At 41.8% G+C, this 72,089-nt stretch overlaps 1 protein-coding gene across 2 annotated transcripts; it reads left to right on the plus strand.

Moving 5' to 3' along the window:
• Positions 1–17,855: 17,855 nt before the first annotated feature.
• On the plus strand, positions 17,856–55,895 carry SRP72 (signal recognition particle 72). Of its 2 annotated transcripts, XM_083180104.1 has the most exons (19): positions 17,861–18,064; positions 22,981–23,101; positions 26,057–26,180; positions 30,002–30,145; positions 31,421–31,532; positions 33,382–33,413; positions 34,538–34,662; positions 34,740–34,797; positions 34,908–35,039; positions 35,487–35,615; positions 36,603–36,675; positions 36,779–36,843; positions 48,351–48,446; positions 50,733–50,836; positions 50,923–51,000; positions 51,464–51,598; positions 52,679–52,716; positions 53,534–53,693; positions 55,317–55,895. In XM_083180104.1, the coding sequence occupies exons 1-19, from the start codon at positions 17,950–17,952 to the stop codon at positions 55,498–55,500; spliced, it is 2,025 nt and encodes a 674-aa protein (XP_083036230.1). In that variant the 5' UTR covers positions 17,861–17,949; the 3' UTR covers positions 55,501–55,895. The 2 variants fall into 2 exon arrangements, with proteins under 2 accessions (XP_083036235.1, XP_083036230.1); XM_083180109.1 differs by lacking the exon at positions 55,317–55,895 and having other exon boundaries at positions 17,856–18,064; positions 52,679–52,715; positions 53,532–53,687.
• The last annotated feature ends 16,194 nt before the right edge of the window (positions 55,896–72,089 follow it).

Genomic DNA, 72,089 nt, shown 5'->3' on the forward strand with positions numbered 1-72,089 from the left:
ACATCCCGACATCTACAGATTATCTTTGACATGGTGGCTATTGAGAAATCAGTCTTGAAAACAAGGGGGTTTTCAGATACAGTGATCAAGACTATGTTGGCAGCACAAAAACTGTCATCAGCAAGAGTCTATCATCACATTTGGCACAAATACTTTCTGTGGTGTGAACCTAAGGGATTTAATCCTCTAAAATATCGGCTAGCCAGAATCTTGGTTTTCTTACAATCAGGCCTTGAACTAGAGGCCTTAGCCACGCTTCCATGAAGGCTCAAGTGTCTGCTCTTTCCATGTTATTCCAATGAAGGATTGCAACTTCTTTGACCATTCATACCTTCTTGCAGGGAGTCCGACATCTACAACCTCCAATTAGGCCTCCAGATAATACTTGGGATCTGGTTTTGGTTTTAAAAGCCTCCTTTCGAGCCTCTGGATTCAGTGGGCCTCCCTTGACTGACACAAAAAAAAAAGCCTTGTTCCTATTGGCTATATCATATGCTCTTAGGGTGTCAGACCTCAGTGCTTTTGTGTAGATCCCCGTTCTTGGTTATTCACAAAGTCCTTCGTACCAGACTTGGTTCCACATTAACCAGGAGATTGTGGTCCCGGTTTATTCTCTGCATCCTTCTCTTCACAAAGTGGTATCTAGGTTATTCTCTGCATCCTTCTCTTCCCAAAGTGGTATCTAAGTTTCACATTAACCAGGAGATTGCCCGGTTTATTCTCTGCATCTTTCTTTTGGATGGAGACAAAGTGTCATCAGTGGATGAGTCCTTGGACGTTGTTAGGGCCTTACGCCTCTACGTCTCTAGGACAGCATGCATCAGAAAAACGGATTCTGTTTGTCCTGTACAATGCACAGAAACCTGGTTACGCTACACCATACTTGTCAGCTGGTGTACCGGTCCCTCATTCAGTGCGGGCACACTCCACAAGGTCCGTGGGGACATCATGGGCCGTGCGGGCTGGGGTCTCAGCTGAAAGCAATTGCAGAGCGGCCACGTGGTCTTCTGCTCACACCGTCATAAAATTTTATCGTTTCGACACCTTCGCCTCGGCTGATGCGGCCTTTGGCAGGGGTGTCTTCAGTGCAGCTCGGGAGCATTCCCATCATTAGGGGACAACAGCTTTAGGATGTCCTAATTTCCCAGCATCCACCTGGGCTTTTAGAAAAAAGGGGGTTTTTGGTTTTTACCTGTAAAATCCTTTTTTCGTAGGCCAAGGTGGATCAGCAGTTAAGTTATTGGCAGTAGTTGAATGCTTTGTTTCTATGTTCTGTTGAATGGTTCTTCTCTCCTATCCCTATTCCTCGGCTTGTTAAGTTAAAACTGGTCTCTGAGCACAGGAAGTGGTATTAGGGGGGAGTAGCTACGGGCTGCACTGCCTTAAAGACATAGTGCTCCTTGGTACCTGGTCCTCCCAGACCTGGAATACCCAATTTACCAGCATCCACCTTGGCCTACGAAAAAAGGATTTTATGGGTAAGAACCAAAAATCCCCTTTTAGACAATGAGGTACAAGCAATAGTGGGGAAAACAAAATGACTAATTTACATATAATAGGCAACAAAATCCTAAACACACACAAAAGAGATGCAGAGGAACCATGACACCTCTCTGATCATTTGATGTTAGAACAGTAAGTTTAAATAAACAAATGAATCAAATATAGTAGCTTTTATCTAAAAAGCACAAACAAATCAATCATAAGAAAACATAATTTCAGACAGTGAACCAATTGAACAGACACAATTTTGTAGGTAATGCAGATACATTGTATAGAGAGAAAAGACTAATCAGGAGTGAACAGAGATACTTGGAGGGACATTTAAACTAAAGTCCGGGCAGAAGCCAGACACACATCTCCCAAGAACAGGGGTGGGGAACCTCAGGCCCGTAGCCTGTCTGAGTGGCCCGCCTGCCCACCCGCCTGGTGGCTTTGCTGGAAGTATAGGGGAATGCTCGCAAGAGGTCGGTAGATCTCGCGAGATTCCTCTTATTCAACAGCAGACAGAGACTGTCAGTTCTCTTCAGCGGCAGCCACCGGTGTGTGGGACGGCTGCAGCAGGACAATTTGTAAGATACATTTTTGCATATGGCCCCAAAGGATTTATTTCCCCATACAAACGGCCCTTGGCACAAAAAAGGTTCCCCACCCCTGCCCTAGAAGGCTAACCAAGCCAAAACGCGTTGGTGGACAGACAGACTCACGCTCCACCACATACGAAGAAATCACTCTATAGCAACTGACAATCGCGGAGGAAGGAAGACCCGAAGTGACCAGACCAGGCAGCTGCGAAGATAGCGAGGATCACCAAAGGCAAAGACCAGAAGTGCGGGTGAGAACGGAAAGAAGGGGACGAGGCCAAGTGACCTGTAGGGGGTGAACAGAAGCTGCAACGGGTCATTCCAACACCATAAGGGATGTAAGGAACACCTCCATCAAATGGGGGAGCCGCACGGAACAGTAACCACAGCAAAGGGATTTCTGAACCTATCCTGAGGCTCCAAAATCCAACACACTTGACTTAGGAGGATCGTGCTTACCCTCCCTGGAAAACCACCCTAATTATACACCTGTGGACCACCAGTAAAGATGAAGGGGTATCTGAAGTATCATCAAGGATTGCATTCACATAAGGACAGATTGTTCGTAACCCAGTAACGGGCATCAACAAAGTGACGTTTACAAACATTGTGCCACAAGCACATCCATTAGATATTCTCTTTGATTTTTAAGTGTTTATTTCATGAACGGCAAGTTTAGCTAGTATTGTTTTTGTTCTGTGCATGTAGAAATTTCCGCTGCATGCATGACAATTATTGTCTAATTTATTATGTACATGGACCAATGTTTAACTTTATTTTATTTGATTAGCTTTGAAATTTATATACATTGTTACATAGTTCATATTGGGCGGGATTCTCTAACAACCCCCGCAGCACATCACCAAACTCGCATTGTTAATAATCGCATATGCAGTAACATATGCGATTATTAACGCCAAGGCAATGACCGGCGATGTGATGCGGGTCCCCCCTCCCTCACTGCACCCTCAGCCGGCTGTGTGACAGCTCCTCTTCTTCCTCCCTGCACCCGGAAGCGGTGAAGGCAGAAGGAGATCACTGGTCCGGGCAGCACAGCTGGAGGCTGCCCGGACACCGGATCGGCGGGGGGCTCGAAGGGAAGCCCATAGGCTTCCATGGGGTTAAGCCATATAAAACTGGCGTAACCCCCCGCAGTGAAGCCCCGGCGGTGGGGCTTTGCTGCATATGGAAATGCGGTAAAAAACCCGAAAACTGGGTTTTTACGGCATTTTTGTGTTTGGTGAATCTCGCCCATTATCTGTACAAAACACAATATTGAAACAACTTGGCTACACACATCTAAACACCATAAGGGCAGAGCATAGCACTGCATAAACCTTTTATATCCAGATACCATTAACCGTTAAATGCTGCAGCTAGCCAGACCATTCAGTGCGCAAAAGCAAAAAGTCTCCTCTTTCATGGTAATACGTTTAGTTGTGGGATTAGATGTAAAATCTTGATATGCTGCAGTCGTATTGGATTGTAGCTCTAAATATTGAGAATGAATCTGTTTGTCAAGCGATCTGCAGTAAGAAAACACCACACCTATTATATATAGTTACATAGTAGGTAAGGCTGAAAAAAGACTTGCGTCCATCTAGTTCAACCTGGTATAGATATCCATTGCTGATTTGGTAGGGTCTGGTATTTTACAGACAAATTATATTTCTTATTTGTACCCATGGATGTTTTTCTCCAGTAAATGTTTGTCCAACTTTGCCTTGAACGCAATTAATGAGCCAGCCGTTACCACCTCTCTGGGAAGAGAGTTCCAGAGTTTGACTGTTCTGACCGTAAAGAAATTCTTTCTACTAGCTGAATGAATTTTTTTTTAGATTCCTTTCTAGTAGAAAAGAGGGTGTGTGACAGTTCCTTACAGTATATTGGCCCTTGATATACTTGTACATGTTGAGCATGTCCCCCCTTAAACGTCTCTTTTCTAATGTAAATAGTCCCAAATTGCTTAATCTCTCCCCGTAGCTTAAATTCTCCATTCCCCTAATAAGCTTTGTTGCTCGCCTTTGGACTTTTTCTAATTCTATGATGTCCTTTTTATAGTGTGGGGCCCAGAACTGCACTCCGTACTCGAGGTGAGGTCTCACCAATGCTTTATACAGTGGCATAATTACCCTTGAGTCCCTAGTTTCCATTCCCCTCTTAATACATGCCAGCATTTTGTTGGCCTTTTTTGTAGCTACATTACAATGTGCACTACATCCCAGTTTGCTGTCTATTTGGACTCCTAGATCCGTTTCAAGTATGGAATTACCCAGTTCCTCTCCACTAAAATTGTAACTTGCACACTGGTTGTGTCTCCCAAGGTGCATAACCTTACATTTATCTACATTGAACCTCATCTTCCATTTTTTTGCCCACTCATCTAGAATTGCAAGATCATTTTGAAGCATGGTGACATCTTCTGATGATTTGATGACTTTGCTAAGTTTTGTATCGTCTGGATACATTACTGAGTAACCCTATCCCAATATTGTTAATAAAAATGTTAAACAAAATGGGCCCCATACCGGTATCATATCTGATACGGCACCATTCACAACCACTCTTTGTTCTCTATTACATAGCCAATTCCCTACCCATCTGCAGATATTTTCACTCAATCCTAGGTTCTCCATTTTATTAATCAATATCTTGTGTGGGACAGTATCAAATGCTTTAGCGAAATCTAGGAAAATCACATCTACAGCATTTCCATTATCAAGGTTTTTGCTAACCTCTTCATAGAACCCTAGTAGATTAGTTTGGCATGAACGATTTTTCACAAACCCATGTTGGTTAATACTGAGTAGACGGTGATGATCTAAATATTCCTGGATACCATCCCTTAAAAATCCTTCAAATAGTTTACCCACAATTGATGTTAAACTAACGGGTCTGTAATTAGCGGGATCTTCCTTTTTTGAATATTGGCACTACCTCTGCTATTCTCCAATCTTTTGGTACTATACCTGACGATAGTGACTTGCTAAAGATATAATGTAGGGGGGTAGCTAGATCATCCCTTAATTCCATTAATACCCTCGGATGAATCCCATCTGGCCCTGGTGATTTATTTGTTTTGAGTTTGCTTAGCCTCAGTATTATTTCCTTCGGCGTGAAATCCACAATGAGATCTGGCTTATTTGTCCTGTTTGTGGTAAATGTTCGTTCCACAGTCTGCTCTCCCTTAGTAAATACTGATGAGAAGAACTCATTTAACCCCTTACCGCCGCAGCCTGTTTTTGCCTTCCTGACAGAGCCCTTTTTTTCAAATCTGACATGTATCACTTTATGTGGGGATAACTTTTTTTTGCTTTTACTTATCCCAGTGATTTTGAGATTGTTTTCTCGTGACACATTGTACTTCAAGTTAGTGGTAAATTTTGGTCGATACAGTCTGTTTTTTTGTGAAAAATACCAAAATGTCGTAAAAAAATTGAAAATTTTGCAATTTGCAAAATGTTAAATTTTCTGCTTGTGAGACAAATAATCATACCACTCAAAATAGTTAATAACTAACAAAGACCATATGTCTACTTTATGTTGCCATCATTATTTCAACCTCCTTTTAATTTTTTTGGACACTAAGAGGCTTAAAATATGAATAGCAAATTCTCAAATTTTCAAGAAAATGTCAAACACTGATTTTTTTAGGGACCAGTTCAGTTCTGATGTGACTTTGAGGGACTTGTATGTGAGACACCCCCATAAATGATGCCATTTCAAAAACTGCACCCCTCACAGTATTCAAAACAGCTGTTTGGAAGTTTGTTAACCCTTTAGGTGTTTCACAGGAATTAAAACAAAGTGTAGGTGAAATTTCAAAATTTCAATTTTTTTGCAGATTTCCAATTTTAATAGATTTTTCTAAGGAACACAGTAGATTTTACTAGAGAAATGTGACTAAAAATTGATTCCCCCAATTCTTTTGTTTTCATAAATATCCTATATGTGGCCCTAGTGTGCACGTTGACCAAACCACAGGCTTCATAATAGAAGGAGCACCTACTTGATTTTGGAGCCTCCTTTTTATGAGATTATTTTTTAGGCACCATGTAGGTTTCTAGGCACCATAAGATGCTAAAAGTTAGGAACCCCCACACAAGTGACCCCATTTTGCAAACTACACCCCTCAGGGAATTCATCTAGGGGTATAGTGTACATTTCAAACCCCCAGGGGTTTCATCAATTTTGGTACAACTGGGCTGTGAAAATGAAAAATTACATTTTTTTACACAAAAATGCAGTTCTGGCTCAAAATTTTTCATTTTCACAAGGAATGAAGGAGACAAAGCACCCCAAAATCTGTGCCGCAATTTCTCCCGAGTACGGCAATGCCTCATATGTGACCAAAAAATACCATTTGGGTGCATGGCAGGACTCAGAAGGGAAGGAGTGATATTTGGATTTTGCAGCACAGATTCTGGTGGAATGAATGGTGGGTGCTATGTCGCATTAGCAAGACCCCCGAAGCACCAATACAGTGGAACCCCCCCACAAGTGACCCCATTTTGCAAACTACACCCCTCAGGGCATTCATCTAGGGGTATAGTGTACATTTCAAACCCCCAAGGGTTTCACCAATTTTGGTATAACTGGGCTGTGAAAATAAAAATTTCATTTTTTTACACAAAAATGCAGTTCTGGCTCAAAATTTTTCATTTTCACAAGGAATGAAGGAGACAAAGCACCCCAAAATCTGTGCCGCAATTTCTCCCGAGTACGGCTATGCCTCATATGTGACCAAAAAATACCATTTGGGTGCATGGCAGGACTCAGAAGGGAAGGAGTGATATTTGGATTTTGCAGCACAGATTCTGGTGGAATGAATGGTGGGTGCTATGTCGCATTAGCAAGACCCCCAAAGCACCAATACAGTGGAACCCTCCCACAAGTGACCCCATTTTGCAAACTACACCCCTCAGGGAATTCATCTAGGGGTATAGTGTACATTTCAAACAACCAGGGGTTTCACCAATTTTGGTACAACTGGGCTGTGAAAATGAAAAATTACATTTTTTTACACAAAAATGCAGTTCTGGCTCAAAATTTTTCATTTTCACAAGGAATGAAGGAGACAAAGCACCCCAAAATCTGTGCCGCAATTTCTCCCGAGTACGGCAATGCCTCATATGTGACCAAAAAATACCATTTGGGTGCATGGCAGGACTCAGAAGGGAAGGAGTGATATTTGGATTTTGCAGCACAGATTCTGGTGGAATGAATGGTGGGTGCTATGTCGCATTAGCAAGACCCCCGAAGCACCAATACAGTGGAACCCCCCCACAAGTGACCCCATTTTGCAAACTACACCCCTCAGGGCATTCATCTAGGGGTATAGTGTACATTTCAAACCCCCAGGGGTTTCACCAATTTTGGTACAACTGGGCTGTGAAAATGAAAAATTACATTTTTTTACACAAAAATGCAGTTCTGGCTCAAAATTTTTCATTTTCACAAGGAATGAAGGAGACAAAGCACCCCAAAATCTGTGCTGCAATTTCTCCCAAGTACGGCAATGCCTCATATGTGACCAAAAAATACCATTTGGGTGCATGGCAGGACTCAGAAGGGAAGGAGTGATATTTGGATTTTGCAGCACAGATTCTGGTGGAATGAATGGTGGGTGCTATGTCGCATTAGCAAGACCCCCGAAGCACCAATACAGTGGAACCCCCCCACAAGTGACCCCATTTTGCAAACTACACCCCTCAGGGCATTCATCTAGGGGTATAGTGTACATTTCAAACCCCCAAGGGTTTCACCAATTTTGGTACAACTGGGCTGTGAAAATGAAAAATTACATTTTTTTACACAAAAATGCAGTTCTGGCTCAAAATTTTTCATTTTCACAAGGAATGAAGGAGACAAAGCACCCCAAAATCTGTGCCGCAATTTCTCCCGAGTACGGCAATGCCTCATATGTGAAAAAAAAATGGCAGGACTCAGAAGGGAAGGAGTGATATTTGGATTTTGCTGCACAGATTCTGGTGGAATGAATGGTGGTGGGTGCTATGTCGCATTAGCAAGACCCCCGAAGCACCAATACAGTGGAACCCCCCCACAAGTGACCCCATTTTGCAAACTACACCCCTCAGGGAATTCATCTAGGGGTATAGTGTACATTTCAAACCCCCAGGGGTTTCACCAATTTTGGTACAACTGGGCTGTGAAAATGAAAAATTACATTTTTTTTACACAAAAATGCAGTTCTGGCTCAAAATTTTTCATTTTCACAAGGAATGAAGGAGACAAAGCACCCCAAAATCTGTGCCGCAATTTCTCCAGAGTACGGCAATGCCTCATATGTGACCAAAAAATAAAATTTGGGTGCATGGCAGGACTCAGAAGGGAAGGAGTGATATTATGATTTTGCAGCACACATTCTGGTGGAATGAATGGTGGGTGCTATGTCGCATTAGCAAGACCCCCGAAGCACGGTGAAATGATGAACCTAATAATCCATAGATGTGTGGTATATTTTAAAACACTCCTTCATACATAGGCCGGGTTTGTCGGGGCAAGTTTCACAGTGGAAAATAGTTTGCTTTCTTATTCCCTTTTTATAGCAAACTTTGCACCTTTTTTGTGTCCTGCCCTTTTTTCCAGTGGAGGGGATTTCGTTAGGAAAATGCTGCCCTGATACAATACGGGGGCCAGTACTAGAAGTACTGGGGCCCTCTGCCTGCTGGTTCCCAAATATTAGGCCCTTTATGACTTCCTCTTGAAAGTGCATAAATGTCCCCGTCTGGCTGGTAGAACGGAATAGTATGTAAGCGTTATACAGTGCCATCTGGATGATATACACGGCCAGCTTCTTATACCATATTTTTGTTTTCCGCAGGGCACTGTACGGCTTCAGTACCTGATCTGAAAGATCCACTCCGCCCATGTACTTATTGTAATCTAGGATACAAATAGGTTTTGAGGTGTGGGTACTGGTACCTCGTACAGGGACGGAGGTGGTACTGTCTCCGTGAATTGTTGTCAGTATAAGGACATCCCTCTTGTCCTTATATTTGACCAACAACATATTTTCGGTGGATTGTGCCCTGCTTTCACCCTTTCTCAGTAATTGGGCAACGTGCGTTTTTGGGAGGCCTCTTTGGTTCTTGCGCACAGTACCGCAAGCTGCTGTACCTCTTGAACCAAGGGCCTTAAACAGGGGGATGCTGGTGTAAAAGTTATCCACATAGAGGTGATAACCCTTATCCAGGAAGGGGTGCACTAAATCCCAGACAATCTTTCCACTAACACCTACGAGGGAGGGGGGGCATTCTGGCGGTTCAATTCTTGTGTCCTTCCCTTCATGTACCCTAAACCTGTGGGTGTACCCTGAGGTACTTTCGCACAGCTTATACATTTTTATGCCATACCTTGCCCTCTTATTGGGAAGGTACTGGCGGAATTTAACCCTTCCTTTAAAATGTATCAGTGACTCGTCTACACAAATGAATTTTTCGGGGATGTACATCTCAGCAAATTTGGCGCTGAAATGATCAATGACCGGCCTGACTTTGAATAGCCGGTCAAAGGTGGGATCATCTCTGGGTGGGCACTGTGCATTATCGTTGTAATGCAAAAATTTAAGGATCGTCTCAAAACGAGTCCGGGTCATGGCCATACGATGAAGTGGGGTGCTGTAATTTCTGGCTTTTTAACTATGCCCATATGAAACACCAGACCCCAAAACGTCATCATCTCTACTGCATCTACAGGGGTCCACCTAGCAAATGATGACGTGGGGTTTTGGGCAATAAACTGCTGGGCATATAAATTACTTTGGTCCACCATTAAATTTATAAAATCATCAGAGAAAAAAACTTTGAAAAAGTCAATTTCCTTGAGGCCTGTAGTATCAAATTGGATTCCTGGGTTGGCCAAAAACTCAGGAACCTGGGGCTCAAAATTGTCTGGTGGTGGGGTCCATACGAGATCAATCATTGGGGGGGGGGGGTCTCAGCTGCTCTACGGGGGCGTCTTTGAGGGGGTCCCTCATCACTAGAGGAGGAAGAGGAGCTTAAGACAAATGCAAATTCATTGCTTTCTTCACTGGCTGTGTCAGTGTCAGAGGCAATAAGGGCATATGCCTCCTCCGCTGAAAACAGTCTTTGCGATGATTGGGACATTTTTATTATTTTTGTGTTTGTGTAAGTGTAGTGTTTCAACACGTGTATAGTGTAGGGGGGGTACAAACTTTATTTCAACACGGGGGGTATGTAGTGTGTATGTAGTGCTTTAACACGTGTAAGTTAAAAGAAAAAAAAAAAGCTCCTGCGCCAAAAATTGAGCACAGATGTTGGTCAGTAACGTCCGTCACTGATCAGCGCTCAGCGGCCACAGGACACCCACAAAATCACCGTGGGTGTAAAAAAAATTAAAAAAAAAAACCCACAGCACCCTCAAAAAAAAAACAACTGCTGATCAGTGATGCAACACTGATTAGCAGTGAGGGGCAGCAGGCACACAACTTTTGGTGCAACCTGACAGGGTATATATAAAAAAAAAAACCCTGCACCCCAAAAAAGTTGCTGATCAGCACAAAAGGGGGGCAGCAGAGACAAAATTATATCACACAATATTATATTCTCTGACACAATGACGCTGCAGCAGCAGCAGCACTAGCACCAGGAAGCAACAGCAACCAGGAAGCACCAGCAGCTGGCAGCACGGATGCCACCAACGCTGATCAGGTCAGTATAAGGGGACAGATGGGCACGGAGACCGCTCTGCACGCTGTTCCTGACGGGAATGGTGGCTGCAGGGCTGTCTCCGTTATTTTCTCTGAGGTGTAATGGCTGTGATTGGTCCGTCGGTCCGACGGACCAATCACAGCCTTGGGGGCAGGTGGGGTGAGGTGGGGTGACCACCAGTGAGCCCTTTACACCCGGTGGTGATTGGTGCTGTACTTAACAGCACCAATCACCACCGATCCCTGTGTTACCGAGCTACGTTATTCGCCGGTACACAGAAAACGCTGTAATAGGCTGTTCACATTTGAACAGCCAATCACAGCGATCGCCGATGGGGGGGGGGGGGGCATCGCTGCCCCCCCTGGGCCACGAGGGAAGATGTCTGCTGTCAGGGACAGCAGTCATCGTCCCTCTGTCACCGCGTCTATAGACGCGGTGACAGTTTACATTCATGACGTACATTTATGCCATGTGTTGGGAAGTACATCCCGACCATGACGTAAATGTACGTCAAATGTCGGGAAGGGGTTAACAGTTTTGCTTTTCCCTTGTCCTCGGCTTTGCTGCCTGCCAAAATAGCATGGGGCTCTCCACATTATTTAATGTATAGTACATCCACGCGGATTCCAGCACACTTCTGAATTTAACAGAGTTCGTCAGATGGGATGGGAATCTCCATTGGCAAATAGGGCCTTTGTCCGTGTGGATGGAGTTTGAACCAGCACAAAGCATGATCAGAAAAATGTATAGTTTCCATCCTGGCATCAATAACTTTAGAAAACAAAGAGTCTGAAATCCTAAGATAATAAATTCTAGAGAGCGTGCCATGCGCCTTGGAGAGACAAGAATAGTCCCTCCCCAGCGGGTGGCAGGCCCTCCATACGTCAACCAAACTGAGTTCACCCATGAACGCCTTGATTTAGCACGCGAGGATCTAGGGGTATTTCTGTCCAGTACATTGGAGGACACCAAGTTGAAGTCTCTGCCAAGTTTCAGATGAGAGCCATCATACACAGACAGTTTAGATATAACATGTAGAAAGAACTCTCTAGACTACTGGTTGGGGGAATATATATTGCAAAAAACATATCGCACAGTGCCAAGAGTGGCATCCACACTGATGTATCTTCCAGATGGGTCTGTGTCAACTGAGTGACAACAGGCAACTGTTTAATTAGCATTATGACCCCATGTGCTTTTGTCGAGTAGGAGTGAGCCAGCACCGACTAACCCAGCATGTATAGCTTGAGCACCTCTAGGGAGAGTGAATGCATCTCTGAACAAGTGCAATATCATTATTATATTAAATAAAATGATTGAAATACCCTCCAAAATAAAGAGTTTATCTTCTATAGGGGTAGATTTCTTATCCGGGAAAAAAGAAACTACCTATAACCAATTAGTGTATAAAGAAGTTACATCAGTAGTAACCAAAAAATCTCCAGGATCCCTTTGTATTTGTTCAAGCATAGTAATGGTGCTTATACAGTAGTGTCCTTCAGATATGAAGGAGTTTTACATACTAAGGGTTGTAATAAACCATCTAGATACTATGAGAGATTAGACAATATGGTATTAGTTCCCCCTACTACAGAGCACCTTGGAGGATTATTAGTACATTTATGTCTCTTTGGCAAGACATAAATAAAGGGTATCAAGGGTGTATCAAAATATATAGTATCTGTGATAATTATCTGTGATGTATACAAATTCAGAAAAACTTCAAGGTGTTTTCTTTATACTGTACTAGCAGAGGGGTTACCTTTTAATGTTTTATTCAATGGATGGCCATCGATGTTTTTGTATATCGACGGTCATCCATTTTCTGTGATTGAGTGGCCTGTGGGCCAATCAAAATGTGGGGGCGGGGCTTCACAGGTGTCGGGTACGGGGCTATGCTCCGTGTCTCGGCACTTTAGGGAAAAAGCAAAAACGAAACTATTTGTTTAAGCTTTACATCGATGGTGGGAAACCATCTGGTTCTCCCCCATCGATCACAAAACTATTCATCATCGGCCATAAACCATCAATGATTTCTAATCATCGATGGTCAATTGCCATCCCTACTGAGAGCTGCCTTAAAATTTCCTGGTTATAGTAACATGTATTCAGAATAACCACACTGACACTTTTATTGTCAGGTTTTACTAGCACCTCCTTTTTTATGGACTGCCTTTCACCCTTCGTGAGGTTTATTCTTCTTGAGGGTTTGAATAAACAGTGCTTTTGGACCAAACCGCAAAAATTACTCACTCCTTTTTAGTTGTTTTTTGGTTTATTTCAAATAAAATTAGTTTGGTCCAAAAACGCTGTTTATTCTGTACTTCTTTTGTCTGTTTTTGAAAGGGATCAGTATCCCATTAAACAGCAGCAGCTTGAACCATGACCAGGTGTTTGCACTCAGTTTCCCTAGTTCAAGTCTCAATGAAGTACCCTTTTTTATGGGAGGGATACATGGTCGATTTCTTCCTTTAAACAATAATTACAAGTCTTAAGGCCCGTCCGACGGACAAATGAAAGTTTATGCTTATGCATTTTTTGTTCCATTTCCCTTTCCAACCACAGCAAGTCTCCAGCTATTCACCTAACCTTCCCAACCACAGCAGGGCAGAAGCTGCTGCAGCAGCCAGAGCAGGTCTCTAATTATCCACCTTGCCTTCCCAACCATAGCAGGGCAAAAGCTAGTGTAGCACCAAGAGCAAATCTCCAACTATCCACCTACCCTTGCCAACCACAGCAGGTAAGAAGCTGCTGCAGCAGGCACTGAAGATTCCGAAAACCCTCAATGAACAAGCAAACAATGAAAAGAAAAAATAACTGACTGGGGATCAATCTCACATGGATTTCACAATATCTACAGTGTTTGATTCACAGACCACTCTCCCAATGAGTCGCTTATTAATTTCAGTTTGTCAAAAGTTTTGTAAAGTGAAAAACTTTTTTCATTTAATGGACCTATATAGGTCTTTAAGGGTCCATTTAAGGGAGTCTGCTCATTGTGTTATATTTAGAAAGTCATAAGCTTTCCAACGACAAATCCCAATGCATGAAAACAACAGTAATAGCATGGACCCTTATGACAGCACCCTTAAGTGCTCGCCCAATTAAACCCATCGTAGATCGTCCCCTAAGATGATAAGGTAGTGTGAAAAGTTTGAAGACGATTAGTTAAAGTGTTTGAGAGTTATCATGGAGCATCCATGCACATACACAAACAAACATCTTTCAATTATACTAGCTTAGCTTTTATAGATGATTGATCTCCCTTATTTTTTCGCAAAAATTTTTTTCAAAGTTTAATTCGCGGACAAACTTATTTGCGTCCTCAAAAACTTCAAATTTATCAAACCCTACTGGTAGGGGTAAATTTGAGTCCCTTTTTCAGGAGTCTATTTTTATCTGGGATTAGCTGGTATTTATAGTAATACTACAGTTGAAGTTAAATACACCACAATAAAATTCAATTCAGTTATATTGTATTTACTTATATTACATTTTTTGGTTATGTAGATTTCTTTCACATTACCAGAAGTCACGGAGGACATATTAACATTTGCAGAGTGAATCTTATTTTTCGTAGATTTCCTTTTGTGGCGATTGATTCCACTACCTCTTTTGTCCCGTTTCTTAACTTTCTTGTTATCTACCAGTAAATTGGGTTCCGGTTCTCTCATTCTTAAAACAGAGCCTAAAAACCTATTCTTGGTTAAACCCTTAGATCTATCCATCCTCCAATTGTCACGTGCCGGATAGTCCAAATCCTCAGTGTTTTCTTCTAAATAATATCGGTTTTGAATCCTATCATTTCCCTTCCTTCTATATCCATTCATTTTCTCTCTATCTGTATACGCATCTTTATTTCTATATTTTTTCTTCTTAAGGAGTCATAGGCAAACTCTCTTAGGGGTTTCAGGGGATGATAATCATCTTTTTCTGTGCTAATACATTTTACTTATAGTTAACTCTACTGTGTTTCCTTTTAATTCTGTATATTGGGGCAGATGTGTTAAGTCTGGTGTATAGATAAAGTGGAAGATGATAACGTACCAGCCAATCAACTAAAGCCCCGCACACACGAGTGAGATATTGGCTAGCGGACAATTTTGACTAGATGCACTGGAGATTTTGACTCAGCAATATTGTCTAACTAATGATAGTATATGGTCTAGTCTAAATTGCCATACCTGCAGTCTGTCTATGCCAGGAGATACTGACAGCCTTAGGGATAGCTAATCATTTGATGTTTCATCGGTAACGTCGGATTTATGGTTCCAATATTTGATGCTTAACCCTGCAATGTTGAGGATCCAATGTTTCCTCAACATCACCAGATCTCTCATAATTGGTGAGGAGCTGAAAGAGAGGAAGGACTTGAGAGTTTACATACTACAGCAGAGCAGTAGTAGTACTGTGTGGCGATGATACTGACTTCAGTTGAGAAAAAAAGATGAATTAAAGAGGAGGTGAGAACATTAAGGTACCAGAAGCCACAATTACACTGCCCTAACAGTATAGCAGTGCAAAACATGAGACATTTTTATTAGTCTGTCACTAGTGACACAATTTACCACAAAACATGAATCATATACCCAATGTGTTGTGTGTGTGTGTGTAAACTGTGAGCCTCCAACAAGATAAACTTAATAAAAGGATTATTTATCAGTGCAAAGTGATTATTTATTAGTGTATTATAGTAGACAGTTTATAAAAATAAAAAAAAGGATAGAAACGGTTAACATTGCTTTCACTCTTCACAGTACCTATGTTTAAATGTTTTGTAATCAATATTGTAAAACATCATTTAACAGATGTTTTCTTTCGATGTCCCATCCCTACTTAGCGTTGGTATCTAAGAGATTGTGGCAAACCTAGGAGATTTTGATTATCTAGTCAAAATCTCCTGCCAAAATCTCACTGTGTGTACACCTTACTGTCATTTTTCAAGCATAGCTGATCACCAGCCTTAATATATCTGCCCCTTTATGAGAACAAAGATGGATTGATATCCTCATTTATGGTGTATATTGTGTGAAATCAGTGTGACAAGATTAAATGTGCCCAAATGGCATCTTAATGTTTTTGTAATGCTACAATCCTGTTTTAGCAATAATTTGGGATGCAGTCAATTTGCCGGCGGTCGGAATCCCGAAACTTTCTCCCTCCGTGGGTGTCCACGACACCCATAGAGGGAGAATAAAATAGCGTGCCGAGCGTAGCGAAGCACCGGGCCTGCTGCGTGGCGAGCGCAGCGGGCCTGCTGCGTGGCGAGCGCAGCGAGCCCGCAATGGGGGGCGCTCCACGTCCCCCCAATGTCGGGATTCCGACCGCCGGCATTACATATCGGATCCAATAATTTACCTCTCAATACTTACATCATGTACTTCTTCTATATTTGTATCTTGATATATTTTGTTGTTATGCATGCAATATCTGCCAAATATATCAGTCCCAGTATGTTTGTTTTCTTTTTGGGGTGTTTTGTTACCAAAAAAAAAAAAATTATTCAATATAAAAAAATAAATAAAAAAAATCACTGACAATCTGTTTTATATAGCAAATGTATCCCATTTTTTCCAAGCATTTGGTAGCAAATAGTTGATATACCACCATACATTACCAGATTTTTTCCCCACCAGATAGATTTGGACAGACAAATCTTTAGATCTTAATTTGAATTAATTTATGTTCACAGTAACATGAAACTTTTTGAAATTGCATTATATTCTGTTGTGTTTTACAATAGTAGACTGATAAAACAAACTGGGTAACAACAGACAGACTTGGAGGTTAGAGGGCCCTGCTGCAAGCTTACAATATATAGGGATATAGGAGGGAAACACAAGGACAGGCACCAGTAATAGCATAGCAGTCCCACCAAGTTGCAAGTCCAGAAGCATATAATACATAAGTGCCTCAGAGGGTTATGCTATCTATTCCCTCACTAATCACAAACTTCCCCCCCCCCCCCCATTGCATACAGTACACCACCAAACTGGGTTTTGCAAAGTCACTGCTTACATGGGAATTATGACTACAGATGTAAACTTTCATTTTTGTTTTGTTCCTATGGTTTCTGGTACTTTAAAACGCACTGCAGATTGTGTAGCACCATAGAAACACTGGATAATGTTATCATGCAAAAAGTAATAATGAAATACTTTTGGTTTTAAAGTCAGGAAGATTTTTTTAGATTTCACTATATTTGTAGGACATTACTATTACTGTTAAAATTAATACATTAGACTAGCAGAAAATTAATAATTTCAAAAACACTAAAAACATGATATTTTTCTCTAAAATGCTCCAGCACAGGCATCGATTGCTTTATTTATTAGTAGATGGCTGCACCAGAAATAAAAAGGCTTTTCAATTTTCCTACACACATTAAACATAATATCGGAGTCTTTAATAGCCCACGTTAAAAGCAGCACTGCATGTAGCCATGAGACTGTATCGTATCGGGAAATACAGGGCTGCGAGAGCCCTGAACATGGTTTTGTGTACAGGGCAGCCCACGTGGCCATGTACTGTTTGCTGCCAATATGGCTCCCACGCTTGTGTTACGCGCTAGGAACTGCCAGACCCCATTCCCGACATATATTAGGATCACGCGTGAGGGTGACAATATTTCAGTCTTATTTATGTAGCAAACATCTAGCCCCCGCCGTCAGGCGAGGACACAGCGGACCCAAGGCCATGCCGTGAGGATAGGTGCACTACATCACCTTCCCACAGGCAGCAAGTAAATGATAAAACAGGAAAAGGAAGAGGCCGCGCGGCTTTATAGGGCAGGAAGAGGAAGTCGCCGCGCGGACTGATACTACGTGGAAACGTGTCATTAGCGAGCTGTGGATAAGGAGCTGGTGTTGCACAGCGGCCATCTTTGTTTAGGGCAATGTGAAGTCCAGACGGCGTGAAAACTATAAAAATAATGGGGTTCAAATGCACAATGATAATAAGCGATTCATTTTTTAGGACTATTATTTCACAGCATTAAAATAAAAACAATGAAAGCAACAGACCACAGATCTTAATTTTTCACCGCGCAATACTCGCAATGGCATTTGCCCTTTGTAAAAATGGAGCGAATTTAGCGTCATCAGTACTGGCCGCTGTCTTCATTCCTATCTTACTAGCTTTCTTATCCTGTTGTAGTATTCTGGGGGCTGAAGATGGCGAGTGCCGGGGGCCCTGCTGGCTCTGCCTCGCTGGCCTCCCTGTGGAGTGATGTTAATAAAGCCGGGCAGAACGGGGATTTTTCTCGGGCCCTAAAGTCTATTAATAAGAGTGAGTATATGTATACAGTGTATGTATGCAGCAGCTGTTTATGTTGGGTTGTTGTTTTATTCATAGCACACTGAGAGATAAGTTTACTAAATCAGGACCTCTATTTAATTTCAGGCTGCAAAAGTAAATTATTAACCAATTATGCAAGTACTATATAGTACTGTTGTAAAATACAAGGATATCAGATGTTGCTTATGTGGCAGGTGGCTTCTCACAACGTATTTTATTTTCGGTGCTGCCTCATCTTTGTGGCCACCGCTACACCAGTTACGTTTAGTTGCTACTTTTTTGACAAGGAAGTACCACACCCTTCTGTGTCCACGCCACCATCTATTCCCCTTAGTGAAGTTGTGATGAGCAGAGTGAGCCACCATGCCCGAAGAGTGGCGAGCGGACAATGGTGCTATGCAAGTTACGTAGTGTAAGTGGTGGTCGCAAAGATGAGGAAGTACCTTATTTTCCAGTAAATTATATTTCCTTTAATACCCAAATTTCAGCATGACCAATGAAAACTGATGGTATGAATCCGTTAACAGAAATGTTTTACTTTCATTAGACAGTAATTTTCATGGGATTGGGTAAAAAAAAAAATATATTAATGCATCAATCTTAAACTGGGTACACACACCTATAGATATCTGCAGATATATCTCTGGAGGGATTGGGCAGCATGTTCTCCATACGGGTGTGGCATAATTACCCGACAGTCGGGATTCTGACATTCATTACTCAGACGTCGGAATCCCGACTGCACAGCGGGGGGAGCTCAACGAAGCCCCTTGCGGGCTCGGTGGCGAGCTGAGCTCGCCACCATTTTTTTTTCTCCCTCTATGGGGGTCATGGACCCCCACTAGGGAGCAGTCGGGATTCCGACGTCGGAGTATTGACTGTCGGGGAGCCGTCCGGCACTCCTCCACACACCCTGCCCGATCCATCCTGCCTGACTTCTCAACTTTGGGGGCTCACCTTCAATGTGCCTACCCAGTTGAACTGTCAGTTACCACCAGTTACTGTACATGATGTCAGTGTATTGCCCATAAGCACAGCACAATGCACTGATACATCTATAGATATATCTGGCATCTGCTATATTGTAAAGCTGAGGCAATATGTTAGACATATTGCTGTTACACAATGGCAAATGTTCCTTATATATATATATCGGCCAGTGTGTACAAATATAGCAGAGTGCTTCTCTATCTGGGGGGAGATGGATGGATGGATGGGACGGCAGTCGCTGGGGAAACAGGGAGGGAGAGATCATAGCCTTTCTGTATTATCTGTTTTGTTTTAACCACGTCCCCTTAATGGTCTGGCCCATACAGGGAGGGTGTAATCTCTCCCCAACTGCTGCTGCGTGCACTGCCCTGGACACCTTCCTCAGTGATGGCTAACCTTGACACTCCAGCTGTTGTTGAACTACACATCCCAGCATGCCCTGCATCAGTTTTAGCATTGCCAAATAGTTAAACTGTAACAGGGCATGCTGGCATGTGTAGTTCAACAACAGTTGGAGCGTCAAGGTTAGCTATCACTGCTTTACCCCCTGATACGTGGCAAACAGGGAAGTGTTTGACATTGGCTATAAACCATCGATGATTTCAATCATTGATGGTCGATGGCCATCCCTACAGCTAATATGAAACCTTTCTCACAGCAGAACTTTTTCATTTAGAGCTACGTTGTTTTTTAAACCATGCAGTTTTGTTATGTAACCTAGGAGTGGTTTTTGGTGATTCGTTTTAATATGATAATTTGCAGTAAACAGTGATTCATTTTGATTTCAGTTTTTTCTTGGTCCTCCTTTTTTTTTAATCTCGGTATAGCATTTTTATTCACCAGCGTGCATTAATTGGAAGCGTGAAAGATGGGCATGCTTAAAGAACTCTGCGACTTTTTGAAAAGGGCCATATTTTGTTAGTTAGATAACTTGGTCAGAGGATCTCCAAAACAGCAGGTCTTGTAGGGTGTTCCTGGTATGCATTGGTTAGTACCTATGATTAGTGGTCTAAAGAAGGACATCTGGTGACAAGGCCATGGTCGCACGAATCTCACTGATGCATGTGTAGAGCAACAAGCTAGCTTGTCTGGGGTTCTCCCATAAAAGAGCTATGATTACACACATAACTGGTCCACGGAGCAATGAAAGAAGGTGGCATGGCCTGAAAAATCACTTTCTTTGGTACTCTTTACCTAGAACGGCGCCCGCGATTGGCGTCGGGGGTAAAAAATTGCGGCCATCGCATGCACATAAAAAACGGGTGCGCCGCGATGCCCACGATTTTCCCATAGGGATCAATGTTAAAAGTGAGATTGGACGCGATTTTAGTGTTAAATGCCTCAATGCCCGCGATTTTTACATAGGAAACAATGTTAAATGGGCCACAGAGCCCTAATAGTCCCCCTGAAGTCTTAAATGGCCCCCACAATTTTTAACGCCACCCCACGATCAACGTGAACCCGAAGCGTGGCGAGCGCAGCGGTACGCGTCCTCCGACCTTTTCATTCCCCCACTATCCACGTCGGCGTGGAGTTGAGAATAGAATAGTGCAGCGAGCCACCGAGCCCGAAGCGTGGCGAGCGGACGCGGATACCTGTGAAGCCCGCAAAGGGACGCGTTTACCTGTGAAGGTATCCGCGTCCCCTCGCGGGGCTCGCCACGCTTCGGGCTCGGTGGCTCGCTGCGCTCGCCACACTATTCTATTCTCAACTCCACGCCGACGTGGATAGTGGGGGTATGAAAAGGTCGGCGGACGCGTACCGCCGCCCCTCGCGGGCTCGCTGCGCTCGCCACGCTTCGGGTTGACGTTGATCGTGGGGTGGCGTTAACAATTGTGGGGGCCATTTCAGACTTTAGGGTGACTATTTGGGCTCTGTGGCCCATTTAACATTGTTTCCTATGGAAAAATCGCGGGCATTGAGGCATTGAACACTAAAATCGCGTCCAATCTCACTTTTAACATTGATCCCTATGGGAAATCGCAGGCATCGCACCCGTTTTTTAGTGCATACGATGGTCGCGATGGGCGCCGTTCTAGGTAAAGAGTACCCTTTCTTTTACTTAATGTAGATGGCTGGGTGTGTGTGCGTTGTTTACCTGTGGAAAAGAGGGCATCGGGAAGCAGTATGGGAAGAAAGAATATTCAGCTAGAAAACCTTGGAACCTGGCATATGTACCACCAACCTAAACATTGTTGCAAACCAAGGTCACCCCTTCATGACAATGGTATTCCTTGATAGCAATGCCCTCTTTTAGCAGATAAGTGCTATGCCACTCTAAAAATTGTTTAAGGAATGCTTCAGCAAACAACAAAGATTTCAGTGTGCTGACTTAGGACCTGATTAAGAGTTTAATTGCAAATGCTAAATCTTTCTTAGCTAGACAAACCATGGCTGCTCTATTTGTACACTGAAATGTTTTAACCCAAATCTAAATCTCATTTGAGAAAGATTTTGCATTGTGATCAGGTCTGAATAAGGTCTTAAGCTGGCCTACATCTACAGATCGATTGTCAGATTGGGCTGGTTGCAACAAACACCTGGTAATATCTGAATGACCGTTTTTGGCAGTTTTCCAGCATTTCAAAGCAAATGCTCAACTGTCATTTGCTCTGATCCATTACCAGGATTTTGTTCCAACCACCCCAGTATGACAATCGATCTGTAGATGTATGGCCAGCTTTAGCCTCCAACTTCCTCAGATATTAATTTGATTGAGCATCTGTGTATAAACAAGTATAAAACGTGATGGGTGCCCCGTGTTGAATGAGCTGGCTAAGCACAGATTGCTCAGCACGCATAGCTGTGCACCTGTATGCTGAGAGATCTGTGCGGAGCAGTGTTTTGCCTATCCTGAACACTGTGATCTAAGCAGGGTAGATAGTGCATCCACTGTCTATCTCTGCAGGCGATGGCGACGCGTTGGATGCACATCGCTATAGGGCAGGCATGTCCAAACTCTGGCCCTCCAGCTGTTGTGAAACTACACATCCCAGCATGCCTTGCCATAGTTTTAGCATTCCCTTTAAGTAAAACTGTGGCAAGGCATGATGGGATTTGTAGCTGGAGTGCCATAATGTGGACATGCCTGCTACAAGTTCTACACAGCGATCATGCATCTTTTCTAAGTGGTCTAATCAGATCACTTAGAAATATGGCTTAAATTGCCCCGTGTGTATGCCCCTATGGAGATTCTCCCTTGCAACGTAAAGTATCTTCTGCCATATACCATAAGAAACCTTCAGAGCTCTTGTGGAGTCAATGGCTAAAAACAGCTAAAACGTGTCAGTGGTTTGATGTGCATAAGGGGACCTTCACAAAAGTAGACACTTTTTTTTTTACTGTTATTATATACTGTATATCTGTCTATTATCACTAGGGATGGCCATCATTGCCTTTGCCATCGATGGTAAAAGTGCAACTGACCATCGATAGTGTATAAATATTCAATTCATTGGATAATCATCAATGTTTTTATATATATATATCGATGGTCATCCATTTTCTTTGATTGGTCTGTAAGCCAATCAAAATGCGGGGGTGGGTCTTCGCGGGTGCCAGGGGCGGAGCTATGCTCCGTGTCCCGACACCTTGGGGGGAAAGCAAAAACAAACTATTCGTTTAAGCTTGACATCAATGGTGGGAAACAATCTGGTTCTCCCCCATCGATGTCAAAACTATTCGACATTGGCCATAAACCATCGATGATTTCTAATCATCAATGGTCGATGGCCATCCCTAATTATCACTGATCTTTTTGTTCTTGATTTCAACAATGACCACATACAAAAAGTCAACCCCCTACCAATGCTTGCTTTAGAAAGTAGATAATGTGAAAATATTTGCTTTTCCTCCATCTGTATTTGTTGCAAACAGTGTTTGTGTGTGTTATTAAAGAACATATATTGTGATTCCAGTATTACAGACGGCAAAGGACGATGTTAAAGCCCTGCACTGTAAGGTGGTTTGTCTTATCCAGAATGGAAGCTTTAAGGATGCCCTCACTTTAATTAACAACAATTCTAAAGTGCTTACAAGGTACGTCTTATACTGTAGATATTAAATTGTGATGCATTGTCATTGCTCAGAATGCAGTGTTCCTTCAGTTTTAAATCAGCAAAAAATTGCTAAGGGGAGACCAATGCTAAATGAAAACAGACTTTATAGATAGTTGAATGATTAAAGAACTTGGAATACTTTTATTGACAATAGTCTTGCTAAGCCGAAAGCTACTTTTGTGTATACATAAAATGAACATACTGTACTTAGCATGAGCATATTTCTTTTCAATGTAAAGACTGATTTAGATAAGTAAAATATGCAATCTTGAGTTGGTGAGAGGCGATTGTTGTTATTATTAACTAAGGAAGCCATGCATAATACAAAGTAATATTACAAAAGATCATACTTAATAAGGTGTTGTCTACCTGTTAAAAAAAATAAAGTTTCATCAGTTTTTGCATACCTCCCTACATGACCCTCTCCAGGAGGGACACAATGCTCTGCTGCTGGACTTCCCTCTTAATGTATGATTACCATTACCTGAAACAGGTAAATTGCTAAGAAAGGTGCTTCAACACAGGTGATGGTAATTATAAATTAAGAGGAAAGTGCAGGAGCAGAGCAATGTGTCCCTCCTGGAGAGGGTCATGTTGGGAGGTATGCATTTGTATGCGTTATAGCACTAGTACTCTGTCAACTTTATTATAACACCGGCCCTCTCCATCTGGTACCACCCTTAATAAAACAGTGTTATTACCGCTGTTCATTGGGACTTATTCTCCTGCAATGTCTAATATACAGTATGTACAGGCACAGTACTTTTTACCATTAAAAGAGGGTTTACTTTATAAAGAAACACTGCTTACTAGGTGATTATGTTGTTCAGTCAGTTTTTTCACTTTAGATACAGGTCCATCTTAACCGCATTGTGGGCCCTAGGCTAAGCAATGCACCAGGGACCCTACTAAAGTTTAAAAAAAAAACTTCCTGCGGTGTCTCTCCACCTGCTATCAGCCATCCAGCAATTAGCATTAGCTTACAGCCAGTAACGGTTTGGCTGCTGGCCAGTAGAGCATGTTTCCCAGCAGCTCTGATTTTGTGCACTTCACAACAAAAGTAGCCGGGCAGCAATCTCTACTAGATTCTAGATTGACTCTAGGTCAACAGTCATAACGTCGACCACTATTGGTCGACGGGGTTTAAAGGTCGACAGGTCAAAAGTCCGACATGCATTTTTTTTTACAAAATTTTGTGCCAGCATGTGGCGACAGGTGGTATTTTATGCCGTACCATCCACTACGGCAGTGGTTCCCAACCTTTTTTCTCTCCCGTACCCCTTGATTAGGCTTTTCATTGATGAGTACCCTCTCATAGACAGTACTTATGAGTGGAGTGGAAGTGAGCGGTATGCGTATCATTATGCATGTCCTTATATTAAGGAGTAGTGGACAGGAATCATGCCCTTCCGTGTCTGGCCGCTGGTTGTGTATTGTCTCCAGGGTTCCCACTTACACCTCTAGGATTAATGCTGCTGCTTCTTCCACCCATGTCAGTGTAGGGCAGATGATCGCTGATGTCTGAGGGCAGCATGGGAAGCTCCCATTGCATTGCTGGTCAGGCAAAAGCACAATGAGACGCTGAAGACAGAACCGGAAGTGACACAACATGGTTCTTCTCCATAGCAATGGGTCTTCTTCTGCCATCAAGTACCCCCAACTGGTCTGCAGAGTACCCCCAGGGGTACTAGTACCCCAGGTTGGGAACCACTGCACTACGGCGTGGAGGGAGAACAGAATAGTGTGCCGAGCCCGAAGCATGGCGAGTGTAGCGACGTATACACCCAAAAAAACACGAAAACCCTCACGTCGACCTTTCCCACATCGTCCTTTCTGCATCTGCCCAGTAAGCCCATGCGTTAAGAGGGCTCTGCTTATATATGACCAGATATGATTTTGTTTTGACTAAGTGTATCAGAAGTATATGTTCCTAGACTGCCAAAATGTAACTACTTTGCTGCTCATATTACCAATCCTAGAAATACAGAATAACAAGAAATGAATCAAAGCTTGCTTGTCATTTATAGATATGTATAAAAAATATATTATACAGGTCGAGTATCCCGTATCCGAATATCCGTTATCCGAATTATTCCGAAATACGGACATTCCAGAAAGTGAAAAAAAAATTTTTTTTTGCTAAAAACTCACTGGGGACATGATATGTAACTGGCACTATATATGTGCAAGACAATGATTGCTTGGCATTCAAATTCAGTGCTGAGATAGTACACACAATTTGTTTCACGTTTTGAAACCTTGTTTTTTGAACAAATAAAATATATTTGTGTGTATTTTATGTGGTAATAAAATATATTTGTGTGTATATTATGTGTTTGTACAGCATAAATGCAAGATACTTCAAAATACATAATTGAAATATTAAAATATTCCAAAATACGGAATAATCCGTTATCCAAAATTCTCCTGGTCCCGAGCATTTTGGATAAGGGATACTCAACCTGTAGTATGTGTACTTTTTATGTTACATGGGGGGGGTATTCAGATGATTAAATATTGGGAGTAAAAACACATAGGGCCTTATTCTAGGTCACTCTTTCTGACAAAATCCTTCTTAGATGGACAAAACCATGTGCACTGCAGGTGGGGCAGATGTAACATGTGCAGAGAGAGTTAGATTTGGGTGGGGTTTTACTTCAAAGTGAGATCTATATTGCAGTGTAAAATCATGCAGTCAGTATTTACCCTGCACAGAAACAAAATAACTCACCCAAATCGAATTCTCTCTGCAAATTTTACATCTGCCCCCCTGCAGTGCACATGGATTTGTCCATCTAAGAAGGATTTTGTCAGAAAGAGTGAACTGGAATAAGGCCCATAATGAGGCTGGGACATTTCTAAAAAAAAAAAAGTTAAATTCTTGGTACATGTGGCTATTCCTTGAATTGATTTTCTTTTTGTTTGTATTTTTCAGTGAAATAATAGCTTTTGAAAAGGCTTACTGTGAGTACAGGCTAAATAAAATTGAAAGTGCTTTAAAAACTATAGAAAATGCTCCTCAAAAAACAGAAAAACTAAAGGAACTCCAGGGACAAGTGGTAAGTGTTTCCGAAACTTTTTGTATGAAAAACATGCTTTCTTCCTTTCATTCATGAATCCATCAAGTGCATTGGCTTCACCAGGCTTCTGTTTTTAAATATCCTATAGGTAGAGAATCAGATGAAAAATATTTTTAATTAATTGTCCCCCATAGTTACTTTTGTGCAATTGATGCATTGACCTTTTCTGGGTCCCAACGGAATAAAGGCTCCTCTGTCACTGGGTACAGTACTGCTGCTGCCCTCCCTGCGGGTCACACTGCTGCTGCTCATCTCCGGCGGCCAATCCGTACGAAGCGCGTCCCGGGGGACCGGCCCCTTTAAAAAAAGTGAGTCCCTGGTCTTTGATTTGGGGTAAAATATGCGCTATAGCGCGTATTTTCAAACCCTGATGATCCAATATCATATATCTGTGAATGGCAAAATGATGTGAACCTTTAGGGCTATTTCACACCCTCTGGCTGACGCCAGGCGGCGAAACTCTGCACTACTAAAGGCTGTGCCATACACAGAAGTTTACAATTAACGGGATGGCCACAGCCTGGCAGCCGTCCTTTCCAGTGGTGACATCCGGGACTGTCCCATGTGAAAGGACACAATGCTGTCCATAGTTAACTACTGTGTACAGCACGGCTTTTGGCTGTACAGAGTTTCGCCGCCTGGCCTCATCCGGAGCATGTGAAATAGCCCTTAGGCTTAGCAGATATTTTGAAGGTAAAATTAAAGTTGGGTGTGTTTCAATCTATGGCATGACAATTAGGTGTTAACAATTTGTCTATTGCAGTGGTTCCCAAACTGTGTGCCTCAGAACACTTACAGGGGTGCCCTAGTTTGGTGGTCCATGACCAATTAAAATTATTTATGGTCAAAATAATTGACAAAGTGAATGCTAGTTGCTGCCAGTCATAGGGCAGTATTCAATGAGAAAAATTCTCTGTGCATGCCCTGTTCCGGAGGGCTCGCTGCCACTCCTGCTCCCACTATTCAATGTGGTTAAGACTCGTCGCCACTCGCGGCGAGTCTTAACCCCTGCAGCGGACGAGCGTCCGCGGCATGGAGCTGGCAGGGAGCCGGGGGACGGTGGCAGCCAGGGAGATTAAAGTCTCCCTGGCTGCCCCAGAACATATGTGGAGGGGAGGAGGGCTCCCCGGGACCCAGGCAGCACAAGCTGCCCCCCCCCCCCTATAGCCAGCGGGGGACCCAGTATTCACTGCACCCGATCGTGCATTTGTAATGATCGGGTGCAGTGAATATATGAATATCTAATAAGCGGCTCGAGAGCTCCGGCCCCCTGCTGGCTGCTCATTAAGCATTTTTTTTTTAAATTAAATATATATTCATGTGCTATAAGCACATGAATAAAAATAACATGCCCCTTCACAGAAAAAAAATCCTGATTTTTTTTTTACACCAAAATTTAAAAAAAAACCTTTTAGTTTAAAAGTTCACATTCCAGTTTTCCATGAAAAGATGGAGAATTGCTACACGGAGAGACACGGCGAAAATCACTTAAAATGATGGCGAAAATATCACATTGAATAGGGTGGTTCACTTTTGGAGAGCAAAATGCTCCTTCCAACGCAAAAATAGCACGAACTCGCCATAAAACAAGGCGAATTTTGTCCCTCATCAAATAACTGAACATAAGGATGACCCAACATATTTAATTTAATATTTTCTGATTTTCTCCATAACAAACTTTTGGTCTAGGGGCGCTGTGAACATTTTTTTGATACTCCAGGGTGCTGTGATTACAAAAAATGTGGGTACCACTGGTCTTTTTAAATAATGTTTTGTGAACCGATGAGACCAAAATAGAGCTTTAGTGGTATGTCCATAAATATTGCAGAGCCAACCGCACTGCCGACACTGACCACCCCTTAGGTTTCCATGCATGCCACAGTTACCCAGGTGTGGGCCATTGGTGCCTTCAGTGGTGTACCACCCGTACAGCCACTATCTCTTGCCGAACGCCCAAACCTCAACTCATGCTGATACACTTCAAATGTGGCGCCGGCTCCTGATTGGCTGCCAAACTGTGCCTGCGATTGGTTCACGAGCTGGGGCCATATTTGTAGTGTATAAGCTGGTGTCAGGAGGGGATGAAGAAGCACGATCTCAGCTCTCCTTCCCTCAAAGATAGAGCCAGTGGGGGCAGCAGCAGGGAGAGCAGTGAAGTGGTGAGTATTACTGGGGCAAAATCACACACCCTGGAAGATGTGCCATGCCCTTGAAAACCCCACCACTGAAGGGGTTAAATGAGAAGTGTTATGTTTGAAGTATGGAGAAAACTCCATTACAGCATAAAAACCTTAAAGCATCTGTGAAACAGTGGTAGTATCATGGTTTTGGCCTGTTTTGCTGCATCTGGCCCAGGACAACTTGACATCATTGATGGGGACTATGAATTCTGAATTATTCCAGAAAAGTCTAAAGGAAAATGTCAGGACATCTGTCAATGAGTTGCAACTCAAGACAACATAGGTCATGCAGTAAAACAATGACACAAAGCACATAAGTAATTCAACCAAAAAAATAGTAAAGAAGAATACATTAAAAGTTTTGGAATGACCAAGTCAAAGTCTTGACCTAAATCCAATCGAAATATAGTGGCAGAAGATAAAGCAAACAGTTTACGAGGATAAAAATCCACCACAAAACAAAAACATCCGTACAACACAAGGGGTAAAACTCATCGAAGCCAGTATTGAGGACTAATCGGCAATTACAGGTTGAGTATCCCATATCCAAAATGCTTGGGACCAGGAGAATTTTGGATAACGGATTATTCCGTATTTCGGAATATTTTAATATTTCAATTATGTATTTTGAAGTATCTTGCATGTATGCTGTATAAACACATAAAATACACACAAATATATTTTATTACCACATAAAATACACACAAATATATTTTATTTGTTAAAAAAACAAGTTTTCAAAACATGAAACAAAATTTGTGTACTATCTCAGATATTGAATTTGAATGCCAAGCAATCATTTTCTTGCACATATATAGTGCCAGTTACATATCATGTCACCAGTAGTGCTGTTACAAATGTCCCCAGTGAGTTTTTAGCAAAAAAAAAAAAAAAATTCACTTTCTGGAATGTATGGTTTTCGGAATAATTCGGATAACGGATACTCGGATACGGGATACTCAACCTGTACCAGAAACATTTAGATGCTGCACGAGGGACTCATACCAGATACTGAAAGCAAAGGTTTGCATACTTTTAAAACTTACAGATATGTGATATTCTTTAAAAACAAACCGAACATTTTAATTATTTGTTTGATTTGGAGCTACTTTTAGGATTTGTGTGAAAATCTGACGAAGCTTTAGTCCAAATTACAGCAAAATTCTGAAGAGTTCACAAAATGTTCAAGCACCACTGTAAATATCCTCTTGCCTGATTGACCTAGAAAACACTTTATACATGGCTCTTCTTTACCGTAGCTACAACACTGCAGAATTAAACATCTTCCATGATAACTGCATATAGCTTTTTGTAAATATCTGCATGCCTTTTGTTTAATTAACAAATAACAAAAACATTTGAACTGCTTCATTTCATGACAATGGATAAAGTGCAATAGGTAATTAAAGTGTTACAATTCTTAAACTAAGGTTTTTGCTATTTTCAATAAGTATCCTTGTTAGTATTAGGTTCCTAAGCCAAATGTAACTGTTTATGGTGGTAATGAATTGAAGGAAACACCCCACCCAAACCAAGTATGAAGAGAAAATCCCTGTCTTCACATAATCTTGATTATTCTGTTTGCATTTAAGGTAATACCTTGATTTTCCATGTCTTAAGCTATATAGATTGGAGCGTTATGAAGAATGTTTATCTGTTTATCGAGATATCATTCGAAATTCTCAAGATGATTATGATGAAGAGAGACAAACAAATATGTCTGCTGTGGTGGCTGCTATGAGTATTTGGGGAGAAGAGATGCCAGTAAGTGTCTTTATACAAAATGTTTTGTTAGTAACAATTACTGTAGACTATTTTTTTTATTAAGGAAGTTGGACTGACTCTCATAGTACAGCCCACCATGAATATTAACCCAATAGTAGATGTTTACAATCAAATTGATATTTTGAACTGCGTAGCTGGGTATACACTACACAATATCTGTACCCAGCGACACCACTTTGTTGGGACCTGGTGCCCGCAGCGACAGAGTACCCCGCAGCATGGTCTTCACTTGCAATGTCCTCCGTCAACTTGCATATACAGATGGCGGAGGATATCGCTGACAACACATCGTCGGCATCCAAATTCAACAGAGGTGTGAGATACCGACCGAAATTACTTTTTTTTTTTAAGACCGATTTTAAAAAGTCTCATTTCGGTCGGTATCTCGCACTTCTGGCAAATTCAGAAGCTATTCCATCCAGGTGTGTTATGGCGGTTCAACAGGGGGGATCCTGGCGGTCTTGCGAGAATAGCCCTTGTGAGTCGGGATCCCCCCCAGTCAGAGCACCGGCAATTGGGATACTTACCGCCGGGGTCCCCCCTGTCGGGCAGTCCTCTGGCACCCATTACATCCTGCCACAAGGCTTACTACATAGACCCCTGAATACACAAATTTATATTCACAAGAAACCAAAATATAATTTAAAATATATGCGTAAAGAGGTAGTTTATAGGGAAGAAGAGAAATGATGGGGGGGTGCGTTGAATACTGACAGGGTGAGTGGTGACAGCGAGCAGGATGTCCTGCTCGCTGTCACCACTCGTCCACAGCATTGAATACCTGCCCATGTGTTTGCCCCCAAGTGATTGCGATGCACGGTCCTGCACGTCGCTATCGGCCGCTAGTTAAGTCAGTGCATGCAGTCAATATCTAGTCCAATTTTTTAGCAAGTGACTGCAAATCGCTCTGTGTGTACAGAATGAGCGATAGCGATCTACATCATCCTGAACCACTACCCTGACATTTTTTTTTTGCTTAAATAAAATGTGCATGGACTCTGTATGGTTGATCTAGATCACCTACCCTAAATAGCTTAGCAAAAAGACGATTAGCACACACGTGTGTATGCCCCTTAACCCCGTCCGTGCCAACGGTGCTGTGAGAGATCCTGGAAATATCTGTTATAAATACCAGCGCTTAAATAGAAACAAAGAGGTAGTTTATAGGGAAGAAGAGAAATGTTGTGTTCGCGTGTGTTTAACCATTGTCAATTGTCTTGCTAATTTATTAACCGTATTTTCATGGTTTTCTAGGAGGACTTTGGCTTGCAGGAGACATCCTATGAACTTTGCTACAATGCAGCCTGTACTTTAATAGGTTATGGCAAGCTGAGTGAAGCAATGAAGAAGCTGCAAGAATCAGAAAGTAAGCGCATATAGGCGAGCTTTCCAGAATGTTGCCTTTAAATTGTCTGCTTTTTGTTTTTGCCTCCTTAGCTTTCCACTTGAGGCATCTGAATTAAACTATAGCTGTCACCTAATGCAGCTTCGAAAAGTCCCCACATACCTTCCTGTCATTACTGTTACAAGATAGGAAGAAGTGCTGTAACATGATCTGCATCTCTCCTTTCTGCAGTCTCTGGCAACATCAGTTTAAATGAAGGGGAGATGCTTATTCTTTCAGTAATTTAATAGCAGAGCATGACTGATGCCTGGAGTGTCAGTTGTCTCATGCGTACAGGCTTGGCTGCAGAAGGAGCCTCCTAATCCTGCCTGTTTTATACCAAGTAATAATGACCTTGTTTATTTCCATCTGTAACAGCATATTCAGATGTATAAGCCTGATTCAGCTTTGTTAGCAAAGCAAAAAAAAGCAACTGGGCAAAACCATGCTGCACTGCAGATAGGGTAGATGTGATACATGTGAGGTGTAGAGTGATTTAAATTTGGGTGGTGTGTTCTAGTTGCAGTGAGGGTGTCTAAAGTGGCAAACTCACAGAGCGATTCTGTGCTCTTAAGTGATAAGAATAGATCGCTTAGAAAGTAAGCACAGATCGCTGCATGGCAGGTATTCAATGCGGCCGGCGAGGGGGTTAAACAGTGAGGATTGCAGAAAACCAGCGATCCTCGGTGTTTAACCCTCGCGCCGGCCGCTCGCTCTATTCAACGTTGTGGGGAAATCCTTGCCGTCTCAGGACGGCGAGAATTCCCCAAAACAGCGAGACCCGCGGCTAATGCAGGAAATTCGCTGTATTTAGCCGTGAGTCTCGCTGCTTCTGGAGCCGCATACGCCAATTCCCCCTCGCTCAAAAAATGGTGCGAGGGGTAATTGGCGTATGATGGGGGGTGCGTTGAATACTGACAGGGTGAGTGGTGACAGCGAGCAGGATGTCCTGCTCGCTGTCACCACTCGTCCACAGCATTGAATACCTGCCCATGTGTTTGCCCCCAAGTGATTGCGATGCACGGTCCTGCACGTCGCTATCGGCCGCTAGTTAAGTCAGTGCATGCAGTCAATATCTAGTCCAATTTTTTAGCAAGTGACTGCAAATCGCTCTGTGTGTACAGAATGAGCGATAGCGATCTACATCATCCTGAACCACTACCCTGACATTTTTTTTTTTTGCTTAAATAAAATGTGCATGGACTCTGTATGGTTGATCTAGATCACCTACCCTAAATAGCTTAGCAAAAAGACGATTAGCACACACGTGTGTATGCCCCTTAACCCCGTCAGTGCCAACGGTGCTGTGAGAGATCCTGGAAATATCTGTTATAAATACCAGCGCTTAAATAGAAACTGTTCTTTTTTTGACTTGGCTGTACTTGCATTTATTTATACTAAAAGTACAGTTGCTGCAGGCATTTTTTATTGGATATTTTGGGGATAGCTCACAGCAACGTTGGTACTCAGAGTTAACATCTGTGGGAAACATGCAAAAGCAGTCAGTTATTGCCCTGCAAAGAAACAAGATAAATGGATTTGCTTCCCTGACAACATTGTTTGTTCCAGAAACAAGAACTACTTGCTTTTTTGCTTTACTGAATTTGTCAGGATGTTCCACAGCACTTCACAGCTAATTTGAATCAGTCCCTTTTTGTTTTGGTTTATGTTCTGTCATTTAAAACCTTTTTAGCCATGATATTTTGAAGTGTTTCTATTTTTGCTCCTGTATCATTCACTTTAGTTACTAGTCTGCCAATAAAGTTAATTTTGGTTTTATCTATTGTTTTTTTTATGTTCAGAGACTGATCATGTAATGTTTCCTTTCTAGAACTCTGCAGACAATCCATTTCAGAAGACACTGTAAGTATTTACTTTTACAAGGCTGGTGTACTTATTATACATATTTCATTGTATCTACAGTAGTGGACAAAAACCTAGTGTCCCTGCATATACTAAATATTTCAGGATCTGTGCAGATGGACATTAACCCTTGAGTGGTGGGTTTTGCTGAGGCAGGGCAAACCTACCAGGGCAGGTTTTTCCTGCCCCAGCAAAACCCACCACAGATCGTAGGAGCCCCACCTAACCTTCGTTCCAGCATATGTACACCGGAGGCTGAGCTCCCCTGGAAAGTTCGCGGCTGCTCGGGAGAACTCTGGCACCTGAACTCCTGAGTGCTCCCAAGCCTCCCAAACATCCCCTAACCTGCTGCCTACGTCCCCAGTAAACTGTATGGCGGCAGGGGAGCTCCGGTGTCTGATCAGCGGTGATGGGGGGGGGGGGGTGTGGGACTGGGGGGCTCTAGAGGTGGTGCGCCAGTGGAGCGCACCTATTCCATATTAGTGCTATGCCCAGAAATATTCCATGACAGCCCACTGTGGCAGCGCAGCTGACCCTGGAAAATTTCCGTGCATACTACCCAAGGGGTTAAAAAGGAAAAAATATTGTTACACGGTAAAAAGAAAAGTTTATATTATTTTAAAAAAATAAAATAGGCTGGCATGAGGAGTTTGCTGCAAGGCTTGCCAGGTTACAGACTCCTCAGAGAAAGCCCAGCCTGGGGTGGTGACATCCCATGTGACAACAACAGGCAAATGGTTTAAAGCATTGAGTATGTGGCGAGAGCTCCAAAGGCATGCATGTGTTTGCCTGTACACACTGCTTGTTAAAACAAACAGTCAAATCCTTAAAGGAAGGTTAAATCATGTGTTATATTAACATACTTAGTTTTATTTTCTTTGCTTGAATACTCATGTTTGTATCAGCATACCCTTGATTGTATGGCAAGTGACATACATAAGAACCTATTTGCTTGGGATATTCTTCTATTGTATACAGTTACTGTATATAAGATGACTTATACAACAGTCACACGATGTAAGCTTCTGAGGGGAAGCCTACATTTTGGGAACAGATTTATTTTTGCTGCATCATCCCAATCAATGCAGGGCTTTTCATGCTTCTTACTTGTTATGTATTCTTAGGACTTGACAGAAGAAGACATAGATGCTGAATTGGCCATAATCCATGGTCAGATGGCTTATGTCATGCAGCTACAAGGCTCCATAGATGATGCGCTTAAGCTTAATAATCAAATCATCAAGTTAAAGTAAGGATTGAAGGACAATCAAACTCTTCTCCCACATGTTAAATATCTATTCCACCTAATGGTCTATTTTCTTACAGGCCCACTGATGTTGGATTATTGGCTGTTGTGGCAAATAACATCATAACGATTAACAAGGTATAACTGTATACTACTTAAGGTGCAGTAAGCACAAATATAACAGTGTTCTTTGCGTGACAACGAGCATAGTATGGGATTTGTATCATTCCCTTTCTCTTTTTGTTAAGGACCAAAATGTGTTTGATTCAAAGAAGAAGGTGAAGCTCACTAATGCTGAGGGAGTAGAACACAAGCTGGCTAAGCAACAACTCCAGGCTATCGAGTTCAACAAGGCTTTGCTCTCCATGTATACAAATCAGGTATGTGAATTATGAACACAAGCAAAGATTACATTTGGTATACGTTTTTTTTTTATTCACAACTTAAAATTAATGAACTTTTTATCTCCCGTTGAGTGTCATCGCGTTCAAAAATTGTTGGGATCACAGTACCTGGACCCTGTTGGTATTAGAGGGCTAGATTCACTGTGTTATGATGCACAGGTCCAATGCAAGGTGTTTTGCCACCCTAGGCAACAAATTGCATGATTTTGATAACAGCCGATGGTTTTCGATGTTGTCCAGGCATACTGAAAGGGATGTTTCTGAGATTTTTCTTTTACGTTAGAGCAGCAAGCATTAAAAGTTGTTTAGTAACTGACTGCATCACACAGCCCAATCACTTAAGATTAAAGATTAAAAACGTATGTACTTATACTTTCTAGTAATTGCAGATAACTAATTAGATGTTTGTATTGTACTCAACAGGCAGAGCAATGTAGAAAACTGGCCGCAAGTCTACAAGCCCAGAACCCAGAGCATCTACTTCCGGTACTCATTCAGGCTGCGCAGCTGTGTCGTGAGAAGCAGCATTCAAAGGCTATAGACCTGCTACAGGTATACATATACGTAGTACTCTACTTCCCTTTATAATGATTCCTTCTTTGCTTGTACATCCAGAGCTTTGTCTCTAGATTTTATCTCTTCTTATACCCATGTCTTTCATGAGACGCCGTGATTACGCTCACTGAAAAATATGTGAGTTCTGGGGACCCCTCACTTTAAAAATTTGGGATCCTACTACCCTGTTTATGGATCCCACCTCATTATGCTTTTGAACTACCCTCCACTACTGTCACTTCAATGCCTCTTAGGGAGGCAGAAGGAGGGAGAGACAAAGATGGTGTTAGATGAAAGAGACCGGGAAAAAGGGAGAGGCGTGAGAGACTGCTACCTAGAAAAAGGTTTAAGAGGGAGGTGTCAGACAAAAGGGCAAGAGCAGGGTGTGTAAGAGTTTCAGGAAGAGAGAGAGAATAATGGGAGCAAGAGTGTCAGGGAGAGAGGAGGTATCAGAGTGTGCCAGGTAGAGGTTAGGGTTGAGACTGTCAGAGAGGGAACGCACAGGGAGGAGAGAGGAAAAAGAGACAAGGGGCAGAGAGAGATAAAGAATGAGGGTGAGATGGGGGGGGGGGTGAAAGAAGGGTGGGAGAGAATGGGGGGAGGTGAGACCGGGACCTAGAGGGCGGGGCGGTGGGGTGCCTAGGGAGAGGGGGTGAGGTGACAGGCTACGAGAGGAGTGAGACATTAGGTGTAAGGGGGCAAGAGGGTAAGGTGATGGGGGGTGGGGTAAGCAGTGACAGGATAGGTTAGAGGGTGAGGTTATGTGGGGTGAGAGGGAATGGTGCTTAGAGGAGGCATGTCTTTTTCAAGCATCGCCTGCCATTTATCGGCCTTTATGGTTCCCCGGCAGTGTGCTCTCCTCTGCGGCCGCTCATGCTCTCCTGTAAGAGCACCAGTGGCCAGAGAGCAGCAGCCCTCCCTTAGTAACGTATGAAGAAAACAAAATAGTTTTTACTTTTATGATTATTTGTGTTAATTTCACAGGAATTTGCAGACCAACATCCGAGTACCGCACCCCAAATCAAACTAACAATGGCACAGTTGAAACTTGTACAAGGTGTGTTAGTCTCTTCTCATATAAAAGTAAAAAAAATGTCCATTTGGTTTAATATAGTTATAAAACTGCTACACCAGTTATATTTTTAACCATTTCTTTTTAGGTAATGTAACCAAGGCATGTATGATAATGAAAAGCATAAAAGAAATGGAACATAAACCTGGCATGGTAAGTACTTAGTGACGAGTAAATTATATTGTGCATGTTTTTTTCATACTTTATGTGAGCTTAGCAGTTTTCTAACCAGTTGGTCCTACATGGATTGCACATAGGGTGTAATTCTGGTCTAGTCAGACCTGTGCCCAATGTTGCAAAGCACTGATTTTTGTTATAATTCTGCATGTGCGCAGATGGATCCTGCAACATAGGAAACAAAGGGGCAGATAGATTAAGCCTTAACAAGAGATGAATGCAAGAGTGATAAGGAGAGATAAACGTCCAGCCAATCAGCTCCTTTTTTTAAACACAGCCTGTAACATGGCAGTTAGCAGGTGATTGGCTGGATGTTTATCTTTCTTTATCATCCTTGTATTTATCTCTTGTTCTTATTTATCTAGGCTTAATATTCTGCTCAAAAGTGTACACTTAAACAACGCAATGTAACTCCAAGTCAATCACACTTCTGTGACAATCTGATTGATTGTCTATCACTGATCAATTTCGCATGCTGTTGTGCAAATGGAATAGGCAATTAGCAAGACACCTATACTTTCTGGCTAATGTTTTGGTCACTTTTGAAAGCTGGCGGTGCTTTCACTCTAGTGGTAGCATGAGACAGAGTCTACAACCCACACAAGTGGCTCAGGTAGTGTAGCTCATCCAGGATGGCACATCAATGCGAACTGTGGCAATAAGGTTTGCTGTGTCATTCAGTGTAGTGTCCAGAGCATGGAGGCGCTACCAGGACAGGCCAGTACATCAGGAGACATGGAGGAGGCCATAGGAGGGCAACGACCAAGCAGCAGGACCTCTACCTCCGCCTTTGTGCAAGGAGGAGCACTGCCAGAGCCCTGCAAAATGACCTCCTGCAGGCCACAAATGTGCATGTGTCTATTCAAACGATCAGAAACAGACTCCATGAGGGTGGTATGAGGGCCCAAGGTCCACAGGTGGGGGTTTTGCTTACAGCCCAACACTGTGCAGGATGTTTGGCATTTGCCAGAGAACACCAAGATTGGCAAATTCGCCGCTGGCTACTCATCCTATGCCTCAATATTTGGATGAATTAAGCGGAAAGTTCTCCTGCCTTTTTTTATTTACATCTGGGACGCCAGCATTTTATAGTCAGGTGCTAATCAGGTTTAGTTTTAACCTTAATCCATTTACTAAAATACATGTTATTATTGTTTGTTGCTGATATACCAATCTCAGTTACTTACCCCCCTGTATCATTATTGTCATTATAATTTTATATAAAGTTTACTAAACTAACTGCTACTTGGCGCAGCTTGTGTTACTGGGATCAGTGTGAGACTTTCTATCCAATCTATACTTTTACCAACAGCGCAGTGTGTACCACAAACTGTGTGTACCACAAACATTTTTATTTTATTAAATAAAAGCATATGTTGCATTGTCCTGTCTGATGTGACAAAATGAATTAGGTAGAATTCAGCTGTACACACAATACAGTGGCTTGATCAATGTACAGGTTGAGTATCCCTTATCCAAATATCCGTTATCCAAATTATTCCAGAATGTACTTTTTTTTTTCTAAAAACCTACTGGGGACATGATATGTAACTGGCACTGACTATGTGCAAGGACATGATTGCTTGGCATTCAAATCCAGTACCTGAGATAGGACACAAACTTTGTTTCAAGTTTAAAACCTTGTTTAATGTCACAAGCATTTTGAATAAGGGATACTCAACCTGTATTGTGTATATAGTGTACCCAAACTAGGCTGGTAATTGCATTTGGAGGCACAGCACATGCAAGACGATTGGGATCGCACGGAGATGCAGGAACTGTGGATTTTAGGTGCGATCCTGAAAGATAACTGAGTAGGTGGACCAGATGCGTGTGTATCTCTAAAAACAACTGCATCCAAAGATGCACAGTCGCTAGCACAGGAGGCCACACTCAGATGGAGAAACTGTACCTGCCATAATGCTGCTAGTTTCCAAGGTGCATCTAAAGACTTACAGAGAAGGATTTGCACTGTTGCAAGGTTCTGCAAATGTCAGTATGAAGAGAATCAGCTATGACAGCTGGTTCTGTGTCCAAATCAGAATCCAGCCCTCTGCCTGTACTAGGTTCTTCCCTGACTTGGATAAGAATGCCTTGGGGGCATCCTGCAAAGATTCTGGACTGGAAATCGCTGTGGTGCATATTTACTAAGCAGTAACTGTTCTGCGCTGCAAATTTCAAACTGAAATATTAGATCTAAAACAAGTTTAATACTATTGTCATTTTAAATGTGTTCAGAACTGCCAACAATCAGAGCACCCATTTAGTAAATGTACCTTTTTGTGTGTCAAGAAAATATGGGAATGAACTCTTCTATGTTTTGCTTGTCAAATAACGGTAAATTAGTGAAGACTAGGGGTTTAATTCTTTCAGATATAAAAAATTAGGGTAACATTGGAAGAACAATTTCTACCTCCAAATATCCATAAAATGCATCACCCTACATAGGTGCCATAGAATAATAGCAATGCAATGAATTCTACATGATATGAATCCGAAAACTTGCAGTGGCACAAAGGAGATATACATGGTAAGAGACTTAGGTGTGTACACACTGGGCGATATAATAAATGATATCTCTAATTTGAACCCTTCTGAGCGATATCATTTATAATATTGCATAGTATGTATGCTACGAACGATGCACATTCCTGTGTGTCATTATGAATACCCCCAGCCCACCCAATCTGCTAATATAGTGTCTGACTGCAGGTCTCAATGACCTCACTAAACAAAATCGTTCAGGGTGTATGCACTACATCGTACACGCAGTGGAATCACCCAGTGTGTACAGGGCCGAAGGGGCAGATTTACTATGCAGTTTTTAAAAAAATTTATTTAGTGTTCATTTTGACTGCCCATTGATAAACATTTGTCAGTGGTTTAGCATTAATACATCGGTCCTAACCACTGATCATCAACCTCTTTGAAAACATTATTTTATTAATCTGGAATCGGGATGATAGATCTATTCTAGAGTGTATAGGTCAACACCATATGGATGACAGGCATTTAGTCAACATGTTCAGAAGGGATCCGATACGATTTCCCGGCGGTCGGAGTCCCGACAATGGAATCCCGACCGCCGAAATCCCGACAAGGGGGGGACATGGATCGCCCCCCCTTGCGGGCTCGCTGCGCTCGCCACGCAGCGGGCCCGGTGCCTCGCTACGCTCGGCACGCTATTTTATTCTCCCTCTATGGGTGTCGTGGACACCCACGGAGGGAGAAAGTTTCGGGATTTCGGCGGTCGGGATTCCAGTGTCGGGATTCCGACCGCCGGCAAATCAACTGCATCCCGTTCAGAAGGTCTGCTTGACCACTGTTAACACATCTACTGTCCATGGGGCCTATGACTGGCTAAAGCATGGTGTGGATAATGGTATCTACCAACGGTGATTACATATTACCAAACACATAAGTTTTGACTAAAAAAAAACTTGTGTCAACCTTTTTGTGCTTGTCGACCTTAAGATCTGTCGCCCCTTTGTGCCTGCCGACCATTTGTTATACCTGTGGACAGTGTTGGTGAGCTACAAGCTTACCAACACTGTGGCTGCTGACAGCATTTCCAGCCTTCCATGTGGAATACGGGATTCGACATCTGTGAACATTGGATATAATCCCTGTTTGTAGGTGTAAAAAAGAACAGAATAAGAGTGGGGTTTGCTACATTAACAGGAGGCTGATCAGCAAATATTACCACATAAATGTATTTTTAAATGCTCCCTTTACCTCCTTATCTTGTTTTTTTTTTTTTTAATTAAGTCTTTATTTATATTTTCCGACATTCAACATATAAAAAATTTCACATATTTTCAATAAAATTTCGCATACATTTTTTTTTTTTAACATCACACAACACTACAATACATAACATACATGTTCCTGCGTTTCACCCCTCCCATCCCTACCCCAGCCCATTAGCCCCCAATTCCTCACTCTACCTATTAGCCATTACCATCGTTCTTTGTAAGCCCTATTCTATTGCACAGAAGTATGCCCTTTATTTCATTGATTCAAAAGAAGAAGGGAAACGGAACCAAAAAAAAAATATATAACCAACGATCACATACATGGATAAGACTCCTATCGTCTCTAAATGCGATCCGCATCAATCAGTAAAGTATATCTCCATCACACGTGTATTAAATATAATATGTGCTCCGAACCATCTATCAGTTCATTGTGAATTTTTGCAATCTTTAATCATTCTCCTCCCCTTGTTTACCCCCCCTTTCCTACCCTATCCCTTTCTCCCCTCCCACCCTACCCCGCTCTTTCCCTCCCCACAAACTAAACCCAACCCACCCCATCTTACCCACCACCTACTATAAAAAAGAAAAACTTATTTCTTTTGTGAAATTCAATACTGTATATCTCTCATATCCTTAACACATATAATACCTTTAAATTATTTATTCTTCACGCATTGATTACTCATTCAATATATTGTAGCACTCATCGTGATTCTAACTCTATTGTTATCTTATAAATTTCCCCTTACCCTCTCCCCTCTATCCCTCTCCTCACTATGGCTTACTCTGCCCCTAGTTCAAGTTTTTTGTAGTTAGTTGCCTTTTGTCACTTTATAATAGATTGATCTTTGCCAGTGCCCCCATACATTTTGAAATTTCTGACGGTTCCCCCGAGATGCATATATAAATTTCTCATGATCATGTGTAGAGTTTACTAGATTCAACCATTCTGCCACCTCTGGACCTTTAACTGCCATCCAATATCTAGCCACGATGACTTTAGCTAGGGCGGATAGATTCCGAACCATTTGCGTCATATCACGTGACATAGCTCCCTCCCTCCAGACCCCTAACAGTACATTCACTTCATTTAATTGGCTTCTAGGGATTCCCAGCTGAACCATAATTTGGATTACCTTGTCCCAAAAGCTGGCCACCACCTGACACCTCCAAAGTAGGTGCCAAAAAGCCGCCTCTCCTTCCCCACATTTGGGGCAATTGTCGGTTTTTGTCCCATTAAATCTTTTTAACTTCACTGGGGTAATATAAATCCGATGCAGAATATTGAACTGTACCTGCCGTACTCTTATTGAGTTAGTAGCTGATTTATGAACAGATAGGGCCCCTTTCCAACTTAGCTCATCCAACTGTGGCATATCCCCAGTCCATTTATCCCGTACCCCCTCCAATTCCTCCATTTGAGCAAATGAGTGTAGGAAGTTATACAGTTTGGATAATCGCTTGCCAGGTCCTAGTAGTTTAACAAATTTTTTACATGGAGACTCCTCAATGTCCACCCTCGTACCACTACTAAATTGGTTCAGGGCACTCCGTAGTTGCAGAAACCTAAAGAACATTTCTCTTGGGATCTCATATTCATTTTGTAACTGGTCAAAGGACTTCAATATTCCCTCATAATAAAGCTGTCCCAGTATTTCTATCCCATAAGCACTCCATAGCCTTCTCCCTTGTTGTTCCTTAATAGCCTTAACTGTCTGTATTGATAACACAGGCGTGTCTGGATCTAATCCCTCCGCCTTACTTATTTTACCCACCCATTTCCATACTTTAACGGCCTGTATAATTATTGGGGGAGTTTTACGGGGGAGAACCTTCACCATTAGTCTCTGCAGGGGTGTGAAACCCGGGTCCACCGTTTCAATAAGATGTATCAATTCCCTTGAGGTTTCCTCATGCCGAATCCATGAGCATAGATGGACAATTTGTGCAGCCATATAATAGGCCTTAAAATCCGGCAGAGCGAGGCCCCCTTTATCCACATCCCTGCAGAGAATCTCCAGCCTGACTCTAGGCCTCTTGTCCCGCCATATTAGTGATGACACCAGACTATTTATTTTTCCTAAAGTATTCATCCCTTATAAATACTGGAGACTGCTGAATTATGTATGTGTATTTGGGCAGTATGACCATTTTTACTAGATTCACACGCCCCGTTTGGGAAATTGGAAGCCTAGACCAACATCTACATTTAACCCTTAATTCTTCCATAAACGGCACAATATTATCCTGAATGAAATCCCATGGTGCCCTAGCTACCCAGATCCCCAAATATTTGAACCTGTCAACTGTCTGTAACTGAGTGCTAACGTGCGGTACATCTTGACTATTTTTACTTATCTGCAAGAGGTGGGATTTTGACCAATTCATTCTGAGTCCGGAGTATTCCCCATACACTCGTATAGTCTCAACTACTACCGGAAGATTTTCCTGAGGGTTCGCCAGCCCGACCAGAAGATCGTCCGCGTACAATGATACCAAATTATTTCCTCTACCCCCTTCCAGCTCTCTTCCCTCCAAAGCATATCTCAGCTTACACGCCAGGGGTTCCATCGCCACTGCAAACAGCAGAGGGGATAAAGGACACCCCTGCCGTGTACCTCTGGATAGAGAAAATGGAGCGGATGTGAATCCATTAATTGACATCCGTGCACTCGGATTCTGATACAACCGGGCGACTAGTTTAATAAACCCCTCACCAATCCCAAATGCTTTCATTGCCCCCCATAAAAACTTCCACTCCACCGAATCAAACGCTTTATGCGCATCAAAGGAGGCTATGACTGCATCCACTTTCTTCTGCTCTATGCTTTGGATATAAGTGAAGACCCTGCGTAAGTTTATCATGGTGGACTTGCCCTCCATGAAACCCGTCTGATCGGGATGGATAATCTGACTGATCACCCGATTCAGTCTATTCGCAAGGATCTTCGCATATATTTTTGCATCTGATGTTATAAGTGAGATTGGTCTAAAGGAGTCAACCCGGGCTAGATCTTTACCACCCTTTGGAATCATGATTATTGTAGCCTCTGTCATTGAGGGGGGGATTGTTCCTGTTGTTGATGTATCCTGAAATACCTCCAACAATTGGGGTCCTAATGTTTTAATATATTTCTGGTACACTTCTCCCGGGATCCCATCAAGCCCTGGCGCTTTACTACCCTTAAGTGTTTTTATAGCGAACTCCACTTCCTCCTGGGTTAATGGAGAGTCCAAATATTCCCTAGCTTCTGGAGTCAACCGAGGCATATCTATTTTGCCCAAGTACTCCTCTATTTCCTCGTCACTACAGCGTAGTTTAGATTGATAAATTTCTTTAAAATATGTCACAAATTCTGCTACAATTTTTGGGGTTTCTGTCAGTGTTACTCCGGCTTCATTTCTGATTAAGGGGATGATATTAGAGGGCTTGTCCTGCTTGACTAGGTATGACATAAATTTCCCCGCCCGGTCGGCTTCCGAGTACCATTTATGAGCCCCAATTGCCATCTTGCGGCAAGCTATTTCTTGCAAGTACACCAGCCATTCATTCTGTGCCCTCATCCATTCGGCTCTATCCTCATCCAAATTACTTATAAGAAACACATTTTCCAGAGCTGACATCCTTCCCTCCAGTTCTAACGCCCTGGCTCTGTGTCTTTTTCAAAAAAGCTATTTTTTTTATAAAGACCCCTCGTATAAAGGCCTTACATGCATCCCAGACGTACCCTGCTTGAGTTGACCCCTTGTTATCCCTCATGAAACCCTCTATAATTTTTTCTAGCTCTTCCTGTTCTCCCATCTGGGCTAGCTAGAAGGGCTGAAGTTTCCAATACCGGAAGCCGACCTGAATAGTCAGGTCCAGTTGAATAACAATGGGGGAATGGTCTGAAATCCCACGCGGTTTATATTCTACATGGGTAATTTTATTAAGAAGCCCATCCGAAACCAAGACCATATCTATTCTTGAGAATACTTTATGCGCAGAAGAATAACAGGAAAATTGTTGAATCTCTGGGTTTCTAAGCCGCCACGGATCCCTCCAGCCCACTTCCCTCATAAATTCTGCGAACCTAGTTCCCTCCCTAGATATCTCCTCCTCCGATCTATTCCACCTGTCTAGTCTAGGTGCCAGGACTTTATTGAAATCTCCTAAGCATAAGACCATGTTGTCAGGGTACTGTGCTGCAAACTCTACCGCCCCTTTTAACACTTCATACGAAAAAGGGGGGGGGTGTACACGGCGAGAAGACATATACGTACTTGTTCTATACTACACTCCAAAAATATATATCTTCCCCCTGCGTCAATCTTCACCCTTCTGCATTCAAATACCAAGGCTTTCCTCACCATAATTGTTACCCCTCTTGAACCTGAGGAAAAGGTAGCATGGTATGACGAGCCAATCCAGGGCCGCCTTAAGGAGACCGTCCTTTCTTTAGTTAAATGGGTTTCTTGCAGGCAGATAATATCTGCCTGCATTGTTTTACACTGTTTGAGTACAAGAGCTCTTTTTACTTTCTCATTCAGCCCCCTGACGTTCCAGGTCAATATCTTAACCATGACACACTATTACTTATATATACCATAATATTTCGTTCTAATCTATAAGGATTCATCAGGGACTTTTTAGGCATGTTACAATTCGTAGGGCCCTTTGGGGGCCTTGGTCCGGGCCATGAAACTCCAGGAACATACATAAACTTACACATACATTTACCCCCCCCCCTCCCCCACCCTGTATAACCTCTCCCCCTAGGCATACCTATCCCCCTACCACCACCTTATCCCGTTATAGAGACACCAGAGGCAAAAAACTAATGACCACCACCGAGGCCCGTTCCTGCCCCCCCGTGTCTGCTTTCCTGCTTTCAATGATACCTTTTTAATTACTTTACCCCGTCCCCCCCACCCCCCAATTCAAGTACTCGAGCCTTTCGCTGACACATATAATGTAATTTAGACAAGTATATCGGACCCTGTTACACCCAATATCTGCCTCTAGGCCAATATACATATAGCCCCAACAGGAATCTATCTGGCCACATTAGATAATACTTGTTTTCTGCCCGGATATGCACTATCCAGCCATTGTGCTGCCTCTTCTGGAAAGAAGAAAAACTTTGTACCATCATCCGCAATGACCCTTAATTTTGATGGGTATAACATTGAGTATTTAAGATCAAGTTCTCTGAGGCGGGTCTTAATGTCTCTGAACTTGGCTCGATCCTTTTGCACTTCAATAGGGAAGTCTGGATAGGTCGAAATCTTCTTGCCATTGAATTTGAGATCTTCTTTGTCCCTTGCCAACCTGAGGATTGAGTCCCGATCTTTAAAATGCAAAAATTTTGCTATCAGGGTACGAGGGGGACCCCCTGGGGGAGACGGCCGACCTGGGATACGGTGTGCTCTTTCTATTGCAAATTGTGCCGAAAAGGCCTTATCCCCAAATTTTTGTAACAGCCATCCCTCCAGGAATTTTTCTGGGGCATTCCCCTCTGCTTTTTCCTCAAACCCAATAAAGCGCACATTATTACGCCTAAGCCTGCCTTCAATGTCGGACATTTTGTGGCGCATATCAGACATCTGTCCCGTTAGAATTTTAACTTGAGACTGCAGGGGTGTAACCGTGTCTTCCAATGCCCCTATCCTAGTTTCCGTCTCCGTGACTCTCTCCCGAATTTTTTTTTGCATCGTCCCTTAGAAGCATAATATCGCTTTGCACTTTATTAATCTGTTCCAAAAGTTGAGTCTCACAAGTATTTATAGCCTCCAGCACCTGCTGCAGAGTCACCTCAGGGGGCTGCTGGGATTTGCTCTCTTTCACCGGAGTGGTGAGCGGGGTACTGGTTTGTGAGCTACTGCCTGCCTGCTGTCTGGCATATTTCTCTAGCTGTGTGGCCACCGCACTTTGTCCCGTTTTTCCCATCTTCAGGAGATAGTCACAGTTTTTTTTTTTTTTTTTTTTTCTCCCAATTTCCTAGGCAAGCTGTCTACACGTGCCCCACCAGTGATAAACACAAACACCACCACAAGTATAGTCCTGTACAAGGCACCAATGTTTCACCTGGCCACCACACAGCCTCTGGGGCCCGTCAGGATCCCTTCCCAGCGTTTCACAGCAGTCCACCCAGCTGGGTATATAACTTTTATATATGCAGTCAATAAAAGTTGAAAACGTTATTTGGCTTTACCTTCACCAGCCGTCTCTCCGTTACTTGAATAGAGGCAGAGGATATCCAGCACGTATTTTAAGTATGCTGCAATCTTCCCATCCACCTTGTACTGCGGGTGCGGTAATGGGGATCTTGGAGCTTTACACAATTAGCCAGCCCCTTACCCGCTCTAGCCCTGCATGAGCCGGCACACGTCTCACACCCGTGTCCAGGCTAACAGGAGATGGCGGGGGGGAAGAGGAGTATTCCGACTCTCCGCTCCAGGACCCTCCGGCTGCTGGGGCTGTGCTGTATTACGGCGTGATGCCCGGCTACCTCGCGGCAGACGCTCTCAGCACTCCGTCAGTTCTGTATCGCCCGGCGCCGCGTCACTCACCCGCGCCCGGGCAGACAGGAAGCGGGGAAGCTGAAGGGGAGCGCTCTGTCTCTGCCGGTCTCCACGTCCACCGGCGGCACAATCTCACACAAACCACCCCGCGTTCTCCGTTTTCTCTCGCGCGTCCCAGCCCTCTAAGGATGCGATTATTCCACGGGGCACAGGGGCGAATAAGGACAATATTCCCCAGGCTGGGTCACTCGGAATCGGGGAGGCTCAAACGAGCATAGGGGAAGACATCATAAGCAGCAGCAGACACAGGGGAGCTCGATCCCGTGCCCTTACTCACGTCCTGCCGTGGCCACGCCCCCACCTCCTTATCTTGTTTAATCTTTTAACCTGCTTTCATTATACATCGGTACTTCTAAGCAGACTCTGATATAGAGGATATTATATATCTTGTGGATGGAATTATTCAGACCTTAAGAATATACTATTTGGTCCATTCAAATATGTTTTATGCAAATGTATTGTTAATTAGCAATTCAGTGGTTTAATATGTATTTATAATATTGTACTTCAACTTTACGGGTTAAAATGTTATGTAGCTTCATGTGTGCTTTGGTTAATTTCAGTCATGCCAATTTTTGAGCGCAGTAGCCACACAATTTGTTGGTATTGGTGGTTCTCTTGGTTTTTCTTATGGATAACAAAATGCTCATTTTAAAGTATGCTACCACAGGCACAATTGTGTGACTGTATCTGTTAAGTCATTTTTTTTATATATATATTTAATAAGAATTTACTTACTAGCGCCTGGTTATTTAGTGAGTTAGAACTTTAGCAACATAGAATCTATGATAATTTCATCCCAACTATGTAACGGTAATAAAAAAATAAAGAGGTAGACTAGAACTTAAACACCCTTCCAATGGATTTCTTGGGAAGGGGAAGCATGGCTTTGGAAAGAGTTTGCAAAGTTATTTTCTACCTCCTCTGCGGGGTGTGGTTTAGCAGGTACTGTGCAAAGTGTGGACAAGTTGATTGTTAAGCCACCTTTTTGTCCAAATCTATTAATCTATACTTTATAGCTTGTAACACATCTGTGTGTAATTTATTACTTACATATGTTCTTAATTTTGAGGAATTGAATTTGTATTAATGCAGCCATTTGTTTCCTTTATCACTGTCTTAAAGTTCTGCTTTCATTCTATTTGTATGTAAAATGTGCAGGTGTCTGCATTGGTTACCATGCACAGCCATGATGAAGATATTGACAGTGCCATAGAAGTATTCAACCAGGCTATTAGCTGGTACCAAGAAAACCAAGTAAGTGATTTGTTCATTTATTCACCTTTCACACTGCAATGCTGGGTAGAACCTGGCATTTTGTACATGGGTCCAACTTGGCTGAGGCCCCGTTTAAAATGGCGCCTTAACCGGTTTATTGCTAATGTCACAGCAGACTGAGCAACTCCGGTTATTGCTCTCTGTGTTTATAGGGGTCAACATTAGTGTATAGTGTGGTTACTTCTCACTCCAATTTATCACTTTTTGAAGCTTGTTACATCTGGCATATATAAGTAAAATGTAGAAAATAAATGCAATGTTCATTCTAATGATTTATAGGCAACCATGTGGCCAGCTGGTGATCTTTATGTTTTCATGGTGAAAAGATTATTTTTTTTGTGGAGGCCTGGAGCTGTAGCTCCATCCGTCCTATTGTTAATCTGGTGCGGCTCTTGTTAATAATAAGACAATGATAGATTTAAAGCCCCATGCACAGTACACAGCCGCAGCCAATCTTGTAAACACTGAACTTGCGGGTCGTTTGGTTATATTGCTAAATTGACCGGCATGTTCAGTAGATATCACGCATCTTTAACGACTTTGTGTCCATACTAATGTGAACAGCACCCGTTTTTGGGCGATGTTGTAAGGTAAATCACCTAGTGTGTATGGGGCTTTATTCTGAGAGATTTGGGTAGTGCATAAAAAGAAGTATATGTTAACTGCTGTTTTTCCATTACAAGCATAGATGTATTTGTACACATTATTTATATTATTAAATTTGCTGATGTTATTGACACTTTGTTTGGTGTTACAAAAAAAAAAAAGCCAGCCTTATGATTTTACACTAGGTATCTGCCAGAGCCGACAGATACACCAAGCTTCAAAAAGTGATAAAGTGCAGAGTGATGAAAAATCAGCCGATCAGCTCCTAACTGCCATTGTTCAAGCTCAGCCTGTGACATGGCAGGCAGGAGCTGATTGACTGGTTATTACTTTCTACTTAATCACTTTTTTAAGCTTTTTTGTATGAGGAAAATATGTTTTTTTTTTGGAGATGCTCTGCATTTGAAGATAGCATGACTTTGGGGGTTGTCTAAATGCGAGGAAGTATGGTCCATACACATATATAATATAAGTAATTATGCAGATTCCTGGTATAGAGTTTCAGAAGAACAACATCAATGTATACAAAAAGTTTAGTCACCTAGTGTTCACTCTAGGACTTTTTAGGGCAGGAAGCTGACCACTGAGTAGCGGCATGTCAGTGCAGTGTGGGGGCAGCTGGAATAGCTGGGAGATTTCATGCTCATTGTCCAGTGGCTTAAAAGGGGAAGTTTACATTTTCATTGCCCGGAGGGTTAAATGCTCCTTGCAGGGGAAGTTTACATTTTCATTGCCCGGAGGGTTAAATGCTCCTTGCAGGGGAAGTTTACATTTTCATTGCCCGGAGGGTTAAATGCTCATTGCCCAGGGGGTTAAAGGTTAAACTGCTGGTGCCCGCAGCCACTGTGTGCAAGCGGCGGCCGGGAGCTGCATGTCCAGTCCAAGGGCAGTATCCAGCTCCCACTGCTCCAGCCATGGACCTCCCTTCCTCTCCCGCCCGCCGAGGAATACATGCCTACGCCATCCCTCTCCCGGCCTGGCAATGCCGCAATAATCATTGTTACGCAATTAGTTGCCGGGCGTCTGAGTGCAGGGAGGGGTAGGGCGCAATTAGTAGTTTATACAACGGGCAGGACGCAGCACCCTGCAAAAACAAGCTTACTGTAAAGTTCACCTATAGTTTAGACCAGGCATGTCCAACGTTGGCCCTCCAGATGTTGTGAAACTACACATCCCAGCATGCTTTGCAATAGTTTTAGCATTCTCTAATAGCAAAACTGTGGCAAAGCATGCTGGGATGTGTAGTTTTAAAACATCTGGGGGGCCAACGTTGGACATGCCTGGTTTAGACTATGGCAATCCTTAATTGCCAAAGATTAATAAGGCTCCAGGACACAACATGGAATATAAAATGACAGCTTCCCAAATGTAGTAGCCATATGCAGTTTTTAGAATCCCCAAATAAGCCCACACCTTACTCTGCCATAGACTGATCATTAGCAATGGAGATTGACAATGCTTTGGAATTGTAAACCTGGCAACCAATTTATAGCGTGTGTTAAAAGATTATTTTATATCCTAATGTAGCATCTAGCAGGACATTTGTATAACTCTAATATGAATTAAAAAAGTTGTTGTGAAAAGAATCAACAAACCTGATATTGCTAGTAAGTTGTAAAAATATAAAAATATGAATTATACACTATTTTTTTATGACAGCCAAATTCTCCAACACACTTGTCTCTAATAAGAGAAGCTTCCAACTTCAAATTAAAACATGGAAGAAAGAAGGAGGCAGTCAATGACCTTGAGCAACTATGGAAGTGGGTTCTTGTTACTTTTTTCTATTTTGGCTTTTTAAATTGATTAAGTTAAGCAATGCAGTAATCATTCCTTTATTTGGTTACAGACAGAACCCCAGGGATATTCATACTTTGGCACAGCTCATCTCTGCATATTCTATTGTGGATGCTAACAAAGCAAAAGTGTATCCTTTTTCGGGTGTGGTATTAATGGCCAACGGTCGGGATTACGATGGTCAGTATACCGGCATCGGAATCCCGACAGGGAGACGAGCGAAAAAAAACCCTGGTGGGATCCGCTGATTGCTGCGCCCACCAAAGGTTTTGTTCTGCCTTTATGTGGGTGGTGGACCCCCAACAGGGAGAAAAGCCCATTACAGTCAGGATCCCAACTGTTGGGCAATTTAAAGTCTGTATACCGAGGTCGGATTAATTATTTTTACTTTTCGGTTTTCACGATTCTATTTAGAAGTATATTTAACTTTTTGGTAACATTTATTAATTCATAGAGATGTTTGTTTATTCTAAAATAGATGTTTTTATTTGTTTCTTCTAAAATAGATGTTTTTATTTGTTTCTGTGTAAGTCAAATCTCTAATAGGAAACATTCAGGATGTACATGTTCCTTTCCTTACATCAGAAATTCAGTCTTAGTGAACATTTGCCGCCTTCTGACACTATGCGTTTAAAAGTGGATGTGGACGCCTTAGAAAATTCAGCTGGCGCTACTTTTATCCGGAAAAAGGCAGCCAAGGTGGCTGGCGAACAAGCCAAAGAACAAGGGTATGTTGAAATTATCACATTAACTTAAATGAAGACCCCAAGGTCAAATAATGGTCACAACTTGTCATGAAACCACTAGAATATACGAGTATACTGCTGTGAAGTGAAACACATAGGTTCCTCCATGAAGAGCTATTACATATTTTAAAACTGCCTAAAATTGTGTAGATTTCCTTTTACCATTTTACATATCTTAATTGTCTGTAATTTACTCTGGCAGACAATTCTTGCTTCGCTCCCAGTAAGGTAAACTGTGAATAGGCCACATGTAGAGCGTTTGCGGTCGTGTGTTCCCATTTGGATCTTTATTGTGGCACATAAAATGTATATCTTTACTGAAGGTGCAAAAAGCTTTTTGGCCTTGACATTAGAGTGCATATTTCATATCCATATAGTTTAAGAACCATTTTTAATACGTGGTCTATATTGCTTCAATTGTACAAAATTAGCCATGGGCAAAATTACCTAGCACGGTGTTTATACATCCTGGGTTTGCTACAATTGATTTATGAACAAATATTTTACAAAACTGTCACCTTGGACAAGTTGGCCATGCAAGTGATTTACGGTCACGGTATTCTGATCTTTTGTTTGTATTGCACATTCAAGCACATTTCCAGAGAATATTGATCATTATCACTATTCATTGGAATTTCCGTTCTAAATTACCTGCCACACAGAAACAAACATGCAAAGAATCCTACTTGCCTACCATACTTTGGACTATCTGGAGGAAATGTAAGCACATTGAGGAAGCCTGCACCGATAGTGTCTAAATGGGAAAGGTATCCATGTACTGTTGCCATGCCAACCCCTCTATTGCTCTGATACCCATCATTTATTCTGTGGTCCATAGAAGCCACGCATTTCAATGTCTACCCAAAGCAGACATGTGGATAGTTTGTTATACTCTGACAACAAAATTGTCATGCTTATGATGCAAGATATACTATCCAGTTCTAATGCAGCAGCTGCTGCTTTATATTATATAAAAAAACTAACATTTAATAATGGCATGTAAAGAAGAACATTTATAATTCTATGGCTTTTTTTTTTTTTTTTTTTTCAAATGGTGTACAGACAAGTGGATCTTAAGAAAAAGAAGAAAAAGAAAAAAGGTACATACATACATACATACATACATACATACATACATACATACATACATACATACATACTAAGATAGTAATTAAGGCTGAAAGAAGACGTTAGTCCATCGAGTTCAACCCATCTAACCTGTAACTACTGACTTGAGAAAGTCATATCTATAGGATTCCCTTATTGGCCAAAAATGCATCCATATATGATTGTGTGTGTGTGTGTGTGTGTGTGTGTGTATGTATGTGTATGTGTATATATATATATATATATATATATATATATATATATATATATATATATATATATACACATGACTGACTTTTTTTTTTATAAACCATGTTCCATGTAAAAGAACATAATGCTTTCCAGTTGATCTGTCACACAACCAGTTATAATAGTTGTATTAAAGTCTTTGTTTCTGTCGCTAGGTAATAAATGTCATGTCAGAGGCGGTCATGTGGTGCCCACCCCATGAGAGTAGTGGAACAGCAATTCTAGACCCATCTGCCAAAATAGGTCCACTATATAAACAAGTGCAGGAAGAAGATGCAATTCACCCACATAGGGATATAGAGTATGAGCAACATACTAGTGAGGTCACCCTTCATATATGATTTAATGTTTATAATTGGAAATCTGTATTACATGGCCAAGATGAAAATCCTGTGCTTTTATCCACCTGTGGTGTGTTACCCTGTGCTGCATTCACTCATTTTAAATGTAGACAGGTGTATGGCAGCAACCCTATGGATAAACATGTAAACAATACCTATGCTGATGTTATTACATACCTGAACTCTAAAGATCACCAAATCCCTGACTTTGCTTACACAGGCAAATTACCCAAGAATTGTGATCCCAAAGATACCCCAGATCCCGAACGATGGCTACCCATGCGAGAACGATCATACTACCGTGGAAAGAAGAAGGGAAAAAAGAAGGAACAGATAGGCAAAGGGACCCAGGGTGCCACAGCAGCTGCAACTGCTGAATTGTAAGTAGGACGTATGGTTTGCACTGCTCTGGAGAGGTATATTCACAAATACATTTTCTAATCTAGGAATGTGTTTCTCAGGTATATTATGTAGTACAAATAATGCACCTGCTGTAGCTCATAGCAACAAATCAAAGAGGGGCGTTATAGCCTAGTTTTCAATTTAATGGAACCATCAGGAGCTGAACCAGCCTTCTATCTGATCACTGCTTTACATTTAGCGGCAAACTTATTGAGGTTTGAATATACTCAGGGTCTTTTTGTCCAGCCAAAACCTTTTCAACACATAGGACCTGATTCAGAGGTGGACGCAATGATGACGTTTGTGCAGTTGAGCAATTTTTTTATTTTTTTTTGTACTGCACATGAGTTCGTAGCACTGCACACAAATGTAACAGTGTAAGTGGTATTTATTCATAAAATGTGTTACTGGTTGTGCTCATTTTGAGAAGATATGGGTGGCTACAAAAATGCAGGTGTATTGCAACTGTTTTGGGTGTATTAGCCCACCACTTGGAATTGCAAAGGCTCTGGTGGCTTCCTTGCGCATTCTCCGCACCAATGTTATGTCTTTTTATTCAAGCGGCACATCGTTGGGCATCAGTGGGAGTGTCTGTACAAAATAACCACAGCTGCTGCACCAGTTTTGTACATCCACTGCTTCCAAATACTTAACTTGGTGGCAACCTGGTGTTCACATGTAAGCTTAGTGATGGTGGAATTATAGTATAATGTGGATACGCCTGTTTTCATACAGATATCATACTCGAAGGATAGGGCTGGTACAAGTGCATATAGATTACTAAAAAACCAAGGTGCCCGTTCGTTTGGGTCCAAATTTGGCCCCATTTTCTATTGTCTGCACATGTGCAAATGCCTTCAGCTAGTGTCACACTCGCCGAGCTGTTCACACTGTGAGGGGATGGGAAGGGGGGTGGGCAGGGCAATGGCAAGCATTTTATGGGAGTCCCAATAAAAACGCTGGGCATTCCCCTTGGAACACAGGCGTGTCAGTGCCTATTTGGGGCGGGCCGCTGACGTCACATGTCAGTGCCCACCCAAATCTGGAGTACAGCGGCCATCTGAAAAGTAAGTGTTGAGACTGAAGGCTGCATAAATCATTTGATGGTCAGAGACCATCAAACAAATTCTCCATTCAGCCGCCTGCAAGGGGATGTGTTCGCATACACCTCTCCTTACATGTTAAGGCAGTGTTTACCTGTTCACTAGACTGTGCACGTACACAGCCTAGTGAATCTTTTTGAATCAGGCCCCAAGTGCATAGAAGGGAGGAGGGAGCATTGATGTGTACAACTCTGCACACGGGCAAGTAGCCACGTTTAGGTTTGTACATACAATGATTACAAGTGACTTGCGTTCAGTTCCCCATCAGACCTAATGTACAGTGCATATTACATGTTGCTAAATTGTTGTAACAATGATCACCTATTGGAATTCTAGAAAAAATGCTTCTAAACCTAAAATCTGAACCTATAGAGTAATCTGTACACAAAAAAAATTTAACATCTAAAATTTGCCTTTTTCATTTTTATTGGCTAGCGCAATGTGTAAGTTGATTTGCTTTTTCCAGATTATTCATGTGTATCATTTATCATATTTTAGCGATGCAAGTAAAACAGCCAGCAGTCCCCCAACATCTCCAAGACCTGGCATGGCAGCTACAAATGCTCCCTCATCATCTACAAGCAATGTCATACCACCTAGACACCAGAAACCAATGGGAGCTGCTGGAACAAAGAAGAAGCAGCAGCAAAAGAAAAAGAAAGGCGGAAAGGGAAGTTGGTGATGTCAGTTTCAATACGGTCTCTACACCATTAATGCACTGTCAAACAACTGCGTCCGACTACAAGTTGTCTTACCACATGCTGCTTGATACACCCACGTTGTTATCAAGTTTAATAGCGATTATTCTTTGGAAGAGAATATTATCATAATTTTCCTTTTCAGCGGTCAGCAACCATTATTGCAATTGCTGCTTTTATTTTATTTTTTTGGGGATTGTTTTTTTTTTTAGTTTTGTTTTTCTTTCAATCAAATCTCCTTTTTATTTTGGTTTTAATTTTCATTCATCATTTCTTATTTCTCGTGATATTTTTAAGACCGCTTTCCATCATGAAAGTCTTTTCAGTTGTATGAAACTGTAATTTTAATTTAATTGTGCATTAAATCAATGTCTGTCAATTTTTTTGTTTCCTGGTTTTTATTTTCTTTATTTGAAGATAGCTTACAAATGTACAGGCCAAAAGATTTATCTAAGTCAATAACTACAGAGCTGCAAATACAGTAAATGTAGTAAATGCTGGTTGAGTCTTCACCACAGTGAGTGTTCATTCTAGCACCCACCATCTTTTAAAATCCATGCAGTTCCTCTTCCCTGCCTGGAGTGTCGCTGTCTGCTGTGGTGTTTCTAGCACAGGTCTGGTTTGCATATCAGTTCTAATATACAGACCACATTGTGTTAGAAGCACTACAGCAGACAGTGACACACCAGGGTGGGTTAAAGAAAAAAAAAGATGGCGGGTGCTAGAATGAACGCTACACAGTTAATGGACACAGGTGAAAAGAATACAATAAGGAAGGGATGATGTTGTTAGGTAAAGAAAGGCAGAACAGTAGATGGCCCTGCTGGTGAGTATTTACAGTCAATATGATTTACATGTGCTTAGACATAGTTCATTGGTTTCTGTACTTTCTCATTTTATTGCTGCCAGATAATGCTGCTTTAGACTATAAGTTAGTATCAAAATACTGTACAATATGTAGAACTTGGGGGGGGGTTGTAATAGATTAGATTTTCTTTACACACGGACTAGGTGGCGATTTAATACATATGCCACAAGATTGTATATAACAATTTTTATTAAGCACAATATAAAATATTTAAACTTCCCAGGGGTAATAAAAAAAAACATCAATCTATTACATTTGTTTAACAGACACTATGAATAAGATGGAATTTATTAATGTATGGAGAACCATGTAAAAGGTTTATACTGTACAAAAATGTTCAGGGCATGTGCACACTAAAATTCAATTAGGTGGCAATATGAATAAACTTGTGTTTAGTACCTTTTTGTGTTTTGGAGGCTGGCATACCTCCTTCCTGGTGGCTGCTGATACATATTGCTTTTAGTCTATTAGCCGCTCTAGCGCCTAAAGACAACACTACACTTTGATTTATTTTGCCTGATAGTATGTTTAAGTTGTATTTACTGATTAATAAAACTGTCATTACAGGAAGCATTATGTATCACTAATTCAAGGTGAGTACTACAGTCAGGAGGGGATGCAGTTAGAATCCCGGCGGTCGGAATCCTGAAGCCGGAATCCCAACCGCCGAAATCCCGACACTTTCTCCCTCTTTGGGTGTCTATGACACCCATAGAGGAAGACTAAATTAGTGTGCTGAGCGTAGCGAGACACCGGGCTCGCTGCATGGCGAGCGCAGCGAGCCCGCAAGGGGGGGGTGATCCACGTGTGTCCTGTCCTCCCCCCCCCCCCCCCCCCTCCCCCTTGTCAGGATTTTGGCCGCTGGGATTTCGTAACAATCCAGTCAGGAGTACTTGTTAGTTTTTACTTGCAGAACATAGAGAAAAAAACTAAGAATTTTCACATGTTATTATCTAATATTTCCAGAACCTTATCATTTAATTGAATATGCCATTAAGGGCTGGATTAAATTTGCCATTGAAATCACCGCACAAGGAAAAGTACTAGAAGCCTCAGACTTTTATGTCCCGTGCTATACAGTAACAAGCCTTTTTCCATGTGCAGTAAATCTGAGATGAGCATCCGGACCTATGGGTTAATGGGTTTCCATTCCCCACGATAAGGGAACTTACTGTACAGTGGGTTTCTCTTCAAACCTCCCACTGGCATGACCAAAAAGTACAGCCTGTGGGCCTTGGCCTACATGGAGATATTTCTCCTTCACCTTTAAGTTCAATGGGCAGGGGCTGAGACCCCTAGCAAAGATGACAATATTGTTACTTCCCCATATTCCTACAGCCTTGGGTTTTGGGAGAGTCACAGTGATTACTTGCACCAAGATGTTTCTTCTGGGAGAGGTGGACAAGTTGTTGTTCCATTCAATTCCCCACCTCCACCTTCCTAGACGCACTATTCCTGCTCTGCTTTTCACTGTGACAGAAGACTCCTGTCAAAACCAGGCCAATAAGTTTATCATTGGGGCAAATCTAGAATTTGGGAGAGGAGCATGCTGCCTGCTTTTAATTACACTGTGTACTGTATAAACTAGTAAAGTATGGAAAAGGATTTTGTTTATTATTATTACTGGAGCAGCCGCCATAGAACTAATAGGTGTGCCAGTGTTAAAGTATTATTGGTTACAATGAACATGTAAGTGGAGGAATAGGCTTTCAAAACTCTAGGGCGTGCAAATGATTTGCAAAATAGTGATTCATTTCCATACTGAGTCACCAGCAGTGAATGTTTAAAATCTAGATGAATCTGTTCACTCATCTGTTTCTTTACCTGCTACAACTTGCCACTACATTGTTTTCCAGCTACCAGAGCTCATGCATCCCACCAAGGCACTCTGTAAAGTGATTATCCAGCCTTTCGATGCATATTAGGGTGCTGACCAATGAGGACTGACTACTTCTTTTAGTGGGAAGTGTGCTATTTTTTTTTCTCCTTGTGCTCTATATAGTTTAGTAGGTTGCAAATGTGAATTGGGGAGGAATATATGATCCACATCCCATCAAAAAAGTTGGGGTTGGGGTTAACTACTCTGTTCTGGCAAGCCTTTGACAACTCTTCTTACTTGCTTAATTAACTTTAAAACATGGTTCTCTCTTGATTTACCCATATGTCTAATCACTTTTTTTTCTGACCATTTTCGCTTCACTTAGGGGTCAACAAAAGACTCTTATCTTTATCTTTGGTCTACTGTACCATCAGTATGTTGATGAAACTCAACTCTACCTGTCCTCCCATGACCACTCTCCATCCCTGCATTTATAACTGTTTATCCACCATCTCACATTTTCTAAAGCTTAGTTGTCCAAGACTGGCGTCACTATATTCCACCATCTCTACAATTCAGTAGGTCTTCAGCTTTTGTGTCAACCTTGATGCCTCTCATTTATTCCCAACATTCAGTCTCTCGCCCACTTCTGCAGTTTCCATCACCAGAACGGGTGTGGTATAGGGTTCCGACAGTCGGATCCCGACAGTCATTAGCCTGACGTCGGGATCCCGACTGGGCAGACTAAGACAGCATGGCAAGCGCAACAAAGCCCCTTTTTTCTTCTGGTAACTTGGAGGGATTAACACCTTTCTGGGTGATACCGTAGCTGTAATCAGTGACACAATAGTCGAGAAGCTCCAGATGAATTTCTGATAGTAATTAGCAAATCCCAGAAATCGCTGAATACTTCTGAGAGTGGAAGGGATGGGCCCATTTGGATAACTTGGAGCTTCTCACAGTCCATTCTGAGATTGACAAAAAAGAAAGAAAGCACACTGGTTCGGGTGTTTTTAGAAAAAATGCCAGTTGAATTTTATTTTTATTTTTTTAAGTTTATATCACAATAAAAACATAGATTAACATACAATCACACCGCATAATAATTTTAGCAGGTACCAGCCTATACCAAACATATGTGAAATACAATTTATAAAGAAAAAAATTATACTAAAAAGACCTCATAATTGCAGAGGGGTAATGTCAATAAAAAAAATCCCAAATAAAAAGACCACTTAGTATTAGGTCAGAACAAGTTCATTAATGCTATGGGAACATCCAGTCTTCCTGAGGGTTAATGCATAAGCATTCCAGAGATGCAAGCGGTCTGCTATAGCTGTTTTAAGCACTGTCAATGATCCAATTAGTTAGTGATCGTATTAGTGATTATATATAAGGTTGAAAATGGAACCGTCATATATTTGGTTCACAGACCTTTTTATAAGGATTAATACCCCTTTCACACTTATAGAGCCGGGTCATACCCGGGAATGTATTCCCGGACGCTTCCCGGGAATGTACCTTTTCACACTGCACTAAGACCTGGGATCGACCCGGGACAGCCCCATTCACACTGATCCTGGGAAATCCATGCAAATACATATGCATGTCATTACAAATGGACTCCAGGGCTCTGAAAGATGACATCAGCATTTGTTTGCCGGGTTGGTTCCTGAGTCTACCCAGATCAGGACCTGGGTAGAAATCCCGTGTCAATACCTAATTTCTCCCAGCATATAATTTCCATAAATCATGATTATAATCATGCCCACTAAATTAATATAGTCTGAGATAAATATTATTCATATCTCATAAGTAAGGAAAAGATCGAATATTAATTTTACATATTTTTAGATATCACATAATGTCATGTTTGGACTCAAAATGTGCGAAATTATAATAACTGTCAGATGACAGTTATTAGAATTCCATATGATATTGCACACACATGTTATTACAAATCATAAGTTCACATAAGATTTAAAATACAGTAACAGAGGGGCGTGTCTGTAGGCTAATGAAAGGAGGTGAATGAATGGTTCTCTGGAAAGCAGCTAAGCCAGTCATCAGATACTGTAAACAAAAGCTAGTGATACCAGGGGAAGACAATAGGATCAACCCCTCCCCCTAGAAAGTTTTCTTGAGGAGTAAAAATACAGCTTTAGTTAGTTGCTTTTGGAACCTGAGCTAGACAAGATGCAGTGCAACAGTCCTGGAGAAGATTGGATAAGATTGGACACATGGCTTTGAGTAACGTATAAACTTGTAGGACTTGATTGTATTGTGTACTGGGACCCCGGTTATGTAATATGGATTATGCTAGAGAGTTATATAATAGTTAACTTCCATTTTTAGTTGTCCATAGAGATAAACACATGTGCATAGGCCCAGCGTATGTTTACCGATGGTTTGGACAAAGAAAGCTTCTGTCTGTAGTTAAGAATGATCTGTGTGAATGATGTATAGCTAGCCTGTAGTTCATGGATTGTATTGTGGTTCACAATAGCTATATAGCAGCAGCAGTCGGTAGATATACATATGGGTATGTGTAGCTGTTATGATTTGTGAGCAAGGATATGTTTAAATTGGTAGAGATAGCTGTGTACGTTTACATGTGGACAAAGTGTAGGCCTAGAATCAATTGTAGACATGTGCTCAGGCTCAGGCCTGCAGTGTGGCTTTTGGGTAGTTAATCGGTTAACATTGATGTGTGGACTGGCCCTTGTGTGTCCTAGTTTTGATTGCAAAGGAGTTTTGTAGTATATTGTATGGACTATATTGTATGAAAGGCAGTGAGGTGTTCTCAAAGGGACGCAGGAATCTGAACACATGTGTAAGGCTAGGCGTGAGCAAGTATAGACTCTTTGTATTGAAGCGTGTGAATGCTTTGTGTGTGTTGTATAGCATGATGCTCGGATGGTGTGTGTGTAACGGCATGTGATGTGTGTAAGATATAGCAAGGCCATAGATTGTATGGGCCAGTTAGGTGTTCTGTACACAGAAGTACATTGTAGATTGAATGATATTCAATTGTGTATGCTGCAGGTGAAGTGTGTTTGCTGCATGTACGAGTTATTAGAAGGAAAGTAGATCAGAGTATGTGTGATTGCCAGGCGGAAGGTATTAGTCTTTGCTAAAGTTCCTTTGTGGGCCATGTAGTGGAATTTAAGATGGCCGACAGTTATCATAAGATGGCTGAATGCCATGTGGCAGTATCTAAAATGGCGGACACAAAGACTTAGTATCACAAAATGGCTGCTGCTTCATAGCCACGCCCCCAGCACTGTAATTCGCATACACATATAACTGAGGTTAGCTTTATTTAAGGATGCTGGAGCAATAATCGTTATTATGTATAAATACCTGTATTGTTATATTTTGTAATCCATGATACAGTTTCATCAGTTTACATTCATAAATAATATTCATTGGTTATAAATCTGGACATTTAATTATTTGGTTGCGTGCAAAATAAATAAATTAGATAGACTTTGCATATATAAATAAATGTACTTCAATAGATGGGTGCTCGTCGTGGGATATTATATACTTAAAGATATGCAATATTATGCAGACTTGAGCCGATCAGCAAGGGAGGGATCACATATAGAATAGAAATAATTATTTTAAATTTTTTGGTTTTGTTTTGGGCTTTTCTAATGCTGATAGTCCAGGCCTGCATATGCATAATCTGTAAGATACTAATTTTGGACTTTGGGACAAAAGGAAAAACATTTATTTATATTTAAATATCAAGATGCAATTCTATAAGTAAATATGTTTTAATAATCTGTTTTCTCTCATGTGATGGTATCTCTTTTTGATGTTTATCTTTTAAATAATAGCCAGATATGATTGGCAAGGGCTGTTTCAGGTTGAATTGTTTTTTTTTAAATTTGAATTGTTTTATAAGCAGTGCAAATTTTAAATAAATGCACATCTTTTATAATTGCAGCAGAAGCGGATTATAAGGGAAAAATGTATAGCCATAAATTGCAGGTATTATACTGCAGACCATCTCAGCCTGAGAAGGCCATTGTATAATTATATGTTGCAAAGAACTCTGGGTAAAAATGCTCATAAGTATTTTAACTTTAGAAAGATAAAAGCAGAGAGAGATAAAATACCAGTCAATAGAAAAATCAGGTACAGTTAAAATCAACATATGTCCAAGCAGTATGAAATTTGAATGTTACTCTAAAGTATTAAACCTGAAACTGAAAGTAATTATTATCAAGTTATGATATATAACATTTTTCTTTTTTTTATTTCAGGCTAAAAGACAGATTTTCTCCTAAGTATATAATACAGCAAAGAAAAAGATTCTTAACTTTTAAAAGGGACAGCCAGAGGGTATTTAGATGTAAATTAAGGTGTTGAGACAATAGATTCTTAACCTGGAAACTTAGACAAAGCAACTCCACTTAGAAAGGCAAAATTTGAATAGGAATGGTTCATTCAGTTGCTTTCTCTCCCACCAGAGACTGCAGTTTAAATAGTTCACAATAGAAACAGAAGTTTTTTTTTTTTCTCCTGTTATGATCTGTTACCCCAAATGCATAAGTGCATGGAAAAACTGGTAAGAGGTATTGTACTGTGTGGAGTTTGTACCTGTTAAGAGTAAAATTGCATTTGTTTTCCCCTGTGAATGTGAGATATCTACAGTATTGTAAGAGGTGTTAAATTCATAGTGCCATATCCGTGCTAACCACAAATGTTATAGAAAGAGTGTACTGTTTGGATTTCTTGAAGAATTAAGTTAAATACAAGTGCAAATAGGTTTGCAAAGTATACAAAAGAAGGCGGGACTCGGACACATGGGTGTCAACGTCTGCCGCTCAGGGAGACACTGTTTGCGTGACGGACACATGTGCGGGCACATGTGATTGCCTAGGTACGCTGTACAGGTAAGTGCCCAAGGATGGGTAGTGATACTTAATTGAGTGATAATTATAAATTCATACATATTGAGTAAGACTCCTGTTGAGTTACAAACAGGATTCTTTTATTATTGTTCAAAATTCAAGAAATTCAAATAGTATTGATTAAATTCCCATTGATAGTCAAGGGAACACTCGTGTGACATCCAGTAGAAGAGCTACCAGCCTAGGAATATTTTCTGTACAGAAATATAGATAGTAATGTTAAAGTGAATGGTACCCAGATGTAGAAATTCCTGGAAGGTGAAAGGATTGCCCTTAGCGCTAAGGATTGTGTGTTGAAATAGGACACACGGGGGATACGCGACGACGTACGAGTCGACGTACCCATTTTTACTGCCCCTTCCGTAGACCTACCTATTTTGGTCTACCGGAAGGGTATAGGAGCGAAAATCGGAACTTCGAATTCCGCTGAGCTCCTCCGGTTTCTGGGGGCACAGGAAAACAAGTTTGTTGTGCCCTGGAGAGACTGGCCGCGCCTTGCAAGTTGGCTAGTAGTTCGCTACTAGTTGAAAGACTTGGCGATTGAGTACGTTACCTCGCATTGTGGGCTCTTCGCTTGATTGCGTTGAAGTGTCGCTGTGTGGAGAAGTGAGTGGTTGGGGAGCTCTCAGATAAGTAATAACCCACCGGTATCTACTAGCTGTGAACGTTTATTCCTGTGATTATGGGTAATAACGGGTCACACAGTGATAGCGTGAAACGTAGGGATGGAGATGTCAGATAGACATACAGGTGAGCAATGCAGTAACTCACCACAAGATATAAATAGTAGAATTTCCAGGTACTGGCAGCTTCGAACCGGATGAATTACACAATAAGAATTGAAAATAATGTCTGCTCTCATCAACGCGAGGTGAGAAGAGGCATAGTGTTTGTTTAAAACTGTGGTATAGGAAAATGGCAATAGGAAAAGTGATGACAAAGATGCAATTAGACTGTTAATGCGGAAATAGCAATACCCCCCATTCATATATAATGGGACCAGTTATTTTAAAGTGTCTGATGTAATTGTGAAACTGACTAACCTATACCCTGTGTCAACTCCTTGTTAAGGATTAGTAAGTGTCAACGTAATATTCAAGACAGCTGTCAACTCCGAGACGAGAGAAGTCAAATGTAAGGCGGAGTCAAACAGCCAGAGAAGATGGTGTTTTTCCCCAAGTGGTAAGAGACGGTACAGTCAATGCCAAATTGACACAGCTGGAGAAGTAGGTATACTGGTTTCACACTGACTCAGGTAATAAGTATTAAGGTAACAAGATAAATTGAGAATGCCAAATTGTATTTGAAGTTAATTACCTCCCCAGGTTAATAACTGCTGTAGGTATAGAGAAGCAGAGATGTCGCACAAGAAGAACGATAACCAGCAAGACTCCCAAAACTTTCTTTCTCCCCTTTTTTTTGCAAGTAGATTAAAGATTTAAGAATAGAACACAATATTACAGCGTACACATGAAGGTTTAGACTATGGTAAGACATACAGGTATAGAACACGAGGAAAGGTAGAGAACAAGATAACATGTTCTACTCAAAGGAGTACTGCATACGATCCGCCCTCGGTACCAGGGTAACGACGTATAAGGAAATTTGGTTTTGAAACATGCTTGTTCATTACATGACATATAGTTCCCATGACACATATGTATGTAAACACATAGATATAGAGAAGTGGTAAAAGGTTAATAGCCACCCAGTGGTGACTTGTATGTGGTGTAATTGTCAGTCCAGGTTCTTAGGAATCAGGTAAGGAGATGAGGAAAAATGGAAGTTAATGGATAGTTTATACGTACTCTCTTTTGTTTGTTTGATTGTCATTGTTTGTTTTGATGGTTCGCAGAATCAGACATGTGTCGTGTAAGATGTCTAACTATTTGTTTTTCTGTTTGTTGTTTAGTAAGCCGGAAAGAGCTGTGATTGGACCCGGTCAAATGTGACGCATTGAATTTGGAAACCCCTGTTGCTCCTAATTGCATGGAGAGCGTATGGACCTAACATTGAAAAAGTTTCATCCCCTAGACAACGATATATATATATTAGTGTTTTTAAATGAGATTTATAAATCTCAAGATATTGATAGTGTTAGGTCCAGATGTCAAGTAACTGATAGTCCCTAGTGATTAGACAGAAAAGAGGAAAAATGAGAGATTGAATATTCTGAATATCTCAGATTTCCTCTAGTCACATTTTTCCGAAGAAGAACACAGATTATTTGGCTCAGACAACTGTATTTGTAAATATATGGAGTGGTATAGAGGATAAATTGAAAGAGTTTTGGTAGTACAGGGTAGAAATACCCTTAAATAAATTAGAGCGCCACCTAGTGTCAAAAAGACAGTAAGGCGAGGGTTAAACTATAGCACTCTAGAGTGTAGAAGCTTCACTGATGTGGGAGGCGGGATATTTCTAACGCTTGGGAAGTTCTTTCTGTTTATGTCTCTGCAGGGAAACAAGTCGACGACAGAACTATCGGAAGTCTACAAGTGGATCGGATGGAATACAAGAAGCCAAGAATGGTAGGGAAAATAGGTAGAAATGCAAAAATATTGATACTTCTTTTTCCTACAGATGCAATGGAGAGGGAGAGACGAGCCCAGCAGTAGACAGATGATGGTCCTCAAGATGACGACTTGGATACCGACAGATGACTAGACAGGAACCCAGCTAGAAAGCCCCAAGAGCCGACGAACTACACAAGCCGACCAAGAGAATGATGACCCCTAGACGACCCCACGTCGTGATGAGCAGAAGACCCACTATGAGACTTTTCCTTTGGCCCTTAGTTTTAATGTCAAGAGACACTAGGAATGACCCAAAGGGCGTAGAAGGTTTTTTACCCTGGGACCCTATTCAGGTTTTTTAATCCCCTACTGCCCAAGGAGAAATGACTGTTCTCCACTCTTTCAGGAAATCTTTATAATACTCTGTAAAATTGTTTTTTGTTATGTTGTTCATCCATGTTTACCCAGCATCCTTTGTAGAACATATGAAGGTTGTACAACCCTGTACACCCTGCGGTAGGTTACACAACACCTATGCAGGAACACTACACCCACATAGACTACACATACACTCCCCAAATGTATCATTCAGTCGTGTGTGTCTGGGCTGTGGCCCTACAACTATTGTGAGGTCATAGTCTGGACATGCCGGCGTTAAGTAAATGCACTCCCCCATTTATTATTAATCTCGGATTAAGCCATTGCGCAAAAATGATACATCCCCTTCTTTATACACATACACATAAGTTCCACCCTTTAAAAAATCTTTTTTTTTATCAATGAAAAATATTTTTATGAAAAATATTGACATTTTATGAATTATGAAAATTAATGCGGAAATTATGCATTATTAATGTGACAGTTATTACAATCTGTCAAATGGGCGACTGTCAATACCTAATTTCTCCCAGCATATAATTTCCATAAATCATGATTATAATCATGCCCACTAAATTAATATAGTCTGAGATAAATATTATTCATATCTCATAAGTAAGGAAAAGATCGAATATTAATTTTACATATTTTTAGATATCACATAATGTCATGTTTGGACTCAAAATGTGCGAAATTATAATAACTGTCAGATGACAGTTATTAGAATTCCATATGATATTGCACACACATGTTATTACAAATCATAAGTTCACATAAGATTTAAAATACAGTAACAGAGGGGCGTGTCTGTAGGCTAATGAAAGGAGGTGAATGAATGGTTCTCTGGAAAGCAGCTAAGCCAGTCATCAGATACTGTAAACAAAAGCTAGTGATACCAGGGGAAGACAATAGGATCAACCCCTCCCCCTAGAAAGTTTTCTTGAGGAGTAAAAATACAGCTTTAGTTAGTTGCTTTTGGAACCTGAGCTAGACAAGATGCAGTGCAACAGTCCTGGAGAAGATTGGATAAGATTGGACACATGGCTTTGAGTAACGTATAAACTTGTAGGACTTGATTGTATTGTGTACTGGGACCCCGGTTATGTAATATGGATTATGCTAGAGAGTTATATAATAGTTAACTTCCATTTTTAGTTGTCCATAGAGATAAACACATGTGCATAGGCCCAGCGTATGTTTACCGATGGTTTGGACAAAGAAAGCTTCTGTCTGTAGTTAAGAATGATCTGTGTGAATGATGTATAGCTAGCCTGTAGTTCATGGATTGTATTGTGGTTCACAATAGCTATATAGCAGCAGCAGTCGGTAGATATACATATGGGTATGTGTAGCTGTTATGATTTGTGAGCAAGGATATGTTTAAATTGGTAGAGATAGCTGTGTACGTTTACATGTGGACAAAGTGTAGGCCTAGAATCAATTGTAGACATGTGCTCAGGCTCAGGCCTGCAGTGTGGCTTTTGGGTAGTTAATCGGTTAACATTGATGTGTGGACTGGCCCTTGTGTGTCCTAGTTTTGATTGCAAAGGAGTTTTGTAGTATATTGTATGGACTATATTGTATGAAAGGCAGTGAGGTGTTCTCAAAGGGACGCAGGAATCTGAACACATGTGTAAGGCTAGGCGTGAGCAAGTATAGACTCTTTGTATTGAAGCGTGTGAATGCTTTGTGTGTGTTGTATAGCATGATGCTCGGATGGTGTGTGTGTAACGGCATGTGATGTGTGTAAGATATAGCAAGGCCATAGATTGTATGGGCCAGTTAGGTGTTCTGTACACAGAAGTACATTGTAGATTGAATGATATTCAATTGTGTATGCTGCAGGTGAAGTGTGTTTGCTGCATGTACGAGTTATTAGAAGGAAAGTAGATCAGAGTATGTGTGATTGCCAGGCGGAAGGTATTAGTCTTTGCTAAAGTTCCTTTGTGGGCCATGTAGTGGAATTTAAGATGGCCGACAGTTATCATAAGATGGCTGAATGCCATGTGGCAGTATCTAAAATGGCGGACACAAAGACTTAGTATCACAAAATGGCTGCTGCTTCATAGCCACGCCCCCAGCACTGTAATTCGCATACACATATAACTGAGGTTAGCTTTATTTAAGGATGCTGGAGCAATAATCGTTATTATGTATAAATACCTGTATTGTTATATTTTGTAATCCATGATACAGTTTCATCAGTTTACATTCATAAATAATATTCATTGGTTATAAATCTGGACATTTAATTATTTGGTTGCGTGCAAAATAAATAAATTAGATAGACTTTGCATATATAAATAAATGTACTTCAATACCCGGAATGCTCATCCCGGGATATTCTTTCAAGACTCTTTCACACTGAGCTAAATACCGGGTTGATGCTCGTTCATGTGCAAAAACCCGGGATAAAATTGTCAGTGTGAAATGGGTATAAGTGGTGTGCTGTGTCAGCAGTCATTACCAGACATCCTGGGTAGCTGGAGTCAAAAAAAAAATCAGCAAGTTGTAAGGAGTCGGCCGGCAATTCTTTTTGATATGAATGAAGAAATTCGGGTTCGGAGACTGGAATCAGAGATAATATACTTAGGAAGTAAATAGATTTGAACCTCAAATACACATTTTCCTAATTTGAATAATTAGCGTGCAGATGGGTGAGAATCTCCTTGATGCAAATGATGTTGTTCCTTCAGATTATTTGCATAGATGAGGATATCATTGAGTTATACCACGACATGACAATACAGCAGATTGTGGAATATTTAGTTTATAAAATTCTGGAGCTGGGCAGAGGCATTACTGAGTTCAAATGGCATGACAAGATACTCATAGTGACCATCTATGGTGTTAAATGTCTACCTATCACCCTCTCTGATTAGAATCAGAGCTTTGACAGTACTGCCACATCTTTGGAGTGCCTTCTATTGCGTTTGCTTTATTCTTCCCTGCTGGGATTGAATGGCACCCAAGTTGCTGTCTCCATTCGGACGAATACCAGGACCTTGCTTGTGTGTGTATATGTAATATATATATCTCCAATAACAGACCGGCAAACATCCACAAGAGAATGGCTGATGTCCTGGACTGGGTGCCCTCACTAATAATTGATGCAGCAGGAGCGGGTGGCGCGGCACTCACAGTAGAAAGAAATCACTCTATAGACAGCATGGTTAATAGCAACGTTTCAATGCCTTTAATGGCTTTTTCGTCAGGCTCAAAAGTACAGAAAAGAATAACATACCTTTATACATCACAAATGTGCAATGCAAGACGCTGAATGTGGCGGTCTGCACGCCGGAATCACGTCATCATGTGGCGCCACGTAAATATCCCATCACCATAGTGACCACAAACAAAAACAAAAGAAAACATACACAAAGGGCATCTGACACTAATAATAGCAGCATATTAGGTGGAAGATTCAATATACAGTGCAAACAGTACTATAGAGCATTGCACTTAATCTTATATAAGAAATATAGGAAAAGATGAATATGCAAATGACGCTGATAAACAAACATCATGGTTATAGCGAAATAGTTATACAAGACTGACAACTAATAATTATATGAAAAACAGCATAGATAGAATATCACTTAAACAATATATATATTGAACAAAGCAATATTGCTGGGATAATATCACATGTAGAAGATGATCGAAGGAGCTTGTGGGAATACTGGAAAAAATATACAATTATTTGCGGGCCAAACAACTGATGCCTTAATGCTCATTAAGGCCCTTGGGGGGCAGGGCCGTCTTAATGCATGGGCTTGATGGGCAGTTGCCCAAGGGCCCCACAACCCTCGGCGTGGAGTTGAGAATAGAAAGTGTGGCGAGCCCGAAACGTGGCGAGCAGACGCGGATACCTGTGAAGCCCGCGAGGGGACTCCGTTACCTGTGAAGGTATCCGCGTCCCCTCGCTGCGCTCGCCACGCTTCGGGCTCGCTTCGTTCGCCACACTTTCTATTCTCAACTCCACGCCGACGTTGATAGTGGGGGTATGAAAAGGTCGGAGGACGCGTACCGCCGCCCCTCGCGGGCTCGCCAAGCTTCGGGTTCACGTTTATAGTGGGGGGAGGGCGTGGGGGTGCATTTCACATTGTAAGCACCCATTAGGGTGCTTAAAAGCACCCTTCATGGTGCTTATACGATCTTTCAACGCATAGGGGGCAAAAATCGCGTCGCATCGCATGTCATGCGACGCAATGAAAACATTGCGCGATGCACATCGGGGGGCGCCGCTATAATACACAAGTACCGAAAATACTGCTAGTACATGCATGAAAATTTACTGATGCACCATGTACAATAATGTAACATGTAGTATGTCCCTGTGAACCTATCCCTGGGGTAAAGGAGCAAACGTTTTAAAGTTACAGTAATTTAGGTGCCAAACTTCAGCCCAACCTGCAATCCACATCCAGTCCGATCCCACCAGCCGTGCTGACAAGTAACTGTAACTATATTTTAAATGTTATTTGCACATAAGAAAACATTACGCGGGTTCATTTATTACGGATTGCATAAGCAATGCCATCTGGGGGGGATCTTAACACTCAGGAACACACTGCAATATGTGAAACATAGAAACAGAATTTGATGGGAGATAAGAACCATTTGAACCATCTAGTCTGCCCCTTTTAAACCATATTGTTACCCTGAAACTCTATTTGATCCTTATTTCTTTGTAAGTATATCCTTATGTCTATCCCATGCATGTTTAAATTATTGGTACTTGTGTACAATCACGGCTCCCATCGCATGCCATATGTAGTGGCATGCGATGGCATGCGATGCGATTTTACCGTGTTTTTATGCATTTTTGTTAAAAATCGCATGAGATCCCATGCGATCTGATGCGATGCGATGTGATGTCATTTTTCACTGAAATTATGGACATGAGTTGAAATCATGTAAAATGCACCCCAAATGTCATTTTTCACACTGTACCACCCCCACTATCAATGCCAACCCGAAGCGTGGCGAGCGGCGGCGGTACGCGTCCTATGACCTTTTCATACCCCCACTATCCACGTCGGCGTGGAGTTGAGAATAGAAAGTGTGGCGAGCGCACGCGGATACCTTCACAGGTATCCGTGTCCCCTCGCGGGCTTCACAGGTATCCGCGTCCCCTCGCGGGGCTCGCCACGCTTCGGGCTCGGTGGCTCGCTGTGCTCGCCACACTTTCTATTCTCAAATCCACGCGGATAGTGGGGGTATGAAAAGGTCGTAGGACGTGTACCGCCACCCCTCGCGGGCTCGCTGCGCGCGCCACGCTTCGGGTTCGCGTTGATAGTGGGGGTGGTACAGTGTGAAAAATGACATTTGGGGTGCATTTTACATGATTTCAACTCATGTCCATAATTTCAGTGAAAAATGACATCGCATCGCATCAGATCGCATGCGATCTGATGCGATGCGATGTGATTTTTCCGTATACGATGCCCATCGTGGGAGCCCTGATTCTACACAAGTACCAAATTATTCATTGTGTTAGCCTAACTGAGGGGTAGATTTATTATTAGGCGATCAGGGGAATATGCACTATCCCCGTGCCTTATGGCAGGGGATAGCGCTTCCCCTGATCTATGACACCCGCCGAGCGGGTGTCTATCGTGCGGCGCTATGGGGTAGGAGGCATAGCGCAGCTACGATATTTTGTGCTGAGCTCCTGCCCAATTTATGAAAGGTCAGCATCACTGACCGTTCCGCCACCTGCAGCTATCGACTTCGACAGCTGCAGGCGGCGATGCCCTATGCCCACAGCAGGGACAGCGCTGTCCCTGCTGCTGGCTCTGAGCTGCGCTGGGGATCTCGCGTGAGTAGCGAGATCCCGAGCATGCGCAGTCCAGCCGGCCGGGGAGAAGCAGACAGCGCGTCAGTGTTAACTGATGCGCTGTCAGCTGGAGGAGGCATCGCCGGAGGGGGGAGTTAGCACTCACCCGCTTCTGCAGCAAGATCTTAGTAGACCTTGTCGCTGTCCCCTCCTGCTTCGCCTCGCTATAATAAATCTACCCCATAATAACATAGTAGGTTGAAAAAAGTATGTCCATCAAGTTCA

Source organism: Crinia signifera, chromosome 1 (assembly GCF_055691185.1).
Source record: "Crinia signifera chromosome 1, ASM5569118v1, whole genome shotgun sequence".
In the NCBI taxonomy this organism is placed as follows: Eukaryota; Metazoa; Chordata; class Amphibia; order Anura; family Myobatrachidae; genus Crinia; species Crinia signifera.

Bases quoted from the DNA above. Each gene is read 5' to 3' on its own strand.
- SRP72 (XM_083180104.1), top strand. From the start codon at position 17,950: ATGGCGAGTGCCGGGGGCCCTGCTGGCTCTGCCTCGCTGGCCTCCCTG. The intron at 30,146-31,420 runs GTAAGTGTCTTT...ATGGTTTTCTAG, and splicing joins TTTGGGGAGAAGAGATGCCA to GAGGACTTTGGCTTGCAGGA. The intron at 52,717-53,533 runs GTACATACATAC...TTGCTTACACAG, and splicing joins AAAGAAGAAAAAGAAAAAAG to GCAAATTACCCAAGAATTGT.